The sequence below is a fragment of the Miniopterus schreibersii genome (assembly GCF_964146895.1).
Source record: "Miniopterus schreibersii genome assembly, chromosome: 17".
In the NCBI taxonomy this organism is placed as follows: Eukaryota; Metazoa; Chordata; class Mammalia; order Chiroptera; family Miniopteridae; genus Miniopterus; species Miniopterus schreibersii.
The window spans coordinates 6,484,032-6,556,120 of NC_138117.1; the positions used below are offsets into that span (position 1 = coordinate 6,484,032).

At 41.9% G+C, this 72,089-nt stretch overlaps 1 protein-coding gene across 6 annotated transcripts; it reads right to left on the bottom strand.

Annotated features, from left to right (window-relative positions):
* Positions 1–10,022: 10,022 nt before the first annotated feature.
* Positions 10,023–38,340, bottom strand: YWHAZ (tyrosine 3-monooxygenase/tryptophan 5-monooxygenase activation protein zeta). 6 transcript variants are annotated; one of them, XM_081116240.1, is made up of 9 exons: positions 33,928–34,053; positions 33,520–33,650; positions 33,307–33,367; positions 32,678–32,936; positions 29,447–29,751; positions 15,063–15,186; positions 14,483–14,646; positions 14,304–14,399; positions 10,023–12,050 (listed from the first exon to the last, which is right to left on the bottom strand). In XM_081116240.1, exons 5-9 carry the CDS (start codon positions 29,738–29,740, stop codon positions 11,991–11,993), a joined length of 738 nt encoding a protein of 245 aa, XP_080972366.1. In that variant the 5' UTR covers positions 29,741–29,751; positions 32,678–32,936; positions 33,307–33,367; positions 33,520–33,650; positions 33,928–34,053; the 3' UTR covers positions 10,023–11,990. The 6 variants fall into 6 exon arrangements, with proteins under 6 accessions (XP_080972366.1, XP_080972368.1, XP_080972367.1 ...); XM_081116242.1 differs by having other exon boundaries at positions 32,678–32,873; positions 33,928–33,982; XM_081116241.1 differs by lacking the exon at positions 33,928–34,053 and having other exon boundaries at positions 32,678–32,870.
* Between the last annotated feature and the right edge of the window lie 33,749 nt (positions 38,341–72,089).

A 72,089-nucleotide genomic window follows, 5' to 3' on the forward strand; every position in this document is an offset into this window, starting at 1 on the left:
CCATAATTGAGGGTTTAGAATTTGGCAGGATTCTGTGAGCACATTTCTTGTAGCCGGAAAAGAACCTCAATGGAAAGGTCATAAGAACCCTCGTTAAGCCTCATAAATGTAATGAAACTGTAATTAAGAGCATCACTTTACTAGGGAGTGTGTTCAACTACATCTCCATTGTACCAATGGTCTTCACTAAAACCTCAATTAACCTGAAACATAGCTGAAATTTAAAGCCTAGGCTAAATTCTTTAAAAAGCAAAAGCAATGTGAAGTCAGATCAGAGATTTATCCAAAGCAGCTTTCTAGTTTGAATGAGAAATAACGATGGTGAGAGCTCTATGTGTGTTAATTCATTTAATCTTTGCCACAATCCTATAAAATAAGCATTGTTATTATAACTCCCATTTTATAGATGAGCACACTGAGGCACTGGGAGGTTAGAAGTCTTCGTGCTGGTGAGTAGCAGCTGGAATTGGAACCTCAGCAGCACAGCATCCGAACCATTGGCTGACTTGCTTGTCATACTCGGCCTCCTGGACCATCCACAACCAAGGACCGGGCAAGTAGAACTTGTGTTCAGAATAACAGCCTTGGGCCTTGTCACATACTTTTGCTTGTAGTAAACTTGTGTACTATTCAGTCAGCCGAGATGGACTGAGAACCCGTCGTGTGCCAGGCATCATGCTAGGCCCTGGGGTTACCACAGCAAGCAGACTTGACCCAGACCTTGTCTCACGGAGTGTCCAGTCCAGTGGAGGCAGCAGACATTATACCAATGAGCTCACAGATAGTGTAATCACAGGCTAATTTAGGTATTCTAAAGACGAGTCAACCATCATTGATTCCATTATGTTCCGTGTGTTCCCCTTACTAATGCAGGAAAGTACATTCTCGAGAACTTTTTGCTGAAAGGGTTAAATTCCTTTTAAAATCTCATTTACCCAGAAAAGCCAATTACTCAGAACATCCGGGCTCCCTGACTGCCTCACTCCCTAGCGCCCAGGGCGGCCTCACCTTGCTCCCAGTGCCCGCCCCCTCCTGCTCTGACTCACTCTGATTGGCTAGTTTTCCTTCTTCCTAATATTACTTTCACCTGTTGGGTTTGTTTGGCTACCAGCCCTCCTCCAGCCTCTGCGGCAAAAAGGTAATTATGGAGATTAAAGAGAAAATTAGTAGTTAGCTAATTATTAAGTAGCCTTTCCCAAGAACACTGAAGACATTTTAAAATTGTACATAGCTACCTCCCCATTAGGTCATGCAGGCCTGGAAAATAATGAGTGGTTTAAATCTCTCCAGGGGGAACATGAGTGGAAAATGTACTATTTAAACCAAAACAACCTCTCTCATGCCTTAAGAGCCTAATGTGGTTGGAATGTGCCTTCATCCCAACCAACATCCTTCCTGGGGAAGATTGAAGCTAGGTGGGCAGCCAGTGCAAAGGCCTTAACCCACAAAAAGGGCTTTTCATGAGTGTCTCCAACCTTACATCAAGAGAACAGTGCTTTGTTTGGGTTATGGTTTGCCTTGGGGGTTGCACTTGGAGGGGGTGAAAATATAAAGAAGCAAAAACATTTTAATGTACTCTTTGAGTTGTTAGAAGTTATCATGTCTATCCATTCCACACAAACAGAATTTTTGTATCCTCAAATTGAATGCTTAAGAATCTCGGCTCTTTAAAAATAAACATGTGCTCTGAATGTGTGCCTGCAAAATGTATATGTTAAAATCCTAACCCTCAAGACAAGGTGATTAGCTCCTGAGGGCGGAGCCCTTATAAATGGGATTAGTGCCCTTATGAAGGACTCCAGGGTGCTCACCTGCTACTTCAGCCACGTGAGTTTATAGTGAGAATGCAGCCAGCCATCTGCGAGAGAACAGGCTCTCACCAGAATCTGCTGGCATCTTGATCTTGGACTTCCCAGCCTCCAGGACTGGGAGAAATAAATTTCTGTTGTTTACAAGCATTTTGTTATGGCAACCTGAATGTGCGAAGACAACATGGAAGTTTCAAAACCTGCACTAACTCATGACTCACCAGTTAAAGATGTGCCCCTGAGGTTGGTGGGCCAGAGTTAATCACTTAATGTTAAGTGGGGTTAACTAGCCTCCCAGAAGTCCTTTCTCAGTGTGGGTGTGTGGTTCTCAACTATGACTGGATTTCATTCAGTCATCACATCTATCCTCTGGAGTAGTGAAGTGACATCACCAATATGCCAGGTCCTGCTGCCTTCCGGGCAGGGATGGTTATGCTTCCTTGACCCTTGAAATTAGGCTTGGCCACTTAACTTGCTTTGGCCAATGAAATGTGAGTGGAAGAGACACATTTGACCTTTGCATGAAACCATGTAAATTGTGTCTTCTCTTCCTACGGTGGTGACCTTGAAAATACTTGATAAAGAGGTGACTTAAAACTAAAACACCCTAGAAAGATGAACTAACCCATAGAGAACAGCATCCCTGGAGAACTACTGGACCCACAGTGGACTTTTTATATAAGTGAGAAATAAATTGTAGTAGTATTAAGTTACTGAGATTTTGAGGTCTTTGTTACTGCAGCATAAAATAGGCTATACAATCTGATACAAATAAATATTACTCAAATTTAGAGATAAAAAAATTAGAATTTATGGTCAAAATTTAATAGTCAAAGGTCCTTAAGAATTTTGATGTCTCCCTCCCATAACTTTGCTGTCCCTCATTTTCCCTCTCTGTCCCCTCCACCCAGCCCCTACCGCACCCTAGGCCTTCACCACGCTATGGTCTGTGTCCATGGGCTTTTTTTTTTTTTTTAAGATATAAAACAACCCATTCTGTGATGATTTTCTTAAGAGGGAAGTCAAGCATTTTGAGAAAAATGAAATCTTTATTATACATTTTAAAATTATTAGCAAATGTTTACTGAATGCCAGGTGCTGTGCTTTGCATTTTACATAAATGATCTCATTTGACCCTGGTGTGTTCAATAGTCCCAAAGATGGGTGCCACCAAGGCTTCTCTTTTTTCTGTGCACATGCCACTCCTCCCACCAAGAGGTGGAGTCAGTTTCCTCTGCCCTGGCACCTGGGCTGGCCCTGTGACTTGCTTTTTATCAATAGACTGAGGAGGAAGTGACACTCTGTGAGTTCTGGATCTACCTCTTAAGAGAGCTGGCAGCTCCCACTTTCACTCTGAAAAAGCCAGGAACTACACGGTAGAAAAGCTAGATTACTGAACAGCGAGAGGCCACGTGGAGAGAGGCCACTGAGAGGAGCACTGAGGCACCCCTCATGTGAGAGGAGCCCTCCTGCACCTTCTAGCTGAGCCACCTGGCAAGCTGAAGGCAGCCATGAGAGTGACCCCAGCTGATATCAGGGGAAGCAAAGAACCGCCCAGCTGAGCCTGTCCTGAATTCCTGACCTGCAGAATTATGAGACATAAAATTGTTCTAAGTCACTGCTTTGGGGTGGTTGATGCACAGCAATGGTTATTGGTCACACCTAATACCAACCTTAAACTGTGAATACTGCCCAGGCTGGGAGAGGTAAAGGAGCTTCCCCTCAGGCCACACAGTTAATAAGTGGCACAGCCAGGACAAGAACTTCACCCCCTAATGAAGGCCTCTGTCCTGCTCAAGGTGCCAGGTGGGAAAGAGCCAGAGCACAGTTGGCCCCATCATTCCTGATCCCATTCTCCTGGCCCCGCTGTTCTCTAGTGGCTGCCTCACAGCACCGACCCACCCGTTCCTCTCCTCTACCACTCAGAATCAGCAGCTCTCAGGCAATCAGTGGGTGCGATCAGACGGAATGCTGATGGCTGCCCAGAAAGGTACCCTGTTTGAACAACTCATGAGCATCTTGGAAAAAATAAGTGACAAACAAAACCCAATAAACGTTCCTGTGCATAAATGGAAACTTTTGAAATGTGGTGGAGTCCTAGAAGAATTCTTAAGTATCTTTCCTCTTAGACTTTTGCATCTCCGCTTGCGTTGGACAGTAGGATATAGACGTAGGAAATTCTACAAAACCTGGAACGATCCACAGCAGATGGCAGGTAGCAACCTGAGAAAGTACAAAAAGATGGGCAGAGAGGGGAAGGGAGGAGTAAAGGGAAGGCATCCAGCCTGGAGCAGGATTCCCGGGCACTCAGGAGCAAGGCTTTAAGCGCCCGCTTAATAATGAATGGAGCTTGTCAGCTCCCCGGGGAACCCCTGGAGCCTCTACTCCTGAGATGGTTGAATTATTGATGGACAATACATGATGTTCTGGTCGAAGCTGACAGCTGGAAGACAAGCCGACAGCAATTTAAATTGATTCTGCCCCCAATAAAGTGAAGACCACTTTCTGATCTTTGGAGATGCTCCAGGCCTGTGGGCAGAGATGGTGAGGAGGCTGGGGTCATCAGAGTCCAGGACTCTCCCTTACCAGTTCCAGAAGCATCCTAGGCTTATCCAGTGATATTCTTCTTTTATGTATGAGGCCCTGGGGCCCCTGACGGCTGCCCACGTCTCCAGGCATTTTCTTAAGCAGCGTCCAGTCCCCACTCTAATCTACTCACTCTTGCCTCTTACTGACTTCTGGTTGAAGCTGTACTAGTTTGCTGGGGCTGCCTCGACAAGTCCCCCAATCTGGCCTTAAACGACAGAGATTCTTCTCTCACAGTTTTGGAAGCTAGAGGTCTGAGGTCAAGGTGTCAGCCGGATTAGTTCCTCCTGAGGGTTCAGAGGGAGGCTCTGTTCCGTGCTCTCTCCTTGCTGCTAGTCGGTTTGCTGGCCATCTTTGGCGTTCCTTGGCTTGTAGACTGTGTGCTCCTCTTCACCTGGCGTTCTCCCTGTATTCGGGTCTTTCTCTGTCCAAAGTTTCCCTTTTTATAACGACACAGTCAAATTAAATTAGGGCCCACCCTGGTGACTTCATCTTAACTTGATCATCTGTTTGATGATCTTATTATTATTATTTTTTTAATATATCTTTATTGATTTCAGAGAGAGGAAAGGAGAGGGAGAGAGAGAGACAGAAACATCAATGATGAGAGAGTCATTGATTGAGCCTGCAACCCGGGCGTGTGCCCTGACCGGGAATCGAACCCCGATCCCAGGTTGACACTCAACCGCTGCGCCACGCCCGGCTGGGCTGATGATCTTATTTTCAAATAATTGTCCAAATAAGGGTAGAAAAGATTCTATTACTTCATTTTGCAATAGATAAGTGTATCAAATCAACAAATGGTACAGCTTAAACTTACACAATATTACACGTCAATTATATCTCAATAAAGCTTGGAGGCGAAGAAGCAGAAAAAATAAAAGGCCCTATTAGCAAATAAGGTCACCTTCATAGGTACTAGGACTTCAGACTTCAACATCTTTGGGGGAGGGACAATTCAACAGAGCCCTTTACACTGGACCTGGCTGTCTTTTCTCTGCACTGACTCCTGGGTCCCATCAATATAGGAGACTCTCTGCATTCCACCTGTCTCCTGGGCCAGACCCCTGCTCACTCCTGTAGCTCCTTGCCCCATCTGTGCCCAGTTCTGGTTCCACAACACTCAGGTTGGCACCCCTCACCCTGAAGGCCCAGGGTCTTTGGACAGTATGGTGCCCTGTATCACTGTCATCAGTCTCGTCAGCTTGTAGAGGGCCCAGACCCCTTTTGTTCACCTAGTGTGTGCAAGAACCAGCCCAGCCAAACTGCTGGGCCACACCGAGGATCTTGAAGGATACTACTACCTTGGAAGTGAATGTGCTACAATGTTCATGTTATCTCGAACACTAGGGCAAAACCTGGATTTTCTCAGCCTCTGAAGTCACCACCAGAGCACAGAACTGGCCCCCAAAGGACCAGTGTACTGGTCCCAAGTCCTGCTTACCATCTGAGTGGCTTTGAGCAACTCACTTTCCTCTCTGGATCTTTCTGTGTATGTGTGTGTGGTATGAATTGTCTTATTAAAATATAATTTTCAAGGATTTAAATTTATTTACTTAGAGGTCTATCTTCTTCTCAATATGTACATTCTCATAAGTCATAGACCCCAGGCTAGAATCCAGATGAGTTCCTAGTACCATTTTTGTTTTGCATTTTGTTTTATCACTACTTGGCCACAATTTATAGAATTCGCTCAAATGCTAGAAAGAGCAGTCTCACTGACCCAGCTCGTTTTTTCAGTGCAGGACACTCAAGTCATTAGCCAGTTAGTGGCCAGCTGTTTTGAGCCAGAGTAACCATCTCTGGTCCAATCAGCAGAGTGATAAGAGTATTTGGAGCTCCCTCTTCCAAGGGCTGTGGGCCGGGCAAGTTATAGAGTGGTTGGGTGGCTTATTTAATAATTATTTTATTTTTAATCTGGTGGAGAAGAAAGTGGAAGAGCAATGGAAAGGCATCAGGACCTGCCCAGTAAAGACGCAGCCTGGAGACGTGAAAGATCACGGCTTAATGGAGGCCCCTTGAGAGGCTGAGTAAAGCACACCTTCATCCAAGGGTACTACTTAAGTAACAACGTTTAACTGGTAATGACACGGGCACCAGCCAATCAGAACAGGCCACAGCTGCCAACAGCTGGACTGGCAGAAGTGCCCAACGCCAGGACCACCTTTATTATAAAAGCTCCTTGTGTGTGCATTTTTACTGAAGGATGTGGCCCTGTCATCGGCCTTCTGTGACGCCACCTCCACCACCAAATGAGCTGTTCTATTAACAGGAGGAAGTGTTGGCTCTTTGGGGGTTGGCCAGGGTTGGGTTTCCCCTCCTGCCCGCCAGTGGAGTGGGCAGCACGGTTGTCCCTTCTGGTGGCTGCTTGGGTAGGAGACTTGATCCGCCGGAGGGAGTTTAGAAGCTGCTCTTCCCTTTCCTACTTTCTGGGAATGAGGCTGGTTGCAGATGAGTAAGCACTGAAAACGTGGTTTCTTTAGTTTCTCAGCTGGCGACGCTGTAACCTGGCTGGGGCGTCACCGCCACTCTGCGTGGAGGGATGAGTCATCGGAGTGCCTCTCCCTGGTGGGAGGAGCTGGCCTAACTGAGCAGTGGTGGGTGTGGGAAGAGGAACTGATCCAAAGCATTTCCTGTGTGCCAGACCTGGTGCTATGAAAATTTTTTCAAAACCTTTGCCCACTTTTATCTCCTTATAATTTTTTCAGTTTTATGTATGTTACCTTGTTTCAGTTGCTTATCTTTTCACTTCCACATATTTAAATTTTTATGTAGTTTAATTTATATTAAGGTTCATACATTAAGATTCTGAATTTACATATTTAGCTATGCTTTGTGTCCACTTTGAGATTTTTCCTTACCAACTTAACAGTCAGCAAGTTATTTGTCCACATCTTATGAACATTCGGTTTAAGTTCATTCTTCTGGATTTTTTTGCCCATGGCATGTTAAGCAATACAAATGGCATTCATTTTTTAAACATCCGCATCATGGTACTTTTCTCCTGATACGGCAAAAGTTCTCTATTGTACCTCCTCCCAAACGAAACCTGTCACTAATGTGAAAAACCTGTTGTAATAGGTAACCTTTAACCTTAATCTCCTTGCTTGGGAAACAAGATCTGCTGAGATCCATGGACTTTGTTTTGCACACTGTAGTTTTAGAAATAGCTTTTGGCTTGCAAGTCTTACCCTTGTTTTCCCATGCACTGTGTGTTCACCCTACCCCTACAGATGTTAGCAGTGTGGACACTGAATCACACAGCCCATGGGAGTTTTGCTAAAAATGCTTATTCCTGGTTCCAATCTGAGATTTTGTAATCCTTGAGACTTGGTGCTGGGAACAGGCATTTTAAACAAGTTCCCCTCAGGTGATGAAAACCATTAAAAGCGAAAACCATAGCATGTTACTTAAATAGCAGTCCAATTCTTTCTGCTCTCTGAGCCCCTCACTGCATGTTCATGGAAGGTCCTCTCTTGGTGCCTTCACATGCTGTACCCTCCAGCTGGGTCCCATTCATTCTGCAAATCTGGACTCAAACATCTTCTGAAAAACCCGTCTTAAACCTCACAGTGCTGGCCCAAACCTACATCCAATGACAAAAACTTTAAGCACCTAGTGAAAATATTGGTAGGTTTGAAGTTCTGGAATTGGAAATTGATTTAATACCACCAAGTCTTTAACATAAGACAAGTGTGGGCTTTAAAAATTTTCCACAGTAACCAACTATAGGGAGTCTCTGCCATCACCTAGGGTATTAGCTTTGCCTAAATAGATCCATTCTCTTAATTTGGTTTCTGCTCCAAAGACACACACACTTGTGCATCCAACATGATGGCTGAACATTATCAATTGATTATGGCAGTACTAGTACAAGGCAACTGCAGATGTCTTTCAAATAGTTGGCCTATCGAATTTGCTGTTGCAGTAACTTTCAAGTTCTCAAATACATGGGGGTTGACAGTCATATGTAAAGTAGACTTCAAAGGAGCCAGATGAGGAGCATCTGGTCTGGATGTGCTCGAGCAACAGATCTACTGTGATGGGTTACTGAACACCCTTCTGTCATCCAAGATTACTACCATCTTCCTTAGAGGCCTGTTGTGAGGTTTCTTTATATACCCACCTAGACCCAGAAATATTTTTAGGTCACTAGTCTTTTAAAAGGAGAGCTGGAGTTATTAAGATTGTGACTGCTATAAGATGCACTCAAGATAACAGAAGTATTTTCATTGATGTAATTTCACATTTAGAAAAGGATCCAAATCTAGCCATTTTACAAGTCTCCAGTCTCAGCCACCAACTTTATATTATTTCAATTCCACTACAGTAATTTCCTATGTGGTATGACAAAACATCATAAAGCTATGTAAGATCTGACCTTTCCCTACAGGGACATGTAAAACTATCTCTGAGCACATAGCACCAGTTAGAAAGTTTGTAACATATTGTAGGCTCTCATGCTGTGACTACTATGACACATTTGCATCCAAATAAAGTACCATCCTCCCCTCAAGATGATATAAACCATTTAAATGCTGCTGCTACTGCTGGGAAGTATCCAAACTCCTTGGATATGCATTCAGCCTATTCAAGATTTTTAAACATCTCACCATTGATAGTTCCCAAATTACTTAATCAAGGTTTCTCTCTCAAGTTCAGGTATGGCCACAAATAATCTAAGCTTGCAGACTGAAATTGGCCTTGACTAACTTTAAAATATGCTTTGGGCCATGGCAGAATTGATGACTATGTTGCAGGAAAGACTGGAAGGAAAAAAAAAATTTGAGCCCCTGCAGTTAAACCACTTGACATATATTCTTTTAATCTTATTACCACCCCCACCAAGCATTCCCATGATCTCTATAGCACAAAGTAACAGCTATTTTAAAAAGCCAGGACCATAGGCCAGAGCTGCAGCGAAGTGCACACTTTCACCTGATCACAGTGCTGCTCTACTCAAAGGACAACTCTAAAGTGGATACACATACATATTTAACAATTCCAACATCACACACATAAAACACATCGCTGAATTCTCCAAATTCCTGGAACTACATATTGACAACAGACATAAAGCCTGGATTTGGGACAACTGAAGAAATAAATTACAAAAAATTTATTTTTCAAATCCAAGGCAAAAAAAAAATCCCACGTTGGAATCATCTACTGGGAACTACTAAGTAGAAACATAATACCTAGTATTAATGAAGTATTACCACAATTTATTTCAGAATCAAACTAATTTAGTAGATGACTGATACACATAAATAGGCAAATTGACAAGCTTTAGACTTTACTTACACTTGATTGAGATCCATTTCCTCAGTCTAGCTTAATTCTAAGTTATGGATTATTTCATGTCCTTGGCCCAGGGGTCGAGAAAAATCAATTAAAAAAAAAAGAGCTGTGCGTGAAGATGCATTATGTTGTTGTCCTGAATGCATGAGATCTTTTCTCCTTGAAAAGACCCCAAGGGCGCCATCACACTTTTATTTGAATGTAGTATTTGGGACAATTGTCCCAAAGGGCTGATAGTTCTCAATTAATCTGAGGTCATAATAAAACAAGCAACAAAGCAGTATTTGGGATTTTGGTTTCTCCCCCTTATCATCAAGACTCACTGCCTCCCATCATCAATATTTATTGAGCATTTACAGTGTACTAGGCACAATAGAACATACAAGAAAACATTGTCCCTGCTCTTGAGGAGCTTACATTCTAAAAGAAAAAAATACACCTCTTTTAAAATGGTATTTTTGTTTGGTGTTTTTGCAAGGTACTGAGGAAATAGTCTGTAGGGTGAGCTTTGGGTATAACTTAGCCCCATTACTTAAAGAGAGGAAGAAGAAAGATTTTAAAGGCAGCCAATGACAGACCATTCAGGGTAGGTAGAGTTTTACAGGGAGATAAAACAAAGGAGACATTTGCTGCAGTAAATAGGATGAGGGAAATAGTTTGTGGGAATGCAAGCAAAGGAAGCAGGGTATCTTAGACAGTGAGTGGAGCCAGAAAGATCATGCGGCCTTTTTTCCAAGTACACGGCCACCAAGTAGGAATGGTTGGTGACAGAAGGCTAAAAAAGGTAATCCTGTGTGCAACTGACAAACAGAAAGAATCAAGGATCAAAGCTGAAGGCAGGCTACAAGAGTATCAAGAAATTCTTAAAAACAAAAGTGATTTGGAAGCACGAAACTTAAGTTAATGTTACCCAATGTCATGATGGGCCAAGAACATTGTGGCTTCCGAAGTTAGAAAACGCCATATACTAAAATTTTAAATGGAACACATTACTTTTTTTTTTTTTTTTCCCCAATCAATCCCCGCACTCTGAAAACAAATGAACGAACCTAAAACCGTTTTTTCAGGGGGCTGGGGCTGGGGCTGGGGAGTATGGGACATGGTTGGAACAGTAGTTCTACTAGTAGTATATTGTTATGATAAACTTTGTATTTAAACTTGGTAAAAGCCCATTAGCTGCCAAGAGGGAATAAGGAATAATTTCCAAAAATGTACAATTTCCTTTAGAGAAATTTCAGAACCAAAAGACTAATTTACATGAAAAGCTGTAGAGAAGTAGTTGAAAAGTCCATTCATAAAACTTTTATTCCACTTACATGAACTTAATACACGTGTTCTTAACAATTATGCTTAGATTGTTCATGAAAATTTCATAAGACATTAAACAAAGCTAGCCATCATCTCAAGTTATTTCCCTGTTAACTATTTTTACAGCACATGCATGTTAGGCAAGTATCAAAAAAAAAAAAAAAAAAAAAAAAATCACAAAAGCAAAAAAAAAAATCTAAAAAAAGTTAAATACATGGGTTTTTTCTTTTACTGCTGTGCTTGATATACATGAAGTGATGGACATCAAGCAATTCATTTTACTGCATCTTCTCTTGTACATTTGTTCTTAGGTTGCCTAAAACATTTAAATACAAATAAAATGAGTGTAGCAAAAATAATGAAAGCAAACAGCAGGTAACTTTACAAATAATGGAATGTGAACCGTTTCTGCCCTTATCCAGAGTAAATTGGGTCACAACTAAAGGAACACTTCTGCAGCTGTAGTTAAAGGTGTGTGCTGAGACTGAGTATTCCATAGATACACACAGGGTTCCACACGTGCTATCCATGGGCTACCCATTTCCACTACAGCCCTCTAAGTGCTCCAAAACTTAAAGTACCCACAACACCTCCCTGTGACTGGAATCAATTATCCCTTCTATTCCCCACCAGGACAAACCAATATGTAGGCAGTTTTCTTTGCTTAGACATGGAAGCAATTTTAACACTGGCCCCTGTGAAGCCACAATGTACCAAAAGTACTATGCCAAACATTTATAACTTGTATAAAAATTCCACATCCCCATATTGGCCACCTCAAGATGAAAACATAACTCCCTAAATGTTAACTGGCTCTACTCCCCTAATATTAAACATAAAAACCACATGGGAAATATAGAAATTCAAATAGAAGTAACATAAACCTGTCATAAATCGTAAACAAAAAACTATTTGTGGGACAGCATGGATGACAAATGGTCTACTGTGTCAATTTTAGAATGAGGCAGACAACAGTTTGAAGGCCGGTTAATTCTCTCCTCCTTCTCCTGCTTCAGCTTCATCTCCTTGGGTATCCGATGTCCACAACTGATAACAGAAGGAAAGATTTTTAGCATGTTTCAGAGTTTGGGGAAAACCCCCCCACAAACCTTAACTATGCCAAGGCACCAGAATGTGATCATGGCTTTCTTTAAAAAAAAGGAAGCAGCACCAAAGATAATGTCAAGATAAAAACACTTATTTTCTCCCTTATCATTTTATGAACATGGTAAGTACATAGCAGATGTCTTCAAATAAAGTCAAATATAGGAAACTCATGGTTATTCATAGAAAGTAAAGAGAAATAAGAAAGCATAGAAATGCTAAGTATCAATAGTTACCAGAATATTAGATTGTCCTGATAGCTCCAATGACAGATGGATGCATGAGTTTAGTGCAACTAAACCAGAATCATCTAATCTGGCCTATGCTCAAGGCGCTCAGGTTCACTACTTTCCCCTCATAGAACTACTCCAAAAAGAATCCCACAATTCACGAAATTCAAGAGCCAGGATACTGAACTAAAAATATAAATTTAGCTTTTCTAATAACTGAATTATCCCTGTGGTAGAATTATGGATTCTATTTTTTTATTTTATTAGTATTACAGTTTTTCAGCAGGTTAAAAAATTATTTCAGCTGCTTGAAATATTAACATTTTTTCCAAGTCTTACCATTGTATAATTTGAGATTATAGAAAAAATCTTAATATTTTTTATTTCCCAAATCGCCCATTAGTTTTATTTATTTACCAAATATATCTCTGGGTCTGGAAAGGAGATTTCTTTCAAAGTCAAACAGCTAATTGATTTCTGGAAGCCTATGTACTCCCATTAAACAGGGAGTTTTATAAGACAAAATGAGATTGTTTTCTAACATCTTTTTCTAGTTCTAACCTTCAAGGATTATCGAAATTTACATAAACATGAAAAAATGTGGTACAAGATGTTCTTCCTAGGCTTATTGCTGACAATATCTGCGCAACCAGAGCCCAACTCAAGGATTAGGGAGTTTGGGAAAAGATTTACTTGCCAGATAACTGATCCAATCAACCTATAATAAGAGATGATACTATCAAGGCCCACAGAAGTAATACAGTAAATAGTGACAGAATCAGAACCTTACATTTTCTTCTCTTATTTGTTGCAAAATACTCTTCATGCTATATTGTTATCAAAATTCAGCTGAAAGTATTTCAGATCTGGCCCTCTCAGAAAGTGATGACAAGCCCTGGCCAGTGTGGCTCAGTTGGTTGGAGCATCGTCTGTGCACCGAAGGGTGGCGGGTTTGATTCCCAGTCAGGGCACATGCCCAGGTTGCAAGTTCAATCCCCGGTCAAGGTGTGTGGGAGAGGCAACCAATTGATGTTTCTCTCTCTCTCTCTCTCTCAAAAAAAAAAAAAAAAAAAAAAAAGGGAGGAGGAGACAAAAGGGATGACAATACAGCACAGTAACTAGGTTTCAGGTTCTACCTTTCAGAATGACAAGTTCTCATCACTTCAAACAGGAAAAATATATATTACAATCAGCTAGCAAATTCAAGTGCTTCTTTCATTTGATATAAAAAGATTCATTCTGTAAGAATCCATGGCTTATTCTCGATTAGAGTAAAAATCTCACAAATCAGTAGGGAGCCCCCTACTTACACTTTCTAAAATAATTATAAGTATTTAGTAATAATAAACAAGTACCTGACACTGCTTAAAAAACTCTTTGGGGAGAAATTCAACACTAGAATGAAGAACTGGTTTGGGAAATTGGCAGTGGACTAGAATAAAGCTGGAAGAAGTGAAATGTATAAAATGATTTAGTCCCCAAAAGAAAGGCCCTAAGGCAACGAAAAACAGTAGCATTAGTCTATAATCTTCGTTCCTAGCTCTTTACCTGGCACACAGCAGATACTTGATAATTTTTTCACCTAACTTCAAATTTAGTATTTATGACGGAGAAAAATAGGAAAATCTATAGGACCAAAGAGACATATCAAAAAATTTCAATGTGTAGACTTTATTTGGATCCCAATTAAAAAAAAAACAACAAAAACGCACTGCTCAGAATGGAATGGAAAATAAAGTGGCCTATGTGTTTAAAAGCAGAAAACCATGGGTTACAAATGTTTTAACAAGATACGTAATGAAATTGAACATTTAAGTTCTTGGTCTAATATTTTGGTTTCTACAAGGTGGTTTTTCTTTGGTTTTAACAGCAGACAGAATCTTGTATTTAATTAAAAAGAAAAAAAGGCCAGAAACCTATAAAACAACATAATCTCTTCCACATTAACCATTAATTATGTACTTACTGTCAAGTTGTCTCTCAGTAATTGCATTATTAGCGTACTGTCTTTGTATGACTCTTCACTTAATGTATCAAGTTCAGCAATGGCTTCATCAAAAGCCTATGATTTAAAAAAGTACATTTCAGTACTCAAATAATAAGAATCACTATATTTCCATATAACAGAACAGGTAAAATACATACTGTCTTTGCAAGAGAGCAGGCTTTCTCTGGGGAGTTCAGAATCTCATAATAGAACACAGAGAAGTTAAGGGCCAGACCCAATCTGATAGGATGTGTTGGTTGCATTTCCTTTTTGCTGATTTCAAAAGCTTCTTGGTATGCTTGTTGTGACTGGTCCACAATCCCTGGATAATAAAACACATCAAAATGTACTGATAAAACTTGTACTTCACCTTCACCCAAGCCAAACCTTAATATCCAACGATATCCTATGACTCTAATCACCTCAGTATCATTATATTTCATTTGTTTGCAATGCTCTACAGTTATGCTATGATCACTATTTCTTAAAACAATGAGGAAACATTCCTGTGCACAAAATTGGCTTTTCAGCAAGCAGTAATTTTAGAATACCAGTATTAGGCAGTAGATACATATTCTCAGGACTAAAAAGAGAGAAAAAGTGCATTACTGTTCTTCATTTAGTTACCTAAGCGATTAAAAAAACAAACAAACAAAAAGCTTACCCTTTAGAAAGAGACCACTTCCACAATGTTATTTTATACAATGTTCAAAAATCAGGCTGAAAAATACAGCATACCTTTCTTGTCATCCCCAGCAGCAACTTCAGCCAAGTAACGGTAGTAGTCTCCTTTCATTTTCAAATAGAAGACTTTGCTCTCTGCTTGTGAAGCATTGGGGATCAAGAACTTTTCCAAGAGAGACTTGGGAAGAAAAGAAAGTCATAATAAGAATAAAACATTTACAAAACTGAAAGAATCTGCATTTCTTAAGAGCATACTATAGCCTAAATTATAGTTTTAACACAGTCATTGCCAATAATACAATTGTTGAATGCAGTAGGCTCATGAATTTGTTGCTTAAAAGAATGCTTTAGACAGTAATACTTGAAATTTGAAGTTAGCGTTCAGTTTATTATTTGGTTTATACATTTGAATATCACCCTTCCCCCCTCTCCCACAGTGCTATTATTTACATGCCGAGAGAGACTGCATGTTTCAATGATAATCCATATTTTCGTAACAGCTAGCATATTTCCATTTTCAAGGCAGTCATGATATTAGAATGAAAAAAACATAAGAGATGAATCTTTTGGGACTCTGGAGGAATTATGACTTAAGCAGAAAACAATGTAATAGAAACTACCAGGGTCTATGACAGAGGAAAGAGAACAAAATTAACTTCATTTGTAAGAACACAATTCAAGTAATACCTCACAACAGGTAAAGACGCTCAAAGTAAAAGTTTTATTTTTTTCCTAACTAAATTAAGACAGTGGTAGAATTATGAAAATAGCAGTTCTCATGAGTAAACCTTTAATTTCATTAAGTGACTTTTAGCTAATAAGATACATGTTTACAGATCACTCTAAACAGATAAAACTTTCTCCTATATAATTCTGTTTATAACAATCTAAACTAATTTTAATCTTAACATGCTAATAATTATATCCTACAACTGATTTAAAGCAAAAAATGAAATCATGCCCTGCCAGTGTGGCTCAGTGGATGAGCATCGACCTATGAACCAGGTGGTCACGGTTCGATTCCAGGTCAGGGCACATGCCTGGGTTGCGGGCTCGATCCCAAGAGGGCATAAGGGAGGCAGCAGATTGATGTTTCACTCTCACATCAATGTTCTCTCTCTAAAAACAAATTTTAAAAAAATCTTAAAAAAAGATAAATACAGTTCTTTGTATGTCAATTATACTCAATAAAGCTGTTAAAAATAAAAGAAGTTGAGAAAGGGTAAAATCTTCTGATTACATAAAGCTAAGAATCATTAAAGATTTAAAAAAAGCAAGAAAGACTGGATTAAAGATTAAATTAAAAGGGACCAACACATTGGTTCAGAAAGCTAATTATGAAAGAACAGAACTGTGGCAGATTGTCTCCAAAGAGAGCCTCTACCAATTCCCCTGTCAACCTGGTTCACGTATGCCACTCTTCCTCCTGTCAAGGGGTAGAATTTATTTTCTTTCCCCAGAGTCTGGGCTTACTATGTTGACTTGCTCAGACCAACAGAATGTGGTAGAAGTGACTGCTGTTCCAGTTCTGGGCCTAACCCTTAAGAGGACTGGCAACTTCTCCTTTTGTTCTCTTGGAGCCCTGAGCCAGCATTCAAAAAGTCAAACTACCCTGCTGGAGAGAAAGGCCACGTCAGCTCTGGTCATGGTAGATGTTAAATGAAGCCACCTGGTTATTTCAGCCCCAGCTGAATGCAGAGCAGTAAGTGACCTCAGCCAATACTATGTGAAGAACTGGACAAGAGTCTAGTCAAGCCATACAATCACAGAATAAATCATTGTTTTAAGTCACTAAATTTTGATTGGTTTGTTATGCAACAGACAAATGAAGAAAATAATCATAACATTAACTCAATAATAAACGTAACATTTCAATTAAGCATTTTATATGGATTTTGACCCTTCCATAACTTTACCTATGAGGTACAAACTACAATGATCCCCATCTTACAAAATACAATGTAATGTAATGTAATGTGTTTAAGACCACAGCTAACTTGTGAAGACACAACTCCAACTAGGCAATCTGACCTGTACTGCCGCTGCTACGTTTCCTCTGCTTCAACAGGGTGATATGCCTACTAAAAAGATGTGGTTCCAAAATACTAATAAAATTAGAAAGGAAGGGAAATGTTTCAGTTCTAGACTTGGCTAACGAGACCAAATCTAGAGTACATTGTTTTTGGTTTGTTTTTTAATGTACCAAGACAGACCTTTTTACACTGGAGAGTTTCCAAGGAAAGCAATCAGTGATGAGGAAACTAAAAACTGTCATGAAGGCAGGAAGACGATGATATGAATGGCTCCAGGAGACAAGACTAGTTAAGTTTAATAAGAGGCAGATATCTAGTTGATATGAGAAAAATTATATGACTGGTCCAAGCTTAGACTAGGCCACCCAGTCAGATACTGAGTTCCACTCTTTTTATACAGATTTTAAGGAGAAATGAGAGAATCACTTTCACTTGGATATTTTATAGAGAAAGTTCACAAATCAGATGGTCTCATTAAACTCAAGCTCAATTTTTCAGATTTGGAAGCCAGAGAAGAGACCAGTATAGGGAAAAGACCCAGATGGAAAGAATAAGAACAAAGAGGAAAAAGGAAACCACTTATCAGAGAAAGCAGCAGTGACAAGAAAAAACTGGAAGCAAGCAAAATAGAAAATGAAAGGGAGAAAGGACTACTAGCTGATTTTAAAACATACAAAAACTTGAGAGAATAATCCTAGTAAGCACACAATACAACTTCCTAAATTTCATTCATCTACAGTAGTACAATGAAAGTAATGACGACTCTGACACATTGTAAGAATCTGAATTTAAAAGGTTCACGTAGCATTATATGACAAGTGGAAGGGGCCTGTCACAACTTCAACAAAGGTTAGGCTTACTACTGATGTCCCTTTCACTTGTAAAAGTGTTCAAATAACACAGGACATTAACTTTCTAAACCAAATGTAATTTATAATAGAAAAGGTTTCAGGTCAAAACACAAAATTTGTGATTATCTTACACTCAAGCACTAAACTGAAGCCAACGATGTTAATCAGTATGAATCTTGCTTAAATGTAATTTGATTTAGAAATTGAGTGTTTCTTCAACCATTAAAAAAATCTGTTTTTGAATACAGCCTCTGTCTTTTAAAGATATCATGGTCAATATTTTTTAAATACCTAAGATTAATTTGCTGAATTAGAGTTGATTCATTTTCTGACTTTATACAGTACGCAAGATGCCACTAGAAGCCTATATCCATCCAATACCTCTCTGTAGATGGTTTATAATCCAGAGCTAAATAACATGATTCTAAAGACAGGGACTGAATCTTAATCAACAGGTAAAAATCAGGTTATCTAGTTCTGACTGCCTTTCATGGGGTAGGGCTCAACCTGCCCCCACTAATAGGAAATTAAATAAACATTCAATCCTGATTGTGGACAAATTATTTCTAATGAAAGGTTTATAAACTGACAATCCACCTCTATTCTAGTGATATATCTCCTTTTCACTGGTCCTTTAGTATGATTATAGCCTAAAATAGGAAGCATAAAACATCAAATCTTTAGGTAATAATTAGACTAGAAACTGCACGAAATACCAAACTGTCTGAACTGGTGGCACTTCTTGGAGCAAAAGCTTGGTGTAAGAGAAACAATATAAATTCTAAAATTAGACAGACTGAATTCCTCTCATCGCCTTAATTTTCTCATGTATAAAATGATTAAAATGAAAATTTACTTCAAAAGGGTGCTGTGAAGTCTAAATTAAGAATATGAACAAGAAAGCACCAATCATACCTCCTGACACTCAGACTTAAGAAACTACTTAAAGCACATCTATTCAGAAACAGTAGTCAAGGAGCAGGCTAGGTACATCCCAATATGATTTCAGAATCCTTGGATAAGACTCCAGTGTCTATGTAATAACTCTGAGGAAGGAGGCTAAGGCAGAGTAAATTTGTTTTCAAGTCAGGAGCCCTGGATTGTGGAACTACTACCACCAAGAGAAGCGATAGAGGATTAAAAAATAAAATAGTCCAGCCTGTGTGGCTCAGTGTTTGAGCAACCCATGAACCAGGTGGTCACGGGTGGTTTGATTCCTGGTCAGGGCACATGCCCGGGTCTCGGGCAGGATCCCCAGTAGGGGGTGTGCAGGAGGGAGTCAACCGATGATTCTCTCTCATCACTGATGTTTCTCTCTCTCTCCCTCTCTCTCTGAAATCAATAAAAACATATTAAACAAATAAAATGAAATAAAATTCAAGGTCACTTTTCCTTTCCTTTCTTAAATGGGAAATCAGATAATTTATAGACTAAGGGTCCTTGGACTAAACTAAAAAAAAAAAAGTACTCATTATAAAGTGTTCATACAGATGCTCCCTGACATAATGGGGTTACATCCTAATAAACACACCATAAGCTGAAAAACAGATAAGTTGAATATGCATTTAATACATTTAACCTACCGAACATCACAGCCTGGCCTACGTTACATGTGCTCAGAACACAATATCCAAAAAAGGTTCACCCTTTGTGTTTGTGTGCCTGACTGGGAGCTGTGGTTTACTACCACTGCCCAGCATTATTACAGGGCATTGCACATCACTAGCTTAGGAAAAGATCAAAATTCAAAATTTGAAGTATGGTTTCTACTGAATGCATATCACTTTTACACCATCATAAAGTCAAAAAGTCATTAACTAGAACCACTGTTGAGTCACAGACTGTCCATGTATTTATTTAAAGAATGGATGCTTACCACTATGTAGTCAAATAAATCACTGGGCTGTATGCTGTCATTTGGGCTTGGAAATTAGAATATACATAAAGACAACTAAGGAAAAATATATTTCAAAGGAAAATTATAAGTTATACAGCTGGGATATCTAATGTCCTACCTAAATGGTTAAGTAACAAGAATATATCATGTGTCTCCTAATATGATGCACCAAGGAGGGCATGATATCACTTCCAGGAATTCTTCCCCAAAATGCACAATCTGAACTTAATCATAAAATCACCAAATACAAATTGAGGGACATTTTACAAAATACCTGGCCAGTACTGTTTAAAAAAGTGTCAAAATCATGAAAGGCAAAGACTGAAAAACTGATCAAGAATAAAAGAGTAAGGAGATATGATGATGAAATGCAAAGTGTGATCCAGGAATGAATTATGATTAAAGTGGTATAATTTATGAATAAACTCCATAGGTTATATAGCTAATTTTATAAATTATTTCAAAATGAAAAGTAGTGTTAAATTTAATTTCCACAAAGATAAATATACATAAAATGTCATTAGCGATAGTAAATAGCCACTAATGAGGCATTTATGCACTGTAATTTGAAAATACAGCTGAGGTAACAGTCTCCTTTAACTTGACCTCACCAAATATATGAGTGGGAAAGACCAAAGCCTCCATAACCCATTCCTGTTTTAGATTGTACTATCATGGCCCATCTTCCATAAACACAACAGATAAAGAGAAAGGTTAGAAAACAGATCTTCTGCTTTCATACAAATCATGCATAAAAATGCCGGTGGTTAAAAGGGAAAAAGTGGCAAGAAACAAAAGGGCCCTCAAATGTAATTCTTGTTATTTTCATTCAAGTATAGAGCCCTAAAATATAGTCTAAACCTGCAGTCATCCCTTTTAATTAAAGTCCAGTTATTCTGACAACCCCCCAACCCATCACTCCTAAAACCCATACATCACAGAGTAAATATCATGTTCCAATACTATGTAAGGGACAGAAACTATTAATGCTTACAGCATGACTTACTGAAAGTCACTGAATCTGAGCTTCAGTTTCCTGATCTGTACAAATGAAAAAGCTAGGCTGGATGCTCCTTCAAGCTTAAAATGCAGTGATTCTATAAAGTGCAACTCTCTATTTTATTATTCAAGAAACTAAAATTGCCCCATGTATGCCATTTTTAATAACACTCCAAACAGGAAATTTAATTCCAATTCTACAGCACAATTTCTAGTCTTGTACAATTACTCCCTTGTGCACAAAGAGAAATTTCCCGAAACTTTCACTTTATTCTGTAAAGCCACTGGGCCTTTTATCTTTCCTAGATTTCTTAAAATTCTAAAACAAATGCAGCCTAGTATTTTTGTTGCAATAAGGGCCTATCAATTTGGAAATTAGTCTCTTACTCCCCCTTGTGGCTGGAATGGCATGATTTCTTTCAATTGTAACCATCCTTTGCTTCCAACCAATTAAAAGGCTCCATCAAAATAGCTGAAACTCAGGTGATGTAAGGAACTAATTTAGTAGGTATTAGCAAACATTTTGAATTCACACTCACCTTCTTGTGTAATGTTGGCCTAAGAAAGTAAAATTATAAGTGTTCTATGAATGATAAGATCATACAGATATGAAGGAACAGCACTACTTAACTTCATAGATGGAATCATAGAAGACTGACCACTGATAGATGGCAGATCTTCACCATTTAAGTTTAAAAAAAAAAAAATCAACAAGAAATTTGATAAAGCCAAGACAAAATATTATCCCTCATGTTTAGGGACTTTGTTAAAGCCAACCTAAAATTTCTATAATTCCCGTTTAAAGCTAGAGTACTTGCTCCTTGGTTTTTGCCCTAAATGAAACAATTGATCTGCACAAAACTTAATGCTGAAAGAAAGCCTGGAATGTTCTAAAATGTTTTGTTTCTTGAAAAATTAATTGGGTGAAAGGGCTAACTCTAAGTAGGACTAAAAACTGCTAAATTAAATCAGGTTCAGAGAATTGCTTGCCTCTGGATACTTAATGCTAGAAAATGATCCCAGGAAAATCAATGTTTTACCTCACATTCAAAATGTCACTTCTAAAGATTAAAAGAAAAATGGTGGAAAGTACCAAAAAGAGCATTAGGTTGTAACTGTTAAAACTGTTCTGACACTTACTTGTTCTGAGTATACTATAGCCTGCATATGTAATACTGTCCTCAATCGTCAATTTTAAAAGTAGGATGGTTTTGGAGAGGATTTTCACCAAGTGTCTGGGATGAATGTGGTCCAGAGACATTCCTCCTACACCTCAGGCAAAAAATTATGAGCTGACAGTTCATGAGTCTTGGATCAACAAGAGAAATAGGTCTTTCTCAGAAAAACATTTGTAATCACTGAGATGAGAAACATTCAACTCATATGGGTTCCCCTTGGTAATACTGCTAATTTAAAAAACTCCTAGATCCCAAAACTTGTTTGCAAGATGGGAATTAACCTTCACTAAAAAATGTTTCTAACTTTTCTAATGATGTCCAAGTCATTTAACAATTCAAGTAAATAACATTCCAATACAACAAAAATTGAGCACACCTTGCGAATTAAATGCAATAGAATCTTGCCTAGATTTTCACACACATATCCAGGTCAATCCACTGGACAAAGTCTTATTTTGGCCTATTTAATGCTATACATGAACATTTGAGTGACTGTACTTAGGTTATTACCTTGCCGCTTTGCCATCCTACCCAGGCTAATACCACTGTAAGTATATTTTTATTTGGGGGAGAAAGGAAGAAGGCTAACAACAAATTCTGTCAAAAGAAACTTAAATGCTTATATGTGGAAAACTTTTAGTAATTTATTCCAATGTAAACAAACATTGCCTATGCCATCCAAGAACCTACTGATAAGTCAGCTATACTCAGCATGTTTTGCTGCCTCCAAAATCCACACTATGCAAAAGAATGTCAAAAGAATGAAATTAGCGAACTTTGCCAAGATATGACTATTTTATACCACGTTACTGCTTATGTCACATTATACCTTAACACAAAATGCAAAACTAAATCAACAAATGACAACTGCTACTGCATAGCAACTTTCACAAAGGTATCCAGCTGTTCATCATTACAAGGAATTACTCACTAAAGAAAGAAATGGAGAATGACCAATGCACAGAAATGTACCTAGTACAATGAACTACTGAGATATAGTGGCTAAACACACTATTCTTCCCAAACCTAATTCAAATTTGGGCCATCTAAAAAATATTAAGCATTAAATATTTCTTCAGTGTACTGTACAAATTAAGTATCACAAATGTTAATGGTCCTGTTTTCAAGGAGAATGAAGGAAAATAAGTTCTAAATTGGAGTAATAAAGCAGAAACCCTCCTCAGGCCATAAAGATGGGAATTAGCAATGGCCTGTTTATCAGGGACAGTGAGAACACCAAACTAGAGCCAAAGGCTTTGTGTTTGGGGATTTGGGGAAAGACTGAGCAGATGGGAAAATTACTGTCTATAAAGATAAAAGAGCTAGCTGTATGCAGCATAGAGCTGGGAACAGAAAACAAAGGTAGCAAGTCTGAATGAATGAGCCCCAGAAGCAGTAAAAGATTTGTAATGTAGCTTTTGTGCAATAAATTAGATCACGTTTATCCTTACAATAATCACTTTCTTGCCAATGTGCTTTTGAGTGGGAGAGTAAGGGATAGAACTACTACTACAATGGGAAAGGCAAATAATCCTGGTACTACCCATGGGAGTCTATCATATAAATGAGTTACCAACATGAATGTAAAAGTTGAAAAACAATGACCTAGTCAACACAGCAATGACAACTTGCAATCAGAAAATGAGGTCTAAGATGTCATTTTAATTAAGTCTAGAAAACATGCTAAAATTGGGTAGTTAGAAAGGACAGGAATTTTCAAGAGAAAGATGAAATGAACCCTGGCTCTCAGCATATTGAAATTGACAGCAACTCTAAATCCCATAAAAAGCAGCATTTACTCTCAATGTAAAACCATCATAATGGGAACCAAGATGAAACCACAAGAGGAATCTCAGGAATTCTAGGAAAAAAACATTCTAAGGCATATTAGAATTTTAATGGACACCTTTTTTAACTCAGTGATCAGAAAACACATTCTTACTTTTAAAAAATTTACTTCACACACACACATTCTCTCTCTCCAATATTAAATGTGCCAAAGACTACCTATTTTGAAATAAAAAAGTGTGTGATCGAATTTCTCTCAGTAGTCCAATAACATTGAATTCCATATTATAAAGGCAGAACTACCTCCTATAGTGGGTCCCCCTTTATGTGCTAGGACCACTTACCAGATTTGAAAGGCTTTTTACATGAAGCAATGTTTTGTCCATCTAATGTTCTGATACCATGATCTAGAATATAGTAACTTTTACAAAACCTTCACTTAATTTGTTAGAATAACGAAATTTCATTTGAGAGCCTGGCTTACACTAGGTTCTTCATTCCTAGGTAAACACTAATGATGCCCATTACTTGGGCTAAATGCTTGAGGACAGATTTTCTGGCCACTCTCTGTAATCACCTTCAGTTTCTATCAGCAGTTTACATCCTTATTTAAGTCTGATGACTTATTTCCAAAATTATGCCACGATACTGGCTATAACAACTTAAAATGCTGTTACTTAAATGTTATGAAATAAAAGTATGAAAAGGTGTATTCCTATGAAAACTAAGTTGAATGCTTTAAAATGACTACTTTTTAAAAGAGAATCACACACACAAATCACTTGGGTTGAAAGAACTAAAGGATTAGAATAAACTACACATTTCTAGAAGGATTCTGAACTGACTGCTTATCAAGCACTTAAATTCTCACTCTACTATGAAAACTCAAATGACCTTTTATAGTATTTTATAAAATATGCACTTATGGCGTGGTTTAGCAAATTACTTCCAAACTGTGGCTATATATATGTATTCCAAGAAAAAGTCTTTAAGAATGGGCTTACAATTTCTTCCTTTTTGGATAGATTAAGAGTTGAATCATTTCACCTGGCTGGGCGTGGCTCAGCGGTTGAGCATCGACCTAGGATCCAGGCGATCGGGGTTTGATTCCAGGTCAGGGCAAATGCCTGGATGGGCTCGATCCCCAGTCGGGGGCATGCAGGAGGCAGCCGATCAATGACCCTCCCATCATTGATGTTCCTCTCTCTCCCCCTCTCCTTTCCTCTCTCTGAAATCAATAAAGATATATTTAAAAAAAAAAAAGTTGAATCATTTCAAAAGTGTGCATGTTCTTTATATGCTTAAGCCATTAGTCAAGTTTTTCACTCTGATTCCAATTTCTAATCCTTTAAACACTTCCTCTTAGTTCACTTTTAACTATCTTCACTCACAGCCCATCTAATCACCAAACATCTCCAGGTCATCTGTAACTCTTACTAGAGCAGTCAGGAAGAACCCCATTCTTATCTAAGTATTGTTATACTGAAAAAAGGGTAAATAACCTGTTGCTCTTGATCAACTTGTTCTTCTTCCCCTTCCCACCAATAGCAAATATCTACCTTTCTATTCTCATTCCTGTATGAAATTTTTCATTTCTACTTCATATACCTCAGACTTCTCAACTGTACAAAACACCTCAACAGTGGAATACTTAATACTTACTGTGAAAACTCTTTAGTCATAAAGATGAGTCTAACACTACAGAATTCTGAGAAGCCCTTACACTCCAATAAATGATCTGCCTAGTGATTTTCAGCTTACAACTCTATATAGCAGTTTTTAAGGTCCAAGACACATATTAATATATTCGGACTAGGAAGGACACAAAAGCTGCCTGGTTCCCTAGCTTGCTCCTGCTTAATGGCAGTTCTGTGGGCTGGAGGTAAAAATGAGTGTCCAGCATCCATACCTTAAAACTGCCCTGGGCAAATTAAAATGCAGAGAAGCGTAATAAAATTGAACTTAGTTAACAGAATCACTATTGCCAAATGTTACAAATGTCAGACTCACTATTTTATTGCTTTACCTCCTAGAAGGAGAGGAAGTCATTCTTTGCCTTATACCAATGCTTTTCATTTTTAAATGAAACTGTGAAAATTTGTTGGCAAGTAATGAACCCTCTGCCCCCTCCCAAAAGTTCTTAAGGCTTCATGGATCTTTTAAATCCCATTCTTGGATTCTGAGTTAAGAGACCCCTGTACTACTATAGGCAGGTTTGTACTGATATCATTGCTTTTAAACAGAACCCAAAACCTGAGATAAACAGGGCACAGAATGTAGTCAAGGGCTTTACCTGACTTTTATTCTCCACAACAACCCTACGGGGGTTAGATATTACCTCCATTTAATTAAGCTCAGTTCTCTCAGAGGACAGCGATTTCCTTAGGCCAAGAAGCTATTAAATTGTAAAAAGTTGGTCTGACTCAAAATTTGAAGCTCTTTTTACACCACTAAATTCTTCCTTGTGAATTAGGTTTTCTAGTAAGTATTTCCTCATTTTGTTTTTCATCTCATCACTGTCGAGACAAAACTATCTAATTTTTGGCTACTTATTGTTTACTTATGCAGAAGAGCTGTTAGGGATCACTAGGGTTAAGTGCTTCCCCTACTACCAAGATAGCTTTATGGTCTATGATCTGGCAGGAAAGGCAGATTGCATTAGTTCACATAATGCAATTTCAAATTAACAATGCAAGAGAAGAACCCTACAGTAATGCTCTTCAACTCTTTGTACAAAAGTAACATGGTTCCTCTTTGTCTGCTTGGTAAATTGTATAAATTAAACACCTGATAAACGCACATGAACAGAATGGTAGTAACCATTTAATAACGAACTAAACAGCTCTTCAGAAAAACTTAGAACTCTGGAGATTAGCTCCTTTTTTATGGGAAGAGGGTATTTTCTTAGCCAGGTGCTCAACAGTACAATGAAGTCAAGTGAGTAATACATTATTGATTATATGTACAAACTTAAAATATAATTAAGTGTGGCTCAGTTGGTTGGGCATTGTCCTGTGCACCATAAGGTTGCCAGTTCAATTCTCATTAGGGGGGCATGCAGGAGGCAGCCGACAGATGTTTTCCCCTCACACTGGTGTTTCTCTCTTCAAAAAAAAAAAAAGTGGTAGGGACAAAAAACCTTCTTGTAAAAAACCAATTACCTGTAAATATAGAATTTTTCCAAGTTAAAAAAGAAAAGGCCTGGAAAAATTAGCAGGGCTGCTGACCTAGTCCTATTACTCTTTTTCAAAAGAAGCCCCTTTGCTCATTTACTCAAGTATTTAAGTATCTACTATATGTTAGAGGTGTGAGCTATGCAAAGATCACCATCGTAGTTTTACCCATGAAAAGACAATGGTTGGAAGCAAATCTTATTTAGAATTCTGAGCTTTTTGTATGGTAAAGAAATTAAACTTTCATTTATCTGAACTTTCAAAGTGCAAATCTCAGTTACACTTGGAGAGAACAGTGATATTCTGAAGTAGAGCAACACAGGTAGTTACCAGTATGAAACCCCAACAATCATTATCAACAAGCTGTTCAGAGATCTTGTTATTCTTATCCACTGATCCTATGAAACACCTTTTCCCCCCTTAGCAAGGAAAAGGGGAGCAAAATTAAAACTGCTACAGGCTTTTCCTAGGAAAGTCCTCACAGACAGGGGTTTTTATACTTTCAGTGTGGAAAACATGCAAATACCTACCTGGAACAGCAAATAAGTTTGTTAGTAGAGAGTAAATGTTACTATGCCCCTTTTAATCCTTAAACTGACTTTTGTCTTAAGGGAAACAACTTGTACCAAACCTTTGAAACCAAAGTAAAAATGATTTGATCAGATGTAACTGGGGGAAAAGCACTAGAATGAACAAAATTCAGTAACATGTACATAGGTACTCATTATTAGTAAGAAGAGTAAGGGGGGGATGACACTTTTTTTATTATGGAAAATAATGATTATTTTAAAATAAGCACTGTCATTTAGCCTGGATAAATCATGAAATTCCTTTCTCATCTTAGAAATGACAGCTATCAATGTAAAGATTTCAAGTAAAAGCAAAAAAAAAGGCACCCAAGGCAGTTATCACATGAGAAGACTTTATAAGCCCATGTTAATTAAGACAAAAAATATTATTGTTCTTTAAAAAGACAACCTGAAGAAAATACCATCTGAGAAAAGTACTGGTAACTTAGCAATCAGAGGCTAGTATAAAAGAATCGTAATACCATCACGACCTGAACATTGTCATTCCTCCATGAACAAGAGCCAAATAATCAATAATGCACCTGGGCTTCCATACCAAGTCCCAGATTCAGTAACCTGTCGGAGTAATTGCCATACGACATCTCTCTACATACCAGAGCCCTACCATACTGAGAGCCAATGTGCAAGCATTTAGCAAAACCACTTTAAATATTATTCCAGAAACTCCTGTTCATTAGATAAAGTATGGACATATATAGGATGTTATATGCTAAATGGTTGGATCTTCTATCAATTTATCCTCAGATTTAAACTTTTCTGAATCAGAACGTCATTGTTTGTAAAAAAACCAAAATTAATCAAAATGTACTGTTCAATTCTTTGAAGCTTTTTATTTTTATTATTTTTTAATCCTCACCCAAGGATATTCTCTCCATTGCTTTTCAGAGAATGGAAGCAGGGAAAGAAACATCGATGTGAGAGACACACATCGATTGGCTGCCTCCTGCACCTGCCTGGAGCCGGGGATTGATTGAGCCTGCAACCAAGGTATGTGCCCCTGACCAAAATCGAACCCAAGACCCTTGAGTCTGCAGGCCAATGCTGTAACTGCTGAGCAAAACCAGCTCGGGCTCTTTAAGCCTATTTAGAGAATCAGTACTTCAACACAGAAGATGCTGAGAACCTAAAATACTTCAACTGCACCTGGAAAATCAAGCTGGAGTTATTCATATACCTTTACTGTGGTGGTGAGTTCAAAGTCGGCCCCTAACACTTAAATTCAGGATGAAGCAAGAGCTACTGAAGCCAGTGTTTTCTATACAGCCCACTCATCATTCTGACGTTATGGAGCTGATACCGAGAAGGGTAGGTACTATGTCTACAGTGAGTCTCCGATTACATCTCTTTTACATAAAAACAAGATATGTAGCCCTGGCTGGGTGGCTCACTTGGTTGGAGCACTCATCCCACACAGCAAAAGTTTTCGGGTTTAATTCCTGCTCAGGGAACATACCTAGGTTGAGGGTTTAATCCCAGGTGGGGGCGGGTCCAGGAGGCAACCAACTGATGTTTCTCTCTCATATGCCCCCCCAATCAATTAAATAAAACAATTTCTTGGGTGAGAATTAAAAATACAAATACCAAGATATGTAAAGTTACTATATCCACATATGTACATTTTTAAAAATTAGCTCTAGAAATACCACAAATACTCCAACTATAACTGAAATGATAATGTTACTAATCTTTTCAATTAATGCAAAAACCACTACTACAGTCTATTTTAGTCTCTTGGGAGTGGCTGAAATTATTGCATTTATTTTATACAAACTTAACTGTTTTGACATCTTTTAGTGTGACACCATGCAGACTTGGACCACTAAATTTTTAAAAAGAAAAACCAATGAAAAAAATTGAAAGCATCATAACTGATATTCATTACAGAAACCTTAGAGTACAGTGAGACTAGAATGAATGTTTGATTCTCACCAGTACATCATTGCAGATATCTCTTAGCTCAGTCTCAATTTTTTCTCTGTATTCTCGAGCCATCTGCTGTTTTTTCTCGGCACCTTCTGTCTTTTGCTCAATACTTGAGACGACCCTCCAAGATGACCTACGGGCTCCTACAACATTTTTATAAGCAACTGAGAGAAGATTCCTCTCCTCATTGGATAATTCAGCTCCTTGCTCAGTTACAGACTTCATGCAGGCTGCCATGTCATCATATCGCTCAGCCTGCTCGGCCAGCTTGGCCTTCTGCACCAGCTCATTTTTATCCATGACTGGATGTTCTGCAGAAAAAAGAGAAGCATTTAGATATTTTTTCCATAAAAAAAACAAGACAGACTCAAAATTATACCTTTTGTAAAAAAAAATAAAATAAAATTGTATTTGACACCTCAAATTTAACTGCCTATGGAAGATTAATTTCCTTTGGAAGATTCTTCACATGAGGAATTTAATGCAGCCTCACACACACACAAAATGATCAGAATAGGGGGGGAAAAAAAAAAAGGCATACTCAGAGGGCAAATTTAAAGCCATTAACATCAGTTTAGCAAAATTAAAATTACATCACCTTAACTTTGTTCAGAAGATCCCAATTTCACATAAGGTCAAAGCACAGAGGCCACCTTAAAAACCAATCCTTATCTTTCACGGCCAAAATTTCAACTCGTTTCCAATCTCACTAAATAATAAAAAATTAAGCAGCTTTCCTTTAGTGAAAACACTGCCCCTGAAGAACAATACGTTTCTATCATATTTCCAGAACCACGATTCCTGTCAGTTTAATGTGTAATTCATGTCTATACTTTCATAATACCTACTCTTTTCAGTAGTTTAATTTTAAATTTTAGTTCGTACTACCCCCACCCCAAATCGACTGCTGCAACATTTGCCAGTTGATCAAAGAATGAGTTTTCTGGAAAAAATGACCAAATTGCTTGTTTTAAGATATTTTGAATACAATCAGTAACTGACCCTAAGGCCTCATTTAGCTGTACCTTGTTATATGCACACATGCTTAAAAAATATACACCGATGAGTCCTGAAACTTCAACTCTGACTCTCTGTGAGCCCTGGAATTTACATATTTAGCACTTCCAGTGTGACTAGTGCTTCCTATGTCATTGTTCTAGTTTAAATGTAAGATTACTTCATTCCTATCCAGTAGTCAAAATTGAATATATTATCACTTAAGCTGTCCTTACCATGACTCCTCATCTAATTCTTTCCCTCAATTTTAAGCTCCCTAAACTTTTCAATTTGTCCTAGTTATACTTTTCCTTAAAGATATCCTTTTGAAATGTACTAAAACAACACTGAAAGATACTAAAACACACAGCAATCCCACAGAAGAAACGATTTTAAATAAAAATGCACGGTCTTAAGTGCAATATTAAAAGGTGAACAGAAGAGCCTCTGTCACTCACTAGGGGAATTGACTCCCCAATACCATGTTCTTTATCTTCCCCCCTCCCCCAACACTTAAAAAAATTGGAACAGGTCCCCAGTATTCAAACAAGTAATCAGCTAGCTTGGATGCAAGGTGTAGTGTTTCAATGGGAAAACTTATTTTAAATTTGTAGTCGCATAACCCCCACCCCCGTTTCTTGAAATTACTGATTTTCCCCCTAGGAACTAAAAAACGCTCAGACTAATGCTGTTTCTAACGAAAAATTATCTAAAACCAGTATAAAGGTTTCTCTCCCCACCCCTCGGTTACAAGGGGAAGTGGACTGGGTTCCTCAGAGTAACTAGCGCTCCAAGGCCTCGCCTCTACATTTCTGAGGACTCGCCGCACCCATTTAACCCTTAACCGGCTTAAAACGCCGGGTTGGGTGAACCGACAACCGGTGGGCCGTGACTCTAACGCGCAAACCCTAGGGTCCGCGCTCTCGGCAACCTCCCCCTCCTTGGCTCCGCCCAAGCTAGTGCCTCCGCACGAGTCCCCGACTCTCCCTTTGTCATGGCGGATCTGTGTCAAGGAGCCCAACCTACTGCCGAGTGTTACTTTCCCCCCACCAGAGCAGGGGGAGGAGCGGCGCGCCCCCGCCCGCGCCGGGTACCGGGGAGCCGCCGCCCGCGCCGGGGGCAGAGGCCAGCGAGGCCAACACCGCCCGCAGACACACCCCACTCTCCCACCGGCGTCCCCTCCGCCACCCGACACCGCCGGTGCTCCCGTAGTCTGCACGGGCCCGACAGCTGCAGCAGGTGGGGGAGGGGACAGGAGCCACACCCAGGCGAGCCGGGCCACCACCGGCTGTAACGCTCAGCCTTCCCCGCCCCGCACAGCGGGGTACAAGCCCGAAGACAGCGCAGGGACCCTCCGGTTCAGCCCACCCGGTAGGCGAGCGACACGCGCCGGCCCACCGTCCTACCCATCTCCTCCTCTACCCCTACCTGGGCCCGGAGCCCCCATTCACCAGGAGAAAAGGCAGCCCCATCCCCCACCCCGGAATATTCGAGCGCCCCCCCCCCGCGGAACCCGGGAAATTCGGTGCTCGGCGTCAGGCGAGCCCCACCCGGAGCCCGCTCACCCCCGCGCCCGGCGCGGCCTCGCCCTGTCTACCTGGCGGGCGCCTCCGGGCGGGCGCCTCCGGGCGGCCTCAGCGCGGACCCGGTCCCCAGGCCCGGCCCTCCCGCCGCGCCGCCGCCCGGGTGGGGGAGGGCTGGGTGCCGCCGCAGCGCGGGGCGTGGAGGCTGCGCCGAGCGGCGGGCGGGGGGCAGGGGGAAGGGAGGCCGCGGGGAGGGGGCGGCCTCACCTGCGCCACTGCGATCCGCTGCGCCTCCCGGGGGGGGGGGAGCGGGCGGAGGGGGGAAGGGGCTGCGGGGGCACAGGGGCGACGCTGGGAATGGGTCTCGGCCAGTGGTGCCGCGGCCACCGGGAGCAGGCGGCCGGGCAGGTCCCCGGGGATCTCGCGGGTGGGCGCCCTTCCCATCCCCGGGAGGAGAACGAGGAACGGGCGCTAATCGGCACCGAGGAGCCGATCCGGAAGCAAGTAGCCCGAGGCGGCCGCCAGCCGCCCGCCCGAGTCCAGCGGAAGGAAAGCCGCCGCCCGTCTCCGCCAGAGGAGACTCCGCCTCAGCCCGGAGCCGCTACCGCCGGGCGAGCCGGGCTGAAGGGATGTGGAGCGGGGACGGTCCGCGCGCTTTCAAAAGACTAGCCTGGGGCTCGAAGGAGTGGGGCGAGGGGACGGCGGCCGCGTCCCTTACCTGTGTCCCGAGTGGGTGGCGGCGGACCGACGGGGACGCAGGAGTCTCTGGGCAGCGGCGACAGCGGCGGCGAGGCTGAGACTCTGTCCCTCGATCTCTCTGCTCACAGGCTACAGCCGCTCCGCAGACACGGGGTTTCCTCCAATCACCAGCCCCGGCAGCAGGGGCACCACACGCACGATGACGTCAAACGCTGCTATGGCAACCGTTGATTGGTGCCCACAGTTCTGGGGGCCCAGAGCAACCGCCGCTCCCCGCGCTAGAGGGCGAGCAGAGGAGCGCGCGTCGTCTCCGGCTCACACCCCTGCGCCTCGCCCTGCCCGGCTTCCAGCTTCTCTAGTCCCCAGCGCGCCTCGGCAGGAAGCCCTCCCCCCCGTTCCCCACCGCTGCCCAAATCGTCTTCCCCTCGAGCCCCAGGAGCCTCCGGCGGCTCACTCGCCGTCTAAAGCAGCGAGAAGAAAATTTCTCCCCACCCCCACGCTAGCTTCCCGTGCGGGCCTGCGCCTGCGCCAGTCACTCCCTCTAGAAGGGGCTCTGGTTCAGCAACATCCGGGACCTTTCACATTCCCCCCCACCCCCTCCCCGCGGCCCGCCCGCCCCGCCCTCGGTGCTTAGCGGTGGTAACTGACCCCGAGGCCGTGGGGGGCTGGATTACCAGGGGCTCTGCGGCGTGGGCATTATGATCGGGACCTGGGGAGGGGAGCAGGGTGCGGTCAGACAGTGGGGGGGTGGCGATGTGGCGCGCCGCCCCGGCCCGCCGCTCCCCGCCCCCTCCCCGCGGCGGGCGGGCCCGACCTGGGCGCGCGGCCCCTCCCTTCCTCCCTTCCGCCGCCGCGCGTTACCTGCCGGCTCCCGGAACGCGGTCTTAGACCTTTTAAGGCTCGGAATAGGGAGCGTGGCGTCCGGCCCGAGTGTGGACTGAGTGACGCGAGGGTTTTCCAATCGGGAGCTCGGGGTCTGCGCGCAGTGACAGCTGCGGGGGGGGGAGGGGGACAATGGGTGGGCGCGAAGTGGGGGTGCGATGGGTCGGGACAGCGGGGCTGGCGGGAGGTGAGCTCGAGGAGACACCCCCGCCTTCAGAAAGCCCACAGCTCCCGAGCGGGAAAGGCCGCTTGCTTAGATGGAGAGCTGGGGGTGATGATCACGGAGGCCTTACGTACTGCTTTCTCGCAGGTTAGGTTTTTACTACCCGAATAAAACTTTCCCTCGAAGACCGCGTGCTGCCGTGATTTAAAACACACAGGTCATACCTGTTTTCCTGTGGGAACGAGGCTTGAGGCTCGCGGAGGTTGCCAGGGCCCCGCCGACCCGGCCGTCGGGGTGGGGGCGGGGCGGCCTCCGGCCGCGGGCGCGCGGGACGCGGACCCAGGAAGAGGGAAGCGGCCGGAAGTTGCAGGTGCGGCGCCGACCCGCCGACCTAACCGGCCCCGCCCAGGCCGCTCGGGGAAGTTCAGGAGCCGCGCCCGCGGGGCGGAAGGGCCCTGCCGCGCTCGCTCTCAGCCTGCCGGAGCTAAGAACGGGTTAGTGCGCGGATGCCCTGCAAAGGCGGCTGCAGCAGGCCCCGAGAGTTTCTGGGCCGCAGTGGGAGGACGCGGCGCCCCCCTGCTGCCCTCGGGTCAGTTCCATCTGGGCCTCGCGGAGTTTTCTGACACCTTCGTCGAGCGCCTGCCAGGGGCCCGCTTTGGGCCTCGGGCTCCGCAGAGGACGCGAGATGACCCCTCAGTCTTCTAGCACCTGGTCTGTTGCGTTTGGTGCCACGAGACTGTTGTACAAATGCCGTTCTGCGTGAAGTTCCAGCTGGCATTTAGGTGGTAAAGTCTAAACCAGGAAGAACGTTTCCAGGGCCCGGTTCAAGTTCAGTGTTTTTTATTTTCCCCCCTAAGTTTCCACAGCGCGTTCATAGTAGACCGAGTGGATGAACGAATCGATCAGGGTTTAATTTCTGAGACGGTAAAATCACCTTTCTTTGACTCCCAAGTAATTTCTTTTAGAGAGTGAGTCACTTACAATGACTAATATTTCAAAGACTGTCTTTTTTTAAAAGTCGTCTCCAGTTTTGTGCTAGGCACCAATAATTTGACAGAAGATGCTAAGTTAAATCTTTCTTAGAACAGAAATTGACGTTTCTTTAATACCAAATGTGTGAACGGATAGGATAGATGCCTTTTGTTTTGGAGGAAGTGAAGGGATTTTTCACCATAAGTTGTGGATTTACCTTAGGGAACAGCTAAATTAGGTTTGTTGTTGGGTTTTTTTCCCTCTACATGCTTTCAATAGCAAGGCATTTTTTAGTGAAACAATAGGAGCTATTAGGTTTTACTTTCTCAAATCAACGTATTGGTGAAATAAAGGTGTAATGAATGAAGTTGCCAAGTAGCAAAAATAGAGACTGTCATGAGAGCCCCAAGTGGTAAGTATTTTGAGGAAGTGGAATAATATATGACAAGGATAATGGCAAAGCCAACAATAAATAGAACCTATGAACTTGAACTTTGGGAACATTTATATTTTTAATCCTCTCCTGTGAATCTGTTTTTTTCATTGATTCTAGAGAAAGAGGAAAGGAGAGGGGGAGAGAGAGAAACATCTTTGTGAGAGAGAAACATCAATCAGTTGCTTCCTGTATGTGCCCGAATGGGGGATCTCCCAGACTGGGGATCGAACCCATAACTTGGGTGTGTGTCCTGAGCAGGAATGGAACCCGAAACCCTTGGGTGCACGGGATGACGCTCTAACCATCACACCAGCCAGGTCAACTTTGGGAAAATTACAGATGTCCGCTAGTAGCCTGCCCTGTTTTATTTTCTCCACTGCTCATCTGTGGTGCCGTAGACAAGTTGCTTAACTTGTGCCTTGGTTTCCACAGAAATAAAATATTGGTAATTAAAACACAGCTCATTAAATGATGTTGAATGAAGTTATATAAACACGCATATTACTTTATTATATGTCTATATATAATATGTAGATATATATGTAATGCTTAGCACCATTCTTTGCACAAAGGAACTTAGCTATTATTCATTTGTAAGTGGATTTATTGGATATCTACCTTTCAAACGGTTGTGAAGATAAAATGAAACTATACTTAAAATGTATTTTCAAAGTGTGAGGTAAAAAGATGTTCACTCTGGAAATGCAAATTTTAGTCTATTAGCACTAATGAGACATAAATGATGAGACATTGTGTGTCATTCCATTTCTGTACCAGGGACTGCAGTGATCAGATCTGTGCTACACATTAAAAATGGGAATGGGGAGCATCTGTAATACTGTTAACAATTAAAAAGGGGGGGAGAGTTTAGGTGAATTAGCATAAATCCATCATTCCAACGGGAAAAACATCTCAAAGGATGGACTCTACTGATGATGTGGCAGTTACATGATCTTTTAAATTTAATCACGATTCAGTCAGGTTATAATCTCACTCAAACATCATGATTTAATTGAAATACTGCATAGTACATATGGCGAGCTTTGGAGTCAGAATGGGGTAGAAAGCTTGCACTGTTGTTCAGAGCTATGTGACCTTACTAAATTGGACATACTATACTAACACCCAGTTCCATCAGATTATTGCAAGGATAAGCAAGAAAGTAAGGAGGGGGCTACATATAGTGCTCTGCATCGTGATGATCTGTCATTGGAATAACTTGGAGTTTGTGGCAGAGGCAGACCAGTTATTCACTAAACCCGTTTTCCTCTATCAGAGCCACAGCTGGACCCTATTGCCCAGTCTCCCCTGCAGTTAGGTGGGGTCGTGTGACTGAGCGCTAACTCCTGGAATATAATCAAAGTGATGTCCTCCGCTTGTGGCCCTGGTCCATAAAAATCTCTCTGTACCTCTATGTGGCCCCTGAATGGAGCTCTATCTGCCAGCTGAATGGAGAGAATTCCAAGGCTTTAGGGAAGGGTAGGACCATAAAATTAAATGAGCCCAGGCTTTTGAAAGTCTATGAAAGCTGGTCCCAATCATTTTAGACTTGATTGAGGGATAACTTCCATTTTTAAGCCACTGAGATTTAAGGTTTATCTGTTATGACACAGCACTGTGATGTCTGTAGATGTCATTGTCAAGTCCAACACATGGTGAAGTTTTTTTAAAGAAGAAAATGGGACAGAAAAAAAAAAAAGTAAAGGGAATCTGATCTTGTGATAAAAGGCAGTTTAAGTATTCTTAGCTAATCTGTTGACTTCTAGAAAGTAATTTTTTCCTCAATTCTAAAATTTAGGTTTTTAAAATTTACTATTTCCTTGATTCTATCTTCATTCCTTTGTCTACTACTTTAGCTTATTTTTTAAAATTTTTGTTTTGTTTTGTTTTCAGTCCATACCTTTAAACTATTCCCACTCCCCAGATCTAGCCTATGTCCTGTGATACTTTGGTCGCAGACTGGGTGTCTGTACACTAATTGGAAAGAAAGAAAATGTAAACCAATAAGAGAGCCAAACTGACTGCACTCTCATTTTATACATTCATCAAGCACTTAATGAGGGCCAACTGGTCAGATTATGCTGCTTGTTGGGATAAAAATGCAAAGATCATGGTCCCGCCCTGAAGGAGCCCACAGTCTAGGGACAGAGAAAGCCACCAAATGCAATTACAGTGCAGCACAGTGAAGTAAGAGCTAATAAAGGTTGAGCAAATTGTGTTTTTGGAAATATGAGCTGTGAGCACTTAACTGTCCATGGAGAGGTGGGGAGGATTCCCTGAAAAAACTCAAATTACTGATATGATTGTCGAGTCCATTTTGCTTTCTTGCCTCCAGTGGCATTTCTAATTCCACAGTGATATTTTTTACTTTCTTTACATTCTTAAACTTATGGGTCACTGTTAGATAGATACTATATCTGTCCACAGGCTTTTTTTTTTAGGATACAAACAGACATTTTCTAAAGTTTCCTTTTCCTATAGTAAAGCATCTTCAAGTATATGCTCTTGCTTGGAGTCTTCAGATAGTGTTTCCTTGACCAATACAATTTTTGGTAGACCTTATGTTGTGGTAGTGATCATTTTCCAAATACACGTCAACTAGGGAAACTCCTTCCAATCTGAGGTGGCCAACTCACATGATAGGTCTAAAGTTTTAGGAGAGTGCAAGTACATGCTCCCTTGCCTAAATTCTGGAATCCAGCAGATGTTTACATTTATCACCTGTTGAACTGCTGCCATGACAAGCTCTTCCCCTGACCCGTTGTCCAGTGGTCTGCCATGAAGAGAATGAATGTTGTTGAGAATCAGGGGCTCTCTGTGGTTCTTTACTCAGCTGCGATGAGTGCAAATCTGCAGTCATGGACACGCAGGTTGTCAGCACGCTTCCACACGCTGCCTTATCTGCAGCTCCTTACCCCAGGGCTCTAGCCACCGCATTTTGTAACCAGCCACCCTGCCTCCCTGGCCCTCTGTACGCCTGTTGGGCCTTGTCCTGGGATCTGTAGATTTTGGTTGAGTAACACTTTGATGGCTAAACTTCTTCCTACCAGAGGACAAAGTATTCATGATAAAGTTTCTTGGTTTAGCCTCTGCTGCACTGTAGTCAGTGGAAATTCCTCTTGCGAATGAGTCTTATTTTTAAAAAACTCATGATATTATAATGGGAAGATGAAAAAGCTTGCAACAAGAATCTTAGTTTGGCGCTATTTTAATATCTTAACCCTTAAGGACCAGTAAAAATAAAAAATAAAAATATATAAATATAAACATACATATATGTAGAATTTATCTTTTAGAGCAGTTTTAGGTTCACAGCAAAATTGAGGGGAGATACAGATATTTTTATATACCCCCTACTCCCACTCATACATAGCTTCTCTATTTTTAACATCTACCACCAGAGTGATATATATGTTAAAATTGATTTGTTAAAATTGACTGGTATATTTTATTAAAATATGTTCACAAATCCATTATCATCCAAAGTTTACATTAGGGTTCACTCTTGGTGGTGTACATTCTATGGGTTTGAACAAATATGTAATGACAGAGATCCACCATTATAGCATCATACAGAGTAGTTTCACTGCTGTAAAAGTGCTCTGCTCCACTATGTGTCTCTGCAACCACTGATCTTTTTACTGTCTCCATAATTTTGCCTTTTCCAAAAAGTCACATAATCATTTAGTATGTCTCCTTTTCACATTGGTTTCTTTACTTAGTAATGTGTGTTGAAGGTTCCTCCATGTTTTTCATGGTTTTCCTCCATGGCTTTCCATTTCTTTTTTTAAATTTTATTTATTTTTAAAATATATCTTTATTGATTTCAGAGAGGAAGGGAGAGGGAGAGAGAGAGAGAGAAACATCAATGACGAGAGAGTCTTCATTGATTGGCTGCTTCCTGCACCCCCCCCCCTACTGGGGATGGAGCCCGCAACCTGGGCATGTGCCCTGACCAGGAATCGAACCACAGTCTCCTGGATCCTAGGTCAGTGCTCAACCGCTGAGCCACGCCTGGCTGGGCTCCATTTCTTTTCATTGATGAGTTATATTTCATTGTCTGAATATATCACAGTTTATCCATTTACCTACTGAAGGACATTTTGGTTGCTTCCAGGTTTGGGCAATGATTAAAGCTGCCGTAAACATCTGTGTGAAAGTTTTTGTGTGGATATAAGTTTTCAACTCCTTTGGGTAAACACCAAGGAGCATGATTGCTGGACTTTATGTTAAGAATATGTTTAGTTTTGTAAGAAACTGCCAAACTGTCTTCCACAGTGACTGTATCATTTTGCTCTAAAACTTCCTATTGCCTCACATCCTGAACCAGCATTTGGTGTCAGGGTTCTGGATTTGGGCCATTAGAATAGATGTAAAGTGGCATCTCTTTGTTGTTTGAATTTGCATTTCCTTGATGACAATGATGTGAAACATCCTTTTGTGTGCTTATTTGCCATCTGTGTATCTTCTCTGGTGAAGTGTCTGTTAAGGTCTTTGGCCCACTTTTTAATCTGGGTGGTTGTTTTCCCATTGTTGAGTTATAAGAGTTCTTTGTATATTTTTGGATAACAGTCCTTTATCAGAATTTTCTTTTGTAAATATTTTCTCCCAGTCTGCAGCCTGTCTCCTCATCCTCTTGATCAATTATATTTTTAGTGTATTGTATTTTTACATTTTGTAAGCAAAGGTAAAGACTTTAATTTGGTGTTAAGCATTAGAATAGCTTTTAGAAGTGTGAAAATTAATAAACAGAAACCTAATGCAATTGATTTGGGAGGCTCAAAGAGAGTCAAGCATGTGCCACTCAACACATACTACTGACCCCAACAGGAAGAGATGTACCTTGCGTCTCCCACAGGAAGGGATGTTACTTTACTGTATCAGCAGGAGGAAGATTCCTGCTTGCCCAGCACCAGCTCAGCCCATGGGAGATTGCTGTATTTCAAACTTTCAGTTTCCTCCAATGGACTCTTCGTTTACAAGAGCCCCTCCCAAGTTCATAAAAGAGCATTTCCCTCCTTTGTGTCTCCTGACTTGCTGATGATTTGTCATTAGACCACATGTCCCAAATTGCAATTCTTTGTTGTTCCTGAATAAACTCATCTTGCTAGAAAAATATCTAGCTGTCTATTTGTTGAAGGTCAAGAGAAGTTAATGTTGAGATTAGTGACACAGAATTGAAGATGCTGGTTTATAATACCAGAAATTTTGTCTGAATTCAGGAATGATTTCATAGGAGAAATATTCTTATATACAAAGAAAAATGAGAAAAGGTGCAGGTACTACCATGTCTGCTCGGTCAGTGGAGCTTGCCACCATGTGATGATGGCTTGAGGCAGGTAAAGGCAGCTGGGAGCTCATAGTTTCAAAAGTACATCATTTACAATTCAAAAGTGGTCAGGGGCAGTCATGGAGTGGAAAGGTCAGGTGAAGAATTTGTCCCTTTCTGGCCTGTGTTTCAGTTTTGAGTATCCATGAATAAACAAAAGGAACATTTGGAAATCATTAAGGATTTAAGATACAATAAGAATGCATATATATCAGAATACATTAAAAAAAATTTCCCCCCTCTAGCAAAACAAGCATCTGGAAAAGGAATCAAGGGCAATGTGAATTTCTGGCAGTTTTCCTGGGACCTGATATAAAATTTTTCCTGGACCTACGAGCAGAATTTCTGTATTCTAGTTTCCCTGGTCCTTCCTTGGGGGCAATTGCTCTCAACTTGAAATTATTTTTAAGGAAGAGTTCACACACTTTCTTAGCCATGAAACCCTCAGAAATCCCTGAAATATTTCAATATTTCAGCAACTTGATAGGAAATTTAAACCAAACTCATTCCATAGGACGTGCGATGGTTATTCTGGGTAAGTCAGATGTGTGTTTTTTGACATGATTAACTTTCATACAGTTAATGCTTCACTTCTTTGTTAAACATTGATTTTTACAGTCACTGGGCTCCAAGCTTGAACAATTAAAAAATGAATAAATAACAACTGTAGGAACATTTTCAATTGGTAAGTGGCCAATAGAAGTAAAGGACACATGTGTTGAACTGTTTCTCTAAACCACCATTTGTCAAAAGATCTTTCTAAGCAATTTACAAGATGAGGTCACTTTCCTTTTGTGACTTCCTATCACAGCAGTGCAGCTACCAATAGCTTATGCACGCAAGCAGCATAAATAAGTTAAAATATATCAGCTAGGCAGCATCCGCAGATAGGAGAGTGTAGGGATTAGAAAGGGTACGAAGGTCAAGCTGTAGAAAGAACAATTAACCCTGAGCTGCTGACCAAAAAGGCTTGATTGTTTTATTAGAGTACGCTGCGAGTCAGAGGTCAGTGGGGGTTGTACTTGACCTCGAGTGAAGGGGATACTAAATGTAGGGAAAGCACCTGACGTCTGCTGAAACATGTCCAGGGGCTTTCTAGAAGGGCAAATAAATACTGTCAGGCCCCGGGGGACTCAGGAATGTCAGTGAAACGTTCAACATCACCATATATTGTTCTCATTGTCTTTAGGAAAACAGAACACCATCAGTGGATCTGGGTTCTGGAAAGACCACATTTACTCTTGCATTCATTCATTTTGTTTTAAAAATTGTTGACACTATTACAGATGTCCCCCATTTTCTCCCCTTTGCCTGCCCCCCCCATTCATTCTCAAACAGATGTCTATTGAATAGCTGTTTATATACCAGATGTAACAGGTGCTGAGAGGGGAAAGATGGAAACAAAAAGACACTTCTGGACCATGATAAAGCCATATTTTTGTGGGAAAAACAAATATATTAGCCACGTCTTTGTAGGCAATTGGTAAAGACAGGATGATGGAAAAATAATGAATAAATAAATGGATTTTTTAAAAGAAGAGAATAGCATTTTGGAGATTACTAATACTGCTACATATGAATAACATGAATAAATGAAATTCCCTGGTTAACACATTCTCAGTATTTATTTAAACTTAGAACTATTATTTTATTAAGAAAAACTGAGTAAATTTTCTTTGTATTCCTATCTCTGCATAGGACCCTGAAACAGGTGTGGTTAGGGGTGAAATGAGTTAGGGAGTAAAAGGAGAAGAGAAACAAGACCTGGATAATCCAATTATGTATAAATACTGAAAATCAATAAGACAGTCATTTTTAAATATTTTACTTGATTCAGGAGACAGACTCAAGACAAATCTTTAAAAGGCTATTAAAATTCAAATATCGCCTTCAAGTGTATTTCTGAAAAATATCCAAAGAAACAAAGGATTATACTTAACAAAACCTAATATTTTTAAAAGCCAAAATTTATTTCCTTCTTGTTTAGATCATTTTTACAGAACTGAAAAAATATGCACGTATACTTAAAAAACCTAAAGATCAATAAAAAAGGATATTTATTGCTACTAATAACAAGGGATTTTTGTTTTCCTTAATGATGTGTCTTTATCTTAATAAGTGAGCACTTAGCACCTTTTCTTGAAAAAAGAAAGTATTTGTGCTTACCGAATGATGAATGAGTGTTGGATGTTTTAGATTTTTTTTTTTTTTTGCATGAAAAAGAACATACAAAGAAACAAGAAAAAAATCACTACCCAGAGATTCCCTCGGTTTGTATCTTGCTGTTTCGTCTACTGGATGTTTTAGATTTTGATAGAAAAGTCATTTATTGCTCAGACTTTTCAAGAAGACAGAGGCTTGAGAACCTTTGAAGAAGAAAATATAAATGTGGCCTGTGGAAGAGTCTGCAAGTTTCCTCCAATATACCTTCTTTCTTCTTAGAAATATTAATAGGATTTCTGATGTTCAGCTGGGTACAATGGTACCTGGAATAAAGACCACGTTTCTCCCTGCCCACCCAGCTAGGTGGGCCTTGTAAATAAGTGATGGCCAAAACATGGAAGGACATGTTTCATGTATGAGTTCTGGGAAGAGTCCAAAAAGAGAAAGGATGCCCACTGTTTTGTCCCTTCCCCTTCCTGTTGGCCAGAATGTGGATGCAGCGAGGGCTTGGAGAGCCAACCTTGACCAAGGTGGCGAGCCAAGAAAAGTGGAGCAGCAAAGCAGAAGGAGCCTGCTGGTCTCACAACTGTTTCTTGGACCGATCTACTATAAGAGTAACTTCTGTTCTGTTAGATGGGCCACGCACAGAAACTCAGGTACAGAAACTTGGGTATGGAGACTCGCCAGGGCAGGAAGCTCTGGATGCCTACAAGGGGCAAAACTGGGAAAACAAGGACCTTGTCCCCAGGGTAACCTGTCCTCCCCCAGCATATCTATAGTCATGCAGTTCAAACCCCTGAGGTTTCCTCCCTAAAGATAACATCTAGGCCTCAATTGTATTTCAGCTCCAGGACCAGAAAAGCAGAAAAACCAGACAAGTGGCCCCTTGGCTGCCTCAGGACCAGATACATCGACTAATGACCCCCTGCCCTGGCACTGACCAATCAGTGGAGACCTGAATGACAGGGAATTGGCCAGAGGAATACCAAGTGGTAGAGCGTTCCAGGCCGAGGGATCAACAGGTACCAACTATTATTAATAGTAACTGGTGGAACTTTGATTTGTACATGAGGGCTGAGAATACAGAGTAACCAAAAGAAAAAATGTTTTGCTTTATAAGTTACCCCTTACCCACTTAAGACAGAAAGTAGGGTAGAATAGTGATGTCGTTATAGAATAAGAGAATCAGTCCTCTGACTCCGTCTTGCTCAAGCCTGCCCAGTTTCCATAACATGGATTAGCAACTTCTGCTTGGTCCTGAACACAGATGTGCTAATCACTCAAGGAATCTAACCTGTAGCCTCCGAATTACCGAAACCACCTCCATGTTTGAAACTACCTCCCCAAAGAGATAAGAATGGTATGTACAGAAATAATGACTGCTTATCAGAAGGTTTATAGGAATTTCATGACTGGGACCACAGCAACTGGAGTTTGTTGACCTGAAGCAAAGAAATTTCACTATCCCTTTCCTACCCTTGATGGTGTCCAGATGACTGCGGTCATCTATCACCTCCTGACTTCAATCACTTCCCATTTTCCTCTCCCCTGACATTAAAAAAAAAAGCCTGAATTCTGTGCTTTCTCAAGATGGTTCTTTAGTACACTAGTCTGCCATCTTCTCTGCTCGCTGGCCTTTCGAATAAAATTGCTTTTCTTGTCCAACTCCTTGTTACTCAACTTATTGGATGTCATGTGGCAAGCAGTTCAAGCTTTCACTCGATAACAGTGTGAGTATAAAATGAGACACTCACTTTGAAAACTTGTTCAGCAGTATCTACTAAAAGCTGAAATGTGTGATGGAGACAGGAATTTCACTCCTGATACCCAAAGAAGTGAGTGCATAAGTCCACCCAAAGACATGTAGATGAATGTTCAAAGCATCTTTATTCATAGTCGTCCCAAACTGGAAACAACCCAAATGCCAACAGCTGAGAAAAGATAAATTGTGATGTATTCACACACTGGAATACTACATAGTGATAAAAGAAGAACAGACTATCGTTATATGCACCAATTTGCATGAATCTCACTGACATAATGTTGAATGAAAGAAGACAGACAAAAACAAGTATGTACTATGTGATTCCATTTATATGATGTCCAAGGGTAGGCAAAACTAACTGATAGTGACAGAAGTCAGGACAATGAATGGTTTTCTGGTGGGAGAGATGGAGTGTTTTGACTTGGGAGGTGCAAAAGGAGACTTTTTGGAGAATTGAAAATGTTCTGTACCTTGATCTGGTTGATTATGGCTGTGTCCACCTATAAAAATCCCCAAACCCAAGTAGCAAGGCACATACATAATTCTTATTAAAATCAGCAACAACCAGGCTCATTTTAATATGTGATAACAGCAAAGACTCAAACCAAGCAGGCCAAAGAACCTAGTTCGAGTCCTCAGGTTTATCATATGGGTACCAAGTTTCATCTGGCGCTCAAGTTAACCAAGCAGGGAAGCTAAGGACCCAGAAGCCAAGTCTGGCCGTGGGACCCCATTTTTTTCCAGAGGTCGATCTCCACAGTTACAAAGCCACTCAACTCCCAGGAAGTCCAACCAGACCCAGGGGATCCCACCGGCTTTCCCTCTTCCTAGGCCCTTCCGCCTTTCTCTTTCTCCTGTGCCTTCTAATTCCCTGCCTCTGCCCTAGAGAAAAGGTGTTTTCTTCAATATGTTACAAAATATGTTCTCTTGCATTCAGGAAAGAAAAACAGGTTTTAAATAGCAGCTTGTAAAATTGTGGATTGACTTTTTCTGCTAAAAGCTTTTTTGCAGAAGTAATAGGGGGTAAGAAAGGAGTGTGTGTGAAGAGGAGGGAGGAACAGTGTCATGCCTTAGTCACCCGGGTAACCGTATCTGAGCAAAGAATGTTATCACAGCTCCTCCGAAGCAGGAGGAAAGAGAGGCAATGATCTCTCTTTTCAGTTTCTTACTAGGTTTGAGAAAGGCTGGGAATGGGAGGGGATATTAATGTTTATTGGTAGCTAATTTATGTTTTTCAGTGCCATTCTGTATAGGAATAAAGAGGGGAGGAAATTGGTTTAGACCCTACCTTCCATTACATATGTACCCTTTGCAATGTGGTGTCCCCACTTTCAGCAACATGCAGGAGCTTTGTCTTTTGCTGTTGTGACCTTACTATGAGAATAGCTACCTTTTTTTTTTTTTTTTTAATTGTGGTCTTACCAGGCAGGCGCTGTGTTCAATACTCTACATTAATTTTCTTATTTAATTCTTAAGATACCCCTGCAAGGTCTGTATTATTATATTCTGAGGAAGCAGGGCTCAGAGAGGTAAGGTATCATGCTCCAAGTCACACAGCAGAGACAGGAAAGAAACCTAAACTTCCCACACCTCAATTCGTAAGCCCCTGCTGCCTGCCTCTGACTGCTGGGACCTAGGTTTTCTTTTGCTTTCTAAGGAAACGCTGAGAATGCTCATTTCCTCTTCTTCCAAATGAAATGTAAGCATTTCTAATATAACTCAATAAAGGAACAGGCACTTCAATAAGCATTAAGGGTGGAAAATGTCACATCTCCCTCTCCTTTTCACATCTTCACCCCGGTACCGGGTGACCAAGCCTCTTCTGAACTCTTTGATATTTTACTTACATCACTCCCAAAGCATCAGATTTCTCTTTGAATCTGATATTCACACACATACACACCGAGTTTCTTGTGAATTCCTGTGATTCCTTAGCATTTTACCCACATTTCTGATCTTGCACGCATCACATTGCCTGCTCTTCATTCAGCCCATGTATCTGAAGCCTTCATATGCTGGACAATGTTCAGGTCCTAGGGCTTCAGCCACAAGTCCAGACACGAAAGTCCCTTCCCCATGGAGCTTGCGTTCTAGTTGGGGGAAAACTGACAATAACATGGAAAATATAGGGCGTGCCAGATGGTGATAAGGGACATGGAGAAAAATGACGCAGGGAAGGGGGTAGGAATACTGGGAGAAAGGGTGTCAGTGGCAGGCCCTTTTATTATTTGTTTACTCATGTGCATTCTCAAGAACAGACACCAAGCCAGTCTTGGTGTCTTGGACTCCTCACCTTTCATACTGCCTGGCCTTGTGAGGCTCAAGAAATGTTTATTGAATGAACACAGGAGGCCAGTTTCATGGAACTCAACTTATATGAAAATAGTTTGCCTTTCATAGCTTTTGACCAAAGAAGTTTTGGTTGTACTACTAATGGCCCTTCCAAGAAGGAAGTGACTGTTTATTTTTGGGGTGGGTTCTCCACTTTCCATGGTTTTATCAGGGCCCAGTGTACACTGACTGTTTTGAACAGAACTTCAGCATAAGCCCACAGAGAACAAAAAATAGACAGACTTGGTCAGGGACGATGAAGCTTCTTCCTTTTATGGAAGTGATGAGAAATGAGAAATTAGAAGGCAAGACATAATGCCAATGTCAGAAAAGGAGACAAGAAAAAGCAATGAAAGGAAATTATGAAGAAACAAGGGAAAAATGTAAAAAAGAATGAATTGGTAGAAAAAGCCAAATCCTTGATAGGAGAAGCCCAGAAACCCTAGCTCTGATGAAGGTCAGAAAACTGGAAGGAAGATGGTAGAACAGGGAGAAGGGGAGGCATCTAGTATTGAACCCAAGGCAGAGAATCATAATTTATTTCTATTTTTGACTGATTGTGAGTATCCCTGAAAGTCTAGTAAGAGCTTATATTTCCTCCCACTAGTACAATTATCCTTATTAATCTTCATAGTCCTTAACATCAACAGGATGGACTTTGGAAAGGAGCGCCTCATGGACAAGCCTTTTTTGTGACAGATGAGTCAGGAAGCACAGTGAATGTGAGCTTGGTACCGTGGGTTCTGGATAAAGTCAAAACAGGTCTTCTCTCATGAAAGTCAGCAGTGGAAAACACAAACAGGCAAATGTGAAATTGCACTAGGTCTATAAGGAAAGCTTTGCTCATTCCGCATGAAAATACTTTTCAGAAATAGTCAAAAGCAAGGGTGAGGTTCTTTTAAAGACCACTTCACGACCATTTGAGTGCATCTAGTGTCTCTTACAGGGTGAGGGTCCTTGTCTACCACACCTGTTTGTTGACCCCTCATCACCCTGGGGAGAGGGAGAGGGGAAAATGTCAAGTGACTGTCAAGTGGCAGTTGGCAGTCAGGTTGAGGGATGAGAAGATGACTGTAGGTGGCCACTGGTCAGTGCTCCACATTGCCCACCATAAAATGCCAAGTGCTCCTCCTCATGGTAGGTTTTCTGTCCTCTCCTGAAGACCTGAGACCCTTGCTTTCACCATCTCGGAGGAATGGGGATTAGCATTGTCTACTACAAATATATTCCAGTAAAACCTGGTATCTTTTTTTCTTTTCACAAAAGCTCTAGGAGTCAGTGGAGTCACAAAGTGGCCAAGTAGCTTACTCAGTTCTCACTGCTAATAATTGCTGGCATCAAAATTTGAACCTAGCTCTGACTTTTTGTTTGGACACTTCTCAGAACACCTGGCTGCTTGGTGGTGTTCACACGAGGGTCACTGCAGAGCCCGAGAGGGTGAGGCCCTGAAGGTGTAACAGAGAGGGTTAGGGTTGTTTGCCCCATACACGTCTGAAGACCTCCTCCCCAAATTAAAAAAAGAAAAAATGTTTTGTGTTGGCATATTTAAAAAATAATAAATACAATTTAAGATGAGATATTCATAAAGCTTTTCAACTGTATCTTCATCAAAATAAAATTTTGAAAGTGGTTATAAGATCCTTACAGTGAATAATATTCTTCATCTGTCCATTTATCTCTTGCATGTGTATTTGATCTAAAACTTCCACTGCTGCGTCTTTGCTTTTGTTTTTTAAAGCATCATTGCAGGGAGCATCTAATTACTAACCTAGAGAAATAAATATTTGGAGCTATCAAATAAAAAATGTTCCTGGCTTCACCGCTGATCCAGGGGGCGGGGGCGGGGGCGGGGCAATGACTAGACCAATCTATATTTTCTGGAACACAATCTACAACAAAAAATGCATCCTGGCAGGAAGTGCTTTAGTTATTAAGATCAGCATGGTGTGTGCCCTGAGTACAGGCTCTGAGAATATAACTGAGGAGGGGAGTCTGCTTAAGTAGCAATGGGTCAAGCATTATCTTTCAAAATATTTACAGATTAATAGATAGAGGTAAACTGGCTTATGTGATGCCAACACCCCAAAGACTATTTGGTTAGTTTGTTTCATAGAGAGTAGAAGGCACCGGAGAGAGTGCAGATATCAGTTATCAACGTGGGAGGTCCCACAGAAGATAGAGGTGACTCTGGTTTGCTGACTCTGCAGGAAACAAGAGCACAGTGGGGGAGAGCTGAAGGGCCTTGCAGATGACCACAATGGGATGCTTTTTTTGGTGGCCCAAACTTGCTTCCTCGTGACATCATCAAGTTGGGTGCTTTCCAGAGCTACGGGAGATCCAGGAAAGGGGTAAGGAATATAAAACTCTATTCATAGGAAAGCTGCTGTCTTCAAAAGAAAAGAATGCGTACGATAAAAGTGTCACTTAAAACCCTGGAAAATTGATAGAAAGGTGTGGTCGGTACCATCCTTAGGGTTTTCCAAAAAGTTAAGAGGCTGTTTAAGAAAAAGTGACAACTTTTTAGTTCCTTGGTTTTAAGGATCACTGTACCCGATGAGGATGTTGCCTACGGGTGGCCCTGAAGACTTGAAAGCCAGTTTCATGACACACCCCAAGGTGGGCGGAGAGAGGAGGATTGGGTTTGGGTCTCAAGTTTAAGAGCTTCTCCTTTATCTTCAGATTAAGTTAAACATACAGTCACAGAATGCCCAGTGGGATTAAATAAAATGGTCTTCATATAACCTTGACATGAGTCTCATAGCAAGCCACATCAATAATTGTGTATTATGAATTAATATTTTGATAAAAAATTCTGCAGTTATCTAGCCTTATTTTGCTGAAATTATTATTTATTATTATTATATTGTTACTTATTGCATTGTGTTTTATGTGCATGTGCATGCAACTTATTAAAACTAATCATTCAAGAAAATGCTACATATTTTTACTGTATTTTGAATGGTCTCCAATAAAAGAAAATTAGACCTGGAGCTTCAAAGAATGGAAGTGACTCCAGCCTTTTTAAGTCTCCCAGAGGCCTTGTCTAAAGCCAAGTGCCCCTCTGTTAGCTATCCTTCAGGCCACGACCTTGATAAATACAATTTTAAAAGAAGACTTCAAGTTCATTTCTACTTGGAAGGATGGAAGGAAGCAAATGAAAATGCTTGTTAAGAGGCAGGAAGTTGTCGGCATGCTGAAAAGCTCTTGAATTAGAAGGCACAAGCATAAATTACAGTGTTCCTGAATTTGTTGGAATTACAAAGCACACTTGGCCGCTGATGTTGGAAATGGTGTTTTACATTTTGCAGGACACAGAGATTTTCAGGTGTTTTGCCCAGATGTTTGGTCTGGGATTCTGGGAACCACATCCCTCCCACCCTGGGGTGACAGGTCCTTGCCCAGCTTCACCTCTGACACCTCTCACATCTACCCTTTAAAACATGAGCAGGAATCTGTCCCTGTCAGTTGATACTTACGCAAAAGAATACAACAATTTGGCCATTAGAAAGGTAAAGACAATGCGTCTCAAGAGAAATCCTCAGTATTTCGAGAAATCATCGTCTGTGATGATTAAGTGAAACAATGGGTATGAAGACTCTTCCTGGAATAGTTTAGAAAAGTGAAGGATTTGAGAAAGTTGTTTATGTGACAAAATAGTATTTGGCAAGGCTTTTTTCTCCTTTGTCTCAGCCCTTTCTGATAATGGGGGGTACTTGTGTCTGTGAACACTTAATGGACACACAAGCTTTTTCATAGTGTTGATGGTTTAATTCTTGACTTGGCTCCATTCCTCCTAAACTGGCAAACCCTAAGAGATGCTATTAGTAGCTTGGACTCTGTGTGTGTTAAAAAGTGCAAACAATTTAGAACAATCATCCATCGGCATATTAAAAGAGAAAGTATACCAAGCCCAATAATTTTTAAACACATGATATCTTTCATAGTCTTAAGTATGTTACTTTTGACCTGTAAAATAGTAAAATTAAAACTTAATTTAAAAAAATTTCTCTATCCCCCTCTACTCTAAAGGACTACACAATTTGATTTTTCTAAAAGTAGATCAACCCCTTTCCTCACGGATGCCACTTTTTTCTCCTGTGCCTTTGGTTCTTTATCCTGGCACGTAGTTGCAGCTTCTAGTGATCTTGTAAAAACTTGGAACCCACAGGCAGTGGGGACAAACAAATGTCTAAGTCTCCCTTTTAGGTCTGAAGCCTCCCCCGGGCCCTCAGGGGGCTGGCTCTGATTTGTCCCTCAGAGCAGCCACATTCTGGATGAAGGCCAAGTAAATATTTGTTAACCGAAGTGTCCCAACGCAAGTCATTCTTGAGGTTCTGGGGCAGTGTGCTGGTTATTTATGAAGCGCCCACAATGGGTCAGAGAGTCAATGGATTTCAGAGCCGGAAGGGATTTGAAAGGTGACCTGGGCCAACCTCTTCATTTTATAAACAAGGAAATTGAGACGCAGAGAGGAGGCGCTGCCCAAGGTCAAACACCTAGTGTGCGGCCGGCGGGACACGCCACTTGTGCGGGCTCCCTGCTCCCAGCACCGCGGCCTCATCAGGCCGCTCCCTGCCCCCTAGAGACGGGTAACTGCTTATTCCAAATGTTTGTAGTTTAAGATATTTGCGTGATCAGGTTGGTGGAGTTGGGATCCACTTTTGGATTTAGGGGGAAGCTGTGATAAGACAGAAATAAGAAAAATAAACACCCCTCACATGTATATTTTAAAAATTGACTTTATTTACATTCTGCTTGGTTCCAAAAAAAGATGTTAAGAAGCTTTAAAAGGCACATACAGTATAACAGGATAAAACGAGTAAGAAAATACTACAGAAAACAAGTAAGAAAAATAACGAAATGGAAAATAAATGTAGTAAAGTACATTGGGAACCAGAGCGAGATTAGTGCAAAATACAGGCCCTAAAGCCTAGGCATTTGCTGCAGGGAAGCTAGAAATTTGTTGCTAAGTCTCTAGCAAGCTGTCAAACTGTTGCAAGATTCACGAGTCCCAGATAAAAACAAACCAGCCTTGGAAAAGCACAACCCTCCCTACTAATGAGACCAGGGAGAAGTTTCTCCCACGTGCCCTCCTGTATCCTGCCGTATATTAGTTTAAACTGGAATCGGGATCACAGCCTTTTTGAGGTGCTGGGGATCATGGAGTTCAACTCCCTGTCCAGGAACGACCAGAAACTTCTCAAGGTCACCTCCCGGCCCTGGGTCTACTGGATTTGGCGGAGAAAGGAATCCCGGGAATCTTTCTCTTCCCCCACAGCAGACCTCTGGGGAGAAGGTGGGGATGCATCTTGATGAAAACACAGATGCCCTTTTACCTGGCAGAGGCGTCCTGTCCCTCCTCTTGGAGTGGCAGCCCCCTGCCCCCACCGAAGGAAAGAATCTGGGGCCAACTTCTAAAAGGGCTGTTTATCTTGACTGGCTGGCAGGATCGGTTAAAACGTGCAGAAATGATTTCCCTGGGTAAAGGCAGGGGACCATTTACAGATCTAAATACCCGGTATAAGAAGGGAGGCGGCTTAATTACTTGTGAGGAGAGGGAAAGGGGGAGCAGAGGCTACTGAGGGGACAGTGGAGTCCCACCTACCGTTGACCTCTTAGGGAAGACACAAAAAAGAACAGTCGAGTTCACTCTGCTCTTAAAAGGCTGAGAGTAAAGGTGTGATCAGACTGCTTTGCAGTAGAGGGCTGGGAAATCTGTGTTACAGAAAGGTCATTTGTAGTTTAGTTTTTATTTCTCATTTTGTTTCCTAGCCTACCTAGGAAATTGCTGTTGAGAACAGTAAAATGGAACTTGGATAAGCTCAAAAATGTTTAAGATGAGATCCCGGCGTGGGGGTGGGGGGTGGGGGGGGTGGGTATGTGAGGGGGATACATATACAGATAGGAAGATACTTTTTTCGATTTTAAACGTTTCTCTTTGATCTTGTTTACCAAAGCACTACATAATCATTGTGAAAAAATGCGGGAAGTAAACTTTACAGGAACAGAGGATACAATTTCCTATAATCTGATCCATCTTAAGGTTCTGGTAAATTTCCTTCCATTTTTGTTCGTATGCATTCTTTTTATACATAATTATGATTCAATCGGAAAATTAACTAATTTGAAAATCAATTTCAACTTTCAAGATAGTCTTGAACTTGCTTTTCTCTCAGCCTAGAAGATTGGGTTTCCTCAGCAATCAGCCTGTAAAGGGTTCCCTATAAAAGTACTGATGCTGATTTATAGCAGATCTCTCAGAGCTTAGCCACCTAAATGAGCAAGTCCCCCCACAGCAACTCGGGAGACAGTGACATCATACCCACCCCACATGCATTTGAACACTGCTCACTTGGCTCCCAAGGCTTCTGGATTCCTCCTGTGGACTTAATTTCTGACTCGACGGCACTTTCTTTTGTACCTTATCAGATTGACAAGTCCTCCCACTTCGAGGGTGGGTTTGATATTTAGAAACTGCCAAAAGTTGTCAGGGGTCGGGTGTGATGAAGAAGGTACGTGCTCCTTCAAGCTGGGGAATATTGTTTCTGGTTAAGAACATGTTGAGTTCAACATGTAATGACGCTTATTTTCTCACGTGGTGAAAGGTCTTGAAGAGGAAATGTTGTAGCTGAAGGGAGCTGTGCCCTCTCTGTGAATCTCAATGGAATTCTACCCTGGAGAGGGGGAAATGGCCTCTGTGGGACTAATTCACACTGGGTTCTCTGACTTGTAATTACACTTTTGGTGGCCAAAGGCTATTTGTTTTACAAGCTCCCATGATAATTCTATTCTGTTTCTAGCAAAGCAAAAAGTGTTTCATATTCAAATGTAAGATAGTCGCTGAGGCAAATTGTTCTTAACCAATTAATTAGCTAAAACTACACATAGCAGGGCCATTATCTCAGGATGTAGAAGCCTTCATGCTTTAATTATCCTGTTACTCATTCCCTGGCTTTCACATCAATCTGGTAGCATAAAAGAGAAAATTAGACGGCCCTGTTTGTCAGTACAGATTGTTAATATTTCTGAAGGTTGCATGCAGAGTCACGTGTTGCCTTCTGAATTCTCAAGCTTGCATAATATTCTAAGTACAAAGTATAACTCTCCTCAGTGTTCTTTTGTCATGTTTCTTATATTTGACAGCAAAAGATGGCAAGTTTTTTTTATAATTCAAGGATTTTAGTAAATATCTTAAGACCCAACAGCATTTCCCTTTATATGTTTTTTCCCCTACAAGTTCTTGTTTCTTCCCGAGAAGTTGAGATACATAAATGGTGAAACTGAGGCAAAAATAGATACACATATAGTTTTAATTTTTTTGGCTGTGTTCCTCATATTCATTAGTTTTTTTCTTTCTTAAAAACCAGTCTCCTCTCTTCTACTTAAAAATGGTTTTTTCTCTTTCAGCTTAGTCAATTCTGTGAAAAGAAAAACAAATACTATCTGTTGTCTGTGTGCATATTATGCTGCCATTTGACTTAAAAAAAAAAAAGAAAAAGGTGTGGGGGTATTGCTTGTATGGGCAGAGACTATTTCTGTAAATATAAAAACGACCTGGTAACATTGGTTGTCTCTGGGAAGAGAAGTTGGGTGGCAGGTGGTGAGAAAGGAAGGAACTTGACCACCCATCTTTTTCTTTTTTCTTTTTTGAAGCCTCACCCAAGGATATGCTTATTGATTTTTTTTCTGAAAGAGGAAGCAGGAGAGAGGGAGAGAAACCTTTTTTAAAACCTTTGACCTTTTGAGTGTTTGGACCATGAAGAATGCAATTACTAATTAAACAAACAAGCCTGCCCGTTTAAAAAAAAAGAGGAAAGAAAATCAAGGGAAAAGAAAAAAAATATACTTTCTGTTGGTCGGAGTCTGGAATTTGGAGTGAAGATCAAAAGAAAATCATGCACGCCCTGGCTGGTGTGGCTCAGTTGGTTGGAGTGTTGTCCTGGGCACCAAAAGGTTGCAGGTTCGATTCCCAGTCAGGGCACATGCCTAGGTTGCAGGTTCAGTCCTTGGTTGGGGGTATATGCGAGGCAACCGATCAATGTTCCTCTGTCACATCGATGTTTCTCTCTCTCCCCCTTCGCCTCTCTCAAAATCAATAAGCACGTCCTCCAGTGAGGATTAAAAAAAAAGAAAAGAAATCATGCCCTTTCTTGCTAACTTCATCTCTTTTGCATTTCTTCTTTCCTCTGGCCAACAGCGTTTACCTCCTGTTGATCCAATAAGAACTTATAACCCACAGGTAGCAAATGCACTGAGTGTCCTCGGGCTGCCCCTAAACTCTGCAGGATCCTCAGCAGACAGATAGGTGTTCTTCACAACGGAAACCATATCCTCTGGTTTCCTCATCGCAGTCTTAGCCTGGAATTGTGGCAAATACCTTTTAATCAATGTTTTCCAAACCATGTCCTTCTGGAAGTACTCTAGGAGTGTTCTTGCCCTTTGCTATCCATTAAGTACCCGTGTTTTTCTCACCTCTGATTCTTCCAGCATGAGGCTCACTCCTTGTTCGGCCAACTCTACCAACCCTTAAGGCCTTATTTTTTGAGTTCAATGAGACTTAGTGGCTGCCTCCTCCCTAAGTAAGAAGTGATGCCTTTGACCTCCCTGCTTTGCATTTCCTCTGTCCCCATACTCCCACAGCCTAATTTGGGACTCCTTGTTTTTGTTACTCAGTGTTGGGCACAACAAATGTCTGTAGATGAATAAGTCAATGAAAACCTTATACACTTGCCCTACCTTACCTCCCAGCCAGAAGAGATGGTATCACATGTTTATCTCTCCAGGGTTTCTGGGGGAGAACTTTCCCAAGCTTCAGCAGTATAGTGCATATATGTTAGACCTTCATAAATTGAATGCCAATGAAGTTGAAGGATACTGGCATTTTCTTGCCACATGATGGGTAAACATGATCTAAATCAAGTTTAAGTAGAACACTTATGAAATATAATAATCTCAAATTCAACCTTCTAGAACTTTTATTTTCTTGTCTAGTACCATAGGTCTCTCTCTTTTGTGCTGCTTTTTCAACCGCTTGTTTATGGCTGGCTATAATAGAAGTAGAGACTTTAGGTAAATAATCATCTTTTGAAAAGCAAACCCTCAAAATAAAACTTTTTAGTCTATGGAAAGTGTACTTGTAAAACACCATATGTTATAAAGTTGGAAAGATTGATGAAAAAAATTATCCAAAATTTTGTTGAAACATTGAAAGAAGTTGAAACTGAAAATGATGAAATTGAACAGGATTAAATTAAAGCTCTGAGCTTAGGTTTAAAAAAGCAGAGGATGAGGGAAAGCAAACTTGGAAGCTGTTCATATGGAGAGAGTCAGTTATAACTGACTCAGATGTTCAGCCAATGGTGTGGTGGTGTTACTTTAAAACTTAATGCATTTAGATTAAAATAAAGATACCAAGTTCTGGACTCAGGAAGTAGAAGCCCCTTTTGCTCACTCATATCAGCTTGCAGTACCAAGGTGCCACCTTCTAAGAATATAGGGTGTCCCCCCAAAATGTATACATACACTTTGAATAATTATAAAGACAGTGTTTATTAAAATACATTTCATTTTCAAATTGAGTATACTTTTTTTGATATACCTTGTATTTATAGGTCAGAACACATCTGGAGTAGTGATTTTTGAGACTGTGGTTTGTCACCCACGAATGAGTGTGAAGTCCACTTAGTGGGTAGCAACCAGCCTTTAAAAAAATAAAATAGAACACAACAGTGTTCAACAGTATAGAGTTGAATTGGACAATATATGAGTTCAAGGCAGCTAATAAGGTTATGTGTTGTTTTATGAAACTTCTGTTTCAGTTACAGGCCTGTATAAGTGTACTGATGAGATATAAAATGGATTTCTTTCTGTGGGTCACAGTTAATGGAGTTTGAGAAATACTAATGCAGACAAAGATATCCAGATGGTGAGAGAGATGGACACCTGGTTATTTAAGAAATAGTTGCAACCATAAGGAATGTTTAGCTTGAAGGGGAGACGACTAAGGGATGACCTAAGAGCTGTCCTTCAATAGTTGAAGAACTGTCACAAAGAGGAGAGAATGGCTTTCTTCTCTGTTGTTTCAGGAGACAGGGGTTCAAGGGAGGCAGTTTTTAGATCACTATCCAGATAAATTATCTGACAATCAGAGCTGTCTATCAATGGAACTACAAAATAACACACTCTAGGGGCGCTTAAGTGCGAGGCAGGGGACCATCTGTCAGGACGACGGTGGCAGAGGTCCTATATTGGGAGAGAGGTTGCATCAGACATCCTGAATGCCCCTGTCAACTCAGTTTGACCGTTCTATTTTCTCCCATGCGTGTGTTGGAATTTCATAAGTTATGTGCTTTAGATGAGGTAATTAAGTCAGCAGACACTTTTGAATGAGTGGTTATTTTTTTATTTATTATTTATTTTTTTGTTAATCCTCACGTGAGGATATTTTTTCCATTGATTTCTAAAAAGAGTGGGAGGAAGGGAGGGAGGGAGAAACATCCGATGCGAGAGAGACTCTGACATCAGTCAGTTGCCTCTGGCATGTTTATTTCAAAGGCAATCTAGAATCTCTATAAGAAAGTTCCAAACTGGACTAAGAGTAGAGTCAACATGGTTTTTGCAAAAGCATCTGGTGTGGTCCAACAGAACCAGCAGTGCCGCAGGAAGTGTTCCCATTAGCCACCTCACACTTCCATACACATTTATTTAGGGCCTCAAAAATAAATTTTAAAAATATTTTTAAAGACTCACAGGGAGACATTCAAATAAAGTCAGCATATTAGACCTCTAAAATTTAACTTTCTAACACCCTCACACCCCCCCCCCCCACTCTTTTCTTCTCCTCGACCCCTTCTTTAAAGTGAACTACCAGCTGGATCATTCTAAGAAAAACAAAGGGAGTAACCTCTTAAAACGGAATTGCTTTATTTACTTCTCAGGTCAGATCCTTTTGAAGGATTTTTTTGGTGAGCACCTTTAACATGAGAGAGAGAAGACGAAACCACAAGAACTAAATATCCATACAGGATGAAGTGCGCCAGGTGGTCAGCACGGGGATCTTTCACTTCCTTTTTGGCATCCGTGTCACTTTGGACCAAGGAGATTCCACTTTGTTTCAGTTTCACCAATTCTGCGGGGAAAGCAATACCAGCTTCTGGAAGATACAAATGCATTATCGTCTTGACTTGAACTCCATCCTTATTACCCTAAGTATGAGAATAAAAATCATTCTGAGCCTTAATAGCTCAGTTATTTTAATATAACAGAAATTCTAGTGGAACAAAAAAAGTGGGAAAATACACGTATGCTCATTAACATAAAATTTACTTATGTTTACTCTACTACATTACCACAAGGACCAAATCTTATTTAAATGAGATGCCTAGAAAATTCTCCAGCTTGAAAAACTTCTGACAGGACAGTGCTGACGAAGAGGATTTCTCTCCTGCCCCCACAGAGGCTGTATTACTCATTCTCAGCCCTTCCACTCCCAGGTGACTCCACCCAACACGATGACCAAATAAAGCAGCCCTGCGAGTGAGTTTGCCTCCTATTTACTGGAATTGTTTAGTGAACAGGAGGATTTTTTTTTTTTTTTTTTTTTTTTAAAGGAGCAGCTGGTTCTATTTCCTTTTTTGATACTCCTGACTCATCAGCTAGGGAGAGAATTAGAAGCATATAGGACAATGATTCTCAAATTTGGTGCAAAACAGAATCAATAGGGGAAATTAAAAAAATAAAGATGTCCAATTAATTGGCCTGGACATGAGTGTTTGTAAAAGTTCCCCAGGTGATTATAGTGGGGGGCTGGGAGTTGTTGAAAACGCTGTTGGACCTTGAAATTTGTACTCCCTTAATTCCAGAAGCCCCAGTTTTTAGCAAAATTAGCTGTCACTAATTCAGCACCCCCTGGACCAAACTCTCTAAGTGCTTTACATACTTGATGCCGTTGTTATCTCCCCCACACTGTGTCAGGGGCAGTGATAACCTTCGTCACCGGTCTAATGCAACAAACATACTGAACATCATTGTTCTAGGCACCACTGTGAATAACACATAGATGAGTAACACCCAGTTTGTGTCCTTAAAAAGTTAATGAGACTGCTAACAGGGATTCATTATAACCATAATAGAATGGAGAAAACTTTTCCTGAGAGAGTTCAAATTACTAACAAAGTTCAGAGGAGGAAAAGCATACCACAGATCGGACATATCAAGAAAGATGACACTGTAGACTCTGGTGTGCAAGAGCCAGCTCACTCTGGTCTCTCAGAACTAGGAGTTCAATTTTCAGAAAATTTGTGAGCCCATTGGTATCAGGTGGATAGCTTGAAATTGGCAAGAGTGAGAGTATTTACACTATGGAAATTGGCAAACACTACAAATCGGGACTCTGTCTGCAAGCTGGTTGTTCAGTTCTTACCAGGACACCCCTGATGAACCTTGAAAGATGGTAGAGGTGGTGTATGCCAGGTAGAAAGAAGTGTATGGCCAGAGACAAAGAATAGGAGAGCATTCAAGCTTGCTCAAGAAAGACTAAGTCTAGTTTGCCTGGAGTGAGATATAAGGAGAATAATAGGAGTTACAAGTGAAAGCTGAGGAAGGTTTATGTTAATTAAGTCTAAAGCTTCGATGTAAAATGTCTAATAGAGACTGACACATGGTGCTCAAAAAAGTTAACACCATTTCCCCACCTTTGTTACCCAAATAGAGTTCAAACTCTTGGCATCTAAGGCTCTCTACGGGTAGGCATTTTCTAAAATTGATGATAAGATAGGATCAGAGAGATTAGGAGACCAGGAATATGCAAGACCCTATTGAGTCTTATGGCAGTTGAGTGGAATAATGCCTCTAAATTGGTGACCGGGACGATAACGGAGGTGCCGTCTGGAGAAACAGGGAAGTAGAAGAATTAGGGGAAACCTGCTGAGTCTGCATACTGGCTGTGCACACCTGGGGCAATGGTCGGACCTGGGAGAGAAGCAGGGGCTAGAGAGAGAGGGATGGTTAGGCCTGACCACCTGATGAGATGGGACTGAATGCCCTTCAACTCCCTGTCGCTGGCCCAGGAGAGACAGCCCACCCCAACAGAGCTTGGTGGGTCACTTAAGGAATGGGTTTGAGGATCAGAATGGTCTTTTTTTGGAGGTAACCATTCTGTCTACTCTCATCACTGATGGAAGCCCCAATCTGAGACTCTGTCACTACACCTTGAACAAACTCCTGAAGGACAAGACTAGCCAGGTGTGGAAAGCCATGCATCCTTCTCAAACCCTACACAGGCTGAAAATGTCTTTTAATCCTAGACTGCATCAAAAAATTTCTGGGTACAGATTGTTCCAATTAAATTCTTAAATGTCAAAAGTTTCTTAAAATAAAACTCCTTAAAATAAACCAAATCAGCTGTTCTGGATTACAGCCAACATAAATCAAAGTACCTAACCAGATGGGGATTCTGTAAACCAAAGGTAACAGCAGTCGTTCAGTTTAAGCCCTGATGAGAAAAGCAAAAGGCATTGGGCAGGCCATTTCTCCTTTTCAAATTGTTTTTCAAAACACAGGGTAACATCCTAATAAACAAATGAATCGTGCTTCCTGCAGCACCTGTTCACAGAACCCCCAAAATATGCCTGTGACATTCTGAAAAAAGAAGCCGTAGTCCAGTTAGCAAAACAACTGAATTTATTCAGAGAGAGGAATCCGGCAGCTGCTTGTGGGAAGGAAACATGTGGGAAACATCACTCACTCCAGTCGCCATCAGCCTGGGGGAGGACATCAGTGAGATGCAACGTGACTTGACCCAGCAAGCGTGGTTCTGCTCACCACCCCACCAAGTCCTGGCGGTGCTTGGCACTGAGAAGATGCAGCTGTGTTAGAAATGGTTTCCTGCACAACCATTGACCACACCACAAACATAAACCCCGCACTGAGCCTCAGTTATTGTCCCGAGAGCAAAAAATAGCTGTTTGGAAAGAAGCGCTTTCTAATAAACAAGAGGGAAGTGATGCCATCACATATCTTGCTCCCCGGCTGGACGGTGATCCTGTGAGCTGTCAGCACCAATATGGGAGAAGTGGGTGGAAAATGGCCCCGGCCAAGGTCACATACAGACAAGGACAGAGGCAAGTGTCCAAGCCCGGGCTGGGGAGCTGTCAGCAGCACAGGGCACTAGGCAAGGTCAGTGTGGAGTCAACAGCCAGAGACGCCAAGTGGGAGCAGGGGTTCTTCGTTGGCTGGTGGGATGGGTGAAGAGGCCAACCAGGGGACAAGGAGACCCCCCTTCTTTCTTTGCCTGGCTCACCACTACTCATCCCTTGGGCCTCAGCTCAGACATCATTTTTTTAAGACAGCCTCCAGGCCAGGGTCAAGTCCCCTCTTATACATTCTCTTATCACCCTGAAATTCTCCTGCACAGCATTCAGGATTGAAGTGATTTAACTGATGATCGATTCCCCAGGCCTCCCTGATGGAAAACTCCATGAAGTGGGCCTGTGCTGTCTGCTTTACGGCTGCCTCTCCGGTACCTAGCACAGTGTGTGGACCGTTGTCAGCCCTCCATCCATCTTCCTGGGAGGAAGGAATGATAAATAAAGGGCACAAAAGAGAACAGGGAGCTGGGGCATGACAGGAGGGAGAAATCGGAGGTTGATGCACCCGAAGCTGCTTCCAGTTCCAGACCCCCTTTCTGAGGACCTGCTGGCAGGCCTGCAAAGGTAGGTGGGCAGAGCTGGTCCCTAAGGCCTGCTGTCCCCAGCCCATCCACCCATCCATGAGGGAGACGCTCGAGGGCATATGGTTTAGAAACCGGAAACGTGGGTCTTTCCTAGAAAAATGGTCTCATTTTATTTCTTGGTGTTTCATCTCTCCGTGAGGTTTTTTCTTTCTCCGGTGTCTTGAGCTCAAAACAAGCTGTAACCTGAAACTATAGATGCTTCGCATGGATGATGGCATGTTGAAAGAATGTAGTTAAAATGCTCATTAGAGATCATCTGCAGTGGTAAAGAACAGGGTAGAGGAACAGATTTTCTCAATCCTTGGATTTACTCAGCAGGATTTGACCAAAACAGGGTGAACCTCTGAAAAAGATAAGCATTTACAGCACTACTGCGAACCGAATCTAATGAAAGACAGCTGAAGGGTGCAGTAAAGGAACAGCTTTAGGAAGCCTGCATTTTACAGGTAGAGACTTTTACCCATAGCTTTCCCAGCCATAGAATTGTTGTTGGCTATCAAGTCAGTGGCAGATGGGAGCCCAGCAGTGAACAGGTGATGGGACAATGGCTTTGGGGCAATTAGCTGGGAGAAAGCAGTCAGTGGGCCTCAAACGTCAGCGTTGCTGCAGATTGCCTGGGCCTGAGCAGGTCTGGGCAGAGGCCAGATTCTGCCCTTTTAAGGATCTCCTAGGGGATGTCCATGCAGATGGGGTTGGGACTCCACGTGGAGTAGGAAAGCTGGAGAGCCCCCAAAAAGGTGCGTTGAGGTAGAGAAAAGTGTGCGGGTGAAACCAAAAGCTCCCCCTCCAGGGATTTTGTCTTTCCCTACAGCCCCTTGTACGCAGCAAGCACTCATGTATTTGTTTTTACTTAGAGTCCTTGGGTTGCAAGAAATCAAGGGTTGCTCAATGTAGTCCTAGTCAGGAGGTTCATGGTGGAGAAACTGCAAGGCAGTGAGGGTGATGGAAGCTTCTGGAGCAGGACCTGTGGACTAGCCAGATATTGCCCTGAATTCAGGGCAGCTCCGGGGACCTTCGGGCAGGGATTTGGAGGATTCCTCACCCTCCTGCTATTCTTTAAAGCGCTTTCCTCCGTCTCACAGTTTGCTACCCTCGGCCTCCTCACTTACAACCTCTCTTAGCACCACCCCTGACTCCGGGCCTCCTGATGGTGGGACCCCTCTAGTTTCTAGGTCAGCCCCCAAGAGCAAGAGTCAGACTGGCTCCCCTTGTTAGTCAGGGCAGGTCACCAGCTTTATCCCCTCAGGTCAGCTGTGCCGGGGGCTGGGGTGGATGATGGGCTGAGTGGCCCAACCTGGCTGCGGGGGCAGGTGCGGTGGGTTCCCAGAGGGCCTTTAGGCTGTGGCGGGTGTGGTGTTTGTCTCCTGCGGGAGACCCAGGGCTGGCGGAGTTCCAGGCCTTTGCGGCCCTTGGAGAGACATTTGCTCTTGGTTGCCCTCTGAGGCAAAAAATAGCTACCTTCAGAAAAGTGTGGGGAGACTTCCTATCTGGAAAGTTCTGGTTTCTGGTCTGTTCTACTGAAGGCGGGTGTGTAGGTGCAGGGGTGTGTGTGTGTAGGTGCAGGGGTGTAGGTGTGTAGGTGCAGGGGTGTGTGTAGGTGCAGGGGTGTGGGTGGGTGGGTGTGGGTGTGTAGGTGCGGGGGGTGGGTGGGTGCGTGGGTGCCCCTGCAGTGTTTAAGGGTTTTCCACAGGCTCCTCTCCCACACCTGCTGCTGGGGGGTGATCGGCTCCTGCTGGGCTGCAGGTGCCCAGCCCTCGTGGCGCTCATGTTCCAGTGGGTGAGGCAATCGAGAAACGTAACAAACCTGTAAGTTATACGTTATGTTAGAAGGATGCGTGCTTCGTGGGGGGAATACAGCAGAGTAAGTGAAGTTAGGGAGGACTGGTGAAGGGGGGAGACGGGATGAAGTTTTTAATAGTGTGAGGCGAGTAGGTGTCATTGAAAAGTTGACATCTGAGCCAAGCCTTTAAGGAGGTGAGGGCAATTTTGAGAATTTTGCAATATCCCTGAGGACAAGATACCAGAGGCGCCTTGGAGTCTTGTGAAACCAGCTCTGAAAAGCCCAGGAGTGAGCCACGCAGCAGAAGAGAGTGACAGGCCAGGCGTGTTCCGTGGCTGGGCACCAAGGGCGGCCCAAAGACCTGAGGGAGAGGGTCACAGCAGCAATACGGGGAACGGCCAGGATATTATTCTTCCAACCCTTCTGTAGGTTTGAAAAATTCAAAATAAATTGGGAAAAAAGTCTTAGTTATAATAATTGTGGTTATGTAGGAGAATGGTCTTACTATAGGAGGTGAAGTATTTGGAGGTGATCTGTCACGATGTCTGCAACTTTCTACCAAATGGCACGTAGAAAATATTTTATAGAGACAGAGATAAGCAAATATGGCACGATGTTACCAACTGGGAATCAAGGAAAAAGGTACATTATGTACCATTCTTCAGCTTCCTTTTAGATTTGAAAATTTTCAAAATGAAGTTGGGTTCCACTTTTAGGTATTTACTCAAGAGAAATAAAAATATACGACTACATGTAGACTTTATGTGAATGTTTATAGCAACATCAATAATAGCTCCAAACTGGAATCAAAATAGCTCCAAATTGGCATCAATCTGAATGTCCATCAATTATTAATGGAATATAACTCAGCAATACGGAATGAACTACTGATATATGCTAACATGTGAACCAACTCAAAAACATTATGCTACATGAACAAAGCTAGAAGCAAAAAGCTACATATTATGTAATTTCATTTATGGGAACTATCCAGAAAGGGGAAATCTGTAGACAGAAAGCAGATCAGTGGTTGCCCAGGGCTGATGAAAGTGGGGATTGACTGCAAGCAAGTATGAGAGAAATTTCTGGGGTGACAAATGTTCTAAAACTGGTTTGTGGTGATAAATTGCACAGCTCTATACATTTGCTAAAATATCGCATTGTACACTTACAGTGGGTGGATTTTGTGTAGGTAAATTACCCCTCAATAAAGCTGTTGAAAAAAAAGTTAAGAAAAAAATACCCTCAAGTTCATTTGTCTGCCTGGGAATCTGATGGTGAGACTTTACTCATTTAACACAAATTTTTTTGAGTCCTACTATGTGCCAGGCACTGTGCTAAGCCCTGGGGATACAGTGCTGAATCAAACAAACATTGAGGGTTGATAAGCTTAATGAGCTATCTGTTTGGTATATTTTCTATGAGACCTGCCTGGTGGTAGAGATCTGGACTACATAACCTGTTTTACTTTTCCTGCTTGCTATGTTTGGGTTCTACCAAAAGCAAAGCCTGAGACGAGAGAAAGTTGCTTACTTGGCAGGTGTAGTGAGTTGAATGGTGGCCCTCAAAAAGGTACAATCATGTCCTGATGCTCACAACCTGTGAATGTGACCTTATTTAGAAAAAGAGTCTTTGCAAATGTGATTGTTAAAGGTCCCAAGATGTGGAATAATTCTAGATTACCTTGGTAAATCCTAAATCTAGTGACAGATGCCCCAAGAACAGACATAGAGAAGACATGAATACAGAGGAGGAGAAGGCCTTGTGGAGATGAGACAGCGATCAGAGCGAGGCAGTCACAAGCCAAGGCACACCTGGGGCCTCCAGAAGCTGGAAGAGCCAAGGATGGAGTCTCCCCTAGAACCCCCATTCAGAGCGAGCGCAACCCTGCCACCACCTTGATCTTGCACTTCTGGTCTCTAGAACTGGGAGAAATAAATTTCTGTCATTTTCGGCCACCACGCGGTCCTTGGTGAGGGAGTGGGGAGATGAGACGCTGTAGGAAGGGAACGTAAAGGAGTGCATTTCTGCCCTGGGTCCCGGACCTTCTGAGAGAGAGTGACAAAGGGTGAAAGGCTTGGGTATCCACCAGCCCGCTCCTCGCTGGTTGAGGGCAACTCCTGTTTATTAACACTTAATGGAAGGGTCTTATGTTTCCATTACATTTGTCTCACACGTGAGCTCTATAAGCATGCATTAAATCAGCCCTCTCCTTGTAATGTATCTGCAGAAATGCTGCCAGCTGCTTGGTGCTGGGGCTGGCTCCCCCGTGCCCGACCCCGCACCCAGCAGCGCCCCCGTTAGGCTCCCGCTCCCTTCCTGAGGGCCCCTCCGGCCCCCTGGTCCCCGTCGCCCTCCCTGCCAGCAGTGCTTCCCACAGCTCTCATTTTTGGTCTGTCTGTTCTCTGTTGCCTCCAGCCAGTAATGTTCTTTTCTTGTTTCTTTTCTTCTGGTCTCTCTGGGTAAAAGCCTGCAGTGCTTTCTGCCAGAGGTGGGTGGGGAGCTCTCAGGGACCACAGTATCTTTTTATAAAGTGCCCAATATCAGATCTGGCATTTTATATCCAGCTTCAAACACCGGTCACCTCCACCTCCAATGAGGACTTGAGGGTACCATTTAGCACAGAATAAAGGTGCACATCTGAGATTAAAAATTAAAATGTGGCTGCTCATTTTAAACTCAGCTTCTCCCTCTCGGGTTGGGGAATGTCTTGAAAATAGCATGTCTTTGCTCGTGGCTTCTCGCCAGGGCCCCCGGTATGATCCTGGCTGTGGCCTCTCTCTTTTCCTCTGTTTACTTCTCCTCTGAGCTGCAATCAGGAGAGAAGAGCGTCCAGATGACTAAGGTAGGTTTGTTTCTAGCCACCTTTGGCTTAAACCCTCCTGGCGCCCTCCGACAAGCAGAAAGAGCCTCCTCTATCTGTACTGACGGCATTATCTTAGCTGAAATAAGTGATTTTTTCCAAAACTCTAATAATAAAAGTACATATCTACTGAGTGCTTGCCATACGCTAGGCCCCGCGCTAACTGCTTGGCATTCTTTATCCATGTTAATCCTCACAACAAACTAATAAAGTCGGTCCTTTACCATCCCCATTGCACAGATGAGGACATTGAGACTTAGGGAGCCACACGGGTGGTACATCTAGGACTCAAGCTTAGGTCTGTCTAACTTCAGAACACGTGTGTTCAGGGTACGTGGCCTTAGATCAGGAGAATCCTGGTCTTTTGTTCCTTTTCGGAGAGAGTTAAATGGAGTTGAAAAAATAACAGCTTCTGAAACTGTCCTTAGAAAACCCCACTGTTAGGAGCCAGGTCTATCCGAGTCGGTGCAAGTAAAGCAGGGCTGCTGGCCAGCCAGAGTGGGCTTCTGTTCGGAGGGACAGGACTGCCTCTGAAAGGAGCCTGATGGAAGTGGACATGGGAGGGACAGAGTGAGCACTGTGGCCATGGAGACTCGGGAGGCCTGAGGCCTGAGTGAGTCAGAAGCCATGGGCGCAGCAAATGAGAATGCAGCTTAAACCACGAGGCTGGCACGCATGGGCTGGGGAGGGGAGTTCCGATGGCCGGGCATGCCAGGCTCACCTGGGGCTGGCAGCAGGAACGACGTGGGGTCACTGAGGCGTGCGGTGTCGGTGAGCCAGTGGTCACCTGGCCCGTCGTCCGGGCAGGTGGGAAGGCTCAGCCGTGAGAGTCCTGGCCCCGCATGTCCTCTGCCTGGCCTCCTGCCTCTCCCGGCTGGCTGGCTGGCTTTCATCACACAGGGACAGAGGAGAAAAGTAAATTGGGGATATGGATAACATTTAAGTGACTCTGAAAAGTTTTGTGGCAACATGGACCTGTTTCAAGAATTATTTTTAACTGCAGACATTCAGTCCCAGTGGGAAATAAAACTTAAAAGGACGGTTATAATTAGGTCACATTTTGAGAAACTTATTATATTTTGCTGTATGTCCCGGGAGTGGTATATCTCAGATGATTTCAGTATTTAGATTCAACCAGAGCTGTGGGAAGCGCTGCTTGGCAGTGACTGTGATGGGGACCAAGGGGCAGGAGGAGCCATCAGGAAGGGGAGTGAGAGCCTGACAGAGCCTTGCTGCGCACCTGCTGTGTGGCCATGCTACGCTAGGCACCGAATTCCATTTTCCTATGCAATTGTGGGAGCAACCAAGAGAAATCATAACAGTATTAGATATAGCAAAGGCAGGAATAAATTTAATTTGGGATAGAAGAAAGAGAAATATCATATAATCTGTCTCCTCACTCCCATCTCTCTTTTCCTTGACTGCATCCTAAAATATTATCTTTGGAGGAAGCCTGGGTCCTCCCACCTATATTCCCCATTAACTAGTCCTTTATTTTTGCTCAAGATGAAAAAATTTGACCAAAGACAACCCTTTCGTTTCTCAAGTACAATAGAGTGAAGCAATTTAGTAGAGGAAAGGCTGGTATTTCACTGGGGACAAGAAAATAAATATTGACAGTGGCCGTTGTACTGTTTCTACAATCTCTGTACAGGCTTCAGAGCTGAGGGCCAAGTGGGCACTACTTACAGCGCCCTGGGGAGTGAGGCTGGTGGGAAAGGCAGAGAAAGGTTGGAGGTGGGGTAAGGAGATGGCAGTGGCCAAAACAGGGGTCATACTGCCCTTCTGTGAAAAATGTCCCACGAGATCCTTACTAAACTGGAGACTGGCAGAGGTCAAGGACCTTTGCTGTATGTTCTATAGACACATGATGAGGTCTGGCCAATTTCTTTCCCCCCAAACCATCTCATACACCTGTGCAATTAAAAAAGGAAACACTAAAATTTATCTGTGGAGCCATGCATTAAAAAGGGCCAGAGATGTACTCTCCTGCTGACAAATACATAATACATATTTAGAGCTAAGTACCTCCCCACAGAAATGATTTTACTAGGTTGTCCCTAACCCTTTGCAGTATAAAAGGATTCATAAAGTCTGTATTTTTTTAAGCACTCATCTGGGACTAAATCATGATTTGCCTTGAATGAATGGGTGTGTGGGTATTTACCGGGTTAAATAAGATAGAATAATTGTGTAGAGAGAGGAGAGCTACACCCGAAGCCCACTTGCATCTGATGCACAGGGGTGATGCTTAGGAGGAAACGGCACAGTGGGTCCCCCCCTGACTGGAGAAAGTGTGAGGAGTCAGCTTTGGTAATCAGCTATGTGAGGGTGAGTGGCAGCCGTCTGTGACTGGTGGTGGCCATGGTGACAGACAGCTCATACTGAGTGTCCTCTCCTCTGGGCAGGTCAACATCTCTGCTGCTTCCTGCCTCATTTACCCTTCGGCCTGTACCTATTCTTCTTCTTAGAAGTCAGAAAGTGTGTTTTGCTGCCATGGATACTATCTTTGGGAAGACGAGTGGAAGAAAGGCTGCTCAGGGAAGTCAGGGATCAGCAGCTAACGAGCCATCTTCCTCCTAGATGCAGCAGTCCCGCTGACCCAGGGTCCAGTCACCCCAGCCCACGCTTTTTCATGCCTTTCTAATGGGAGGCCTTTCCCCTCTGTTTTCCTGTATGACAGGCCTTCCTATTATCTGGTAAAGGGACCAGTTAGTTAGTGATGGATGTGTTACAACTTTCAGAGCCCACACCAATATCTTAACCTATGTGTCACCAACTTCAGTGCTGACAGGAGGCAGGTAAGTATGACGAGTGAGCACAGGTCAAGAGGGGGAGAGGAGAGCTATGGAAAAAAAGCCCCTTCATAATATGGGTATATGAGTCCAGGGTTGCCAGACTTCTCAATTTTTTGAAGAGAGTTTGGGAATCTGAATTTTTATGTGATTTCCTAATTTTCAAATGTCAGGTAATCCAAAAATTAAATAACTCTCATAAATCAAATTAAAACACACACACACACACACACACACACACACACACAGACATGATCTGGATCCTCTATGAAAGCCATTTTATTATGTCTGAATTAACCCAGAAGAAATTAGACTGTATGGTAGAAGATATCTTGGCACACCAAACTGTTGTCAGTGGTTACCTTTGGGAACAGGAGTGGGAGCATGTGGGGACTTTTACATTTTTCTCAGTGTACTTTTGTATTGTTTGAATTTTTGGCAATGAGAGTACATTTATGTATTACTTATGTAGTTATTTTTAAAAAGTCAACGGTCTGAAAAATACAAGTGACAGGATTTACAAGTTGGAAGACTCCAACATTTAAAAGTGACTAGAGACTTACATTTAACATGGAGATTGATTGCATAAAAAACAGAAACCAAAAGGAAAAAGGAAACTTGGAGGAGGCAGGGAAAAAGTCAGGGAGCAGAAAAAACAACAACAAACTATCAATTTATGAAATAAGAACAGGGTCCTGGAAAACCCAGAGACTAAGAAAGAAATCTGAGAAATTAAAAATGCAATAATGGAATAACATTTAGTAGAAAAATTAATTAAAAAAAAATCCTCATTGATTTCAGAGAAAGGAGAGAGAGAGAGATAGAAACATCAATGATGAGAGTCATTGATCGGCTGCCTCCTGCACGCCCCCTACTGGGGATCGAGCCCACAACCCGGGCCTGTGCCCTGACCGGGAACCGAACCCTGATCTCCTGGATCCTAGGTCGATGCTCAACTGCTGAGCCACGCCAGCCGGGCAGTAGAAAAATTAGAAGATGAAATGGATGAAATCTCATAGAAAGTAGGAAATAGAAAGTACAAATTTGGAAAGTAGGAAAGAAACAGCATGAAGTTGAGAGGATTGATTCAAGAATTTCACATTCAACTCATAGCATATTCAGAAAGAGAGAACAGAGAAAACCGAGGAAAGAAAGTTATGGAAGAAATAATACAAGAAATCCCATGAAGTGACCAAACACAATAAATAATAACCATACAATAAAACCTTACATCAAGACACATTATTATGAAATTTCAGAACCTTAGGAATCAAGAGAAGGTTCCAGAGAGGTTTCCCAAGAGAATAAGCCACAAGAGAGGAACAGGGATAGAATGCTATATGATTTTCAACAGCAGCACTAGATTCTGAAAGGAAATGAAACATTTGGAAAAAATGTTACTGAACTTGTGTATTTAGCCAAACTTACACCAAGTGTGAATATATAATGAAGACAATTTTAGACATGCAGGGTCTCAATTTTTTTCTATATAGTCTTTCTTAAGAATCTACTGGGGGCTGTATTTTACTAAAATGAGTGAACAAACCTAGGACACTATAAGGGTGAATTGGATACCAGACCCTGGGAGGGATGATAGCAAGAAATTTCCTGTCACAGGATGACTCAATTCTAACTGCCTTCCTGCATGGTGGCACTTAGGGTTCTAGAAAATTTGATTGGCCCAACTGAGTCACTTGCTCATCTCCTGTCAGCAGGGGTCTAAGTCCTAGGATTAGTTGGACACCAGGACCAAGTGGGTGGAGTGGGGAGTGGAAGACAAGCCATGCAATGAAACCAAGCTTTTGACAGAATGAGTGGAAGTTCTCCTTTGGCTGAAATTCTCTCATCTGGAGGTTTCACCAGATTATGGGGGGGAAACAGAGAGGGCTTTAGTCGCTGGTTGTTCAGGCTGCTCTTTCTAATCAGCATTATTTCACAGGTGAAAGGACAGATACACAGAGGGGGTTGTTTCTGAGTGTTGCGGTAGGGAAGTCAGAGTTTTCTGGAAACCTCGCTTGCTAGTGGTAATAATAGTAGTAGATAATGTTTACTGAGCATTTACTATCTGCCATGCTAAGCACTTTACGTCTACTTATATTAAAGACCCATGACTCCTCTATGAGGTAAGTACTATTTTTACCCTCCTTGAACAGTAAAGAAACTGAAGCAAGTAATCTGCTCACTGTTACATGGCTGAAGCAAGGTCTCTCTCCAGGTTCTGCCCACCAAAGGACCTATGTCCCAAGTAGTATGTGCTCACTCTCCTGAATATTGGAGTTTTCTGAGTGTATCTGTTTTCAGGGTTGGTGAGTGACTGTGGTGCAACTCAAGCCTGTCATATCCAAACAACACCTGACATCAAGGAAGGAGCAGACAGAAAAAAATGTAGGCCCAGCCCTGAGCCACCCTTCCATGCCACAGTGGAGGTTCATAGTGATAATCCTGGGTTATAACAGAAGAGTTAAATCATATCCTTTGCTTTAAAAAGTAGGGAGGTGAATAATATGTTTTTGAGTGGTTTTCCCCTAAATGATTAATATTTTGGGGAAAATGTTGGTTCTCAAAGTGGAAAATTTCTATTATCTGGAGTGTGCAGAACACTGTATTCCCAAGACCGTTGGGTAAATGAGCTCTCTTGTATTAACATTCTAACATATTGATGTAATTTGAGATGATACAGCTTCCCCATTTTGCAGGCTCCCCTTAGATGGACCAAGAGAAGAGGGCCCTATGCCACTGTGCAGTTAGCTCCTCCCTGCTCTGCGCAGAACTCACGTGGGCTGCTCCAGGTTCGGCTGTCTGGTTCATATAAATAGACACATCAGTATTCCTACATCAGGGGGATAATTGAGGAGAGTCTCCCTCAACACCACATCCACATATTAATGATAATAATAATGTTTGCATTAATAATAGTAACCATTTATTGACTGACTGCTCTGGGCCAAGGCCCTGTGCTAGGCACTTGCATATATTTCCTTTAATTCTCTCAAATACTCCATTGGGTAAGTGTTACTGTGGTCATTATACAGATAAGGAAAATCCAATGTGCAGTGAACTCAAGTAACTTGCTTAAGATTACAGAGAGAGTAAGTAGTTTAGGCACAGATTTACACATCAAACTTTTTATAAAATCTATGTCTTTTTCAGGCAGTCTCATTGCCTTAGGTCATGATAGGCAGGGGAGATACCCTGGAAGCTGGGGATTTTTATACATGGAG

What these genes read in the sequence shown, in the direction of transcription:
- YWHAZ (XM_081116243.1), bottom strand. Translation starts at nt 29,740, where the DNA reads ATGGATAAAAATGAGCTGGTGCAGAAGGCCAAGCTGGCCGAGCAGGCT. An exon ending in TGCTGGGGATGACAAGAAAG is followed by an intron (nt 14,647 to 15,062) that starts GTATGCTGTATT and finishes TTTATTATCCAG; the next exon opens with GGATTGTGGACCAGTCACAA. An exon ending in CCTGCTCTCTTGCAAAGACA is followed by an intron (nt 14,400 to 14,482) that starts GTATGTATTTTA and finishes TTTAAATCATAG; the next exon opens with GCTTTTGATGAAGCCATTGC.